The sequence below is a fragment of the Cricetulus griseus genome, chromosome 2, assembly GCF_003668045.3.
Source record: "Cricetulus griseus strain 17A/GY chromosome 2, alternate assembly CriGri-PICRH-1.0, whole genome shotgun sequence".
In the NCBI taxonomy this organism is placed as follows: Eukaryota; Metazoa; Chordata; class Mammalia; order Rodentia; family Cricetidae; genus Cricetulus; species Cricetulus griseus.
The window spans coordinates 227441542-227513630 of NC_048595.1; the positions used below are offsets into that span (position 1 = coordinate 227441542).

At 39.9% G+C, this 72089-nt stretch overlaps 1 protein-coding gene across 3 annotated transcripts; it reads left to right on the plus strand.

Moving 5' to 3' along the window:
* The first annotated feature begins 5338 nt into the window (after nucleotides 1-5338).
* Socs6 (suppressor of cytokine signaling 6) lies at nucleotides 5339-33442 on the plus strand. Of its 3 annotated transcripts, XM_027403745.1 has the most exons (4): nucleotides 5339-5524; nucleotides 11513-11636; nucleotides 27255-27368; nucleotides 28085-33442. In XM_027403745.1, exon 4 carries the CDS (start codon nucleotides 28216-28218, stop codon nucleotides 29854-29856), a length of 1641 nt encoding a protein of 546 aa, XP_027259546.1. In that variant the 5' UTR covers nucleotides 5339-5524; nucleotides 11513-11636; nucleotides 27255-27368; nucleotides 28085-28215; the 3' UTR covers nucleotides 29857-33442. The 3 variants fall into 3 exon arrangements, with proteins under 3 accessions (XP_027259546.1, XP_027259547.1, XP_027259548.1); XM_027403746.1 differs by lacking the exon at nucleotides 27255-27368; XM_027403747.1 differs by lacking the exons at nucleotides 11513-11636; nucleotides 27255-27368.
* Nucleotides 33443-72089: the final 38647 nt, after the last annotated feature.

Below are 72089 nucleotides of genomic sequence, written 5' to 3' on the forward strand. Positions count from 1 at the left end.
ACTTCTGGGCTTAAGCAAACCTGCTTCAGCCTTGTGAGTAGCTGAGACTATGGGCAAGAATCCGTAAAACATGATTAAATTTGTCAGAATCTGGTATTTGTAAGTGAGACTTTAAACATGCCTTGAGATAAATAACAAAATATATCTCACAAGTATGTGTTATAAAGTTTGTTAAAGAGTGACTATAAGCAACTCAAAAGTTTGGCAAGCTTGATGACAGTTACTTAATTAGTTCCATATATGATACACAAATAAATTACCCACACAGATTCTCACTCACAAATTGACAATGCTTTTTCTAAGCACATCTGGGAATTTTGCGAACAGAAATAATAAAAAAACCACTATAAAACAAATTTATTGTCAGTCTTTTCTTTCCTACCATGCATTTGCCGTCACTCAAAGCTAGCATTTTCATGTTTATGTCTTAGAAAACAAATGCACTGGCATCATTAAATCATTCATTTATCCAACAATGAATTGCTGTTATCCCCGCCTCACATACTATGTGCCCAGGACTAGGAAGTTCTGAGGAATGGTAAAGCCTCTGTCCTTCTGAATTTGAAGGGCTCAGAACATAATGGTGTTTAATAGGTAATCACGTAAGAAAGCACACAGCTACATTCACAGGAAAGTTTCTATAGGAGTAATATGATAGTTTTAATTTATTAAAGATTTATAATATGCTCACTTTGTGTTAAGTATGCTGTATAATACTTAGTTCTATTACCAACCCTGTGAGATGAGAGCCATTGTAAGTGATGATAGATTTCTACAACCTAACCATGGCCAACAATGTCTGAGGCCTGGATGGTTAGTGCTTGCCTCTGATTTTTGTCAACTTGTATCATCCAGTGTTAGAGAAGATCTGGGTTAGTTTATGGGAGAAAATGATCATATTACTCACTCCCCACCATTCCTTAGGTGCTATGTGACCATTCTGGCCTGCCTGCCTGCCACAAGCATTCTCTTGTGGCTCAGGGCACAATACTCTAAATTTATGACACCTTAATATGCTGTGGACTTTGGACTGAGGGTGTGTGGAAAGGCCCGAGCTCAAGTTATTTCTGCTTTCCCATCTCCTGTCCTATCTCTACCCTCAAATGAACCATAGAAACCAGACTCTGTTCTCATGGTGAGTCACAGAAACTGGAATCTCCCTTCCTCAAAGCAAGCCATAAATGTGAAAAGATTACTTTCTCCCTTCTCCTTGATTCTGGGAAGACCCCTATCCCAGAGGGATAAGTATAAAGGAATGCCACACAGAAAGACTCAAGAAGGGGATAAAAAACAGACCTTTCTCTGGCTTTCTCTGGGTCAGTCTGTTACCCGTACCTCAGTCCTTTTGGCCCAGTCACATTTCTGAATACACAATTCCATCTACTCCTAATGGCACTGAAGCACAGAAATAGTTTTTCTTTGCATCTCTGAGTCCATATCTTGAAGCTTCCCCATGCCATATAAAACCTCAATTAAGTAAACATGTCATGCTTATTGCTTATTGCCCTGATATTTTTTCAACAGAATGTCATCCAGGACCTTTCTCTTTTTAAAAAATTTATTTAGCTTATTTATTTTATGTGCATTAGTGTGATGGTGTCATCAAGGCCTATCTGATATATCCCTCCTCGCCTCTACCTATATCTTCTCTTTTCCTTTCCAAAGCACAGGTATTTTATTGTACTTGAAGAAAATGAAGGACCTTGGATATTTTCTCTCATATGGTCATTGGGGCTCTTAGTGGTATATTTTAATCTCTATTTTGTTTTGCTTTGAATAAAGTTTTATTTTATTTTTTTAATCTTTTTTTTAGCTTTTCTGTATTTGTTTTTCTACTTATGTGCATATGTGTGTATCTGTGTGCAAGTGTAGGCACTCAAGGAGTCTGGAAGATGATGCCAGATTTCCTGGAGCTGGAGTTACAGGCAAATTGTAAGCAACCTGATGTGGTTCTGGAAACTGAACTCAGGGTAGTCTGTCAGAGCAGAGAGTGCTTTTAACTGCTGAGCCAAAGCTCCAGCCCCTCCTTACTACAAAGAAAGCCAGATAGCTACCATGAGAAAGATCTGGATGTATCTTGTGACCCAGAATGTAAGATGTTAGTCACTAAATTAAAATAATAGCCATAGCAACATTAATATCATAGGGCAAGTAATTGTAGAGATAACAGCTTCTAAATATACTGTTGATATCTCTGCTTGGCAGAACCTCAAGCCTCTTGTTGTCTATAGACCTCTCCTTGGCAATCCACCACCCTGCCTGTCTATAACAACTCAGTATTTCTTTGGGTGACATCTTTATCCTACCTACACCCAGTACAGCCAAGATACATGTGCAAATGGGAAATTTCATTTAAATTCTATATGTACATTTTATAGCAACTAATGTTTATTATTTGTAGTTTTAGATAGATAGTTGATAATATGATTCCTTATGACTTTTTCAGATGTCCTTACTGTTATTTTGTCCTCCCCTCCTTCTTCTGTATTTCTCTCTTTTCCTCTCCCTAAATAGAGTTTCCCTCTTTCCCATTCCCTTCTTCAGATGATTTGTACAGTTCTATTCCCCTCTCTAGTGTCTCCCCCAGCCCAATGGTCCCCTTTTACTTTCCTGGTTTCTGTAGTTATTCTAGGTTACATTCGCACGTCTGAAGATTTGGAGCTAGGAGCCCCAGATGAGAGGGAACATTTAACATTTGTCTTTCTGGACATGGGTTACCTCACTCAACATAGTGTTTTCTAGTTCCACCCAAATCTCATGACTTCAGCTTTCTTTTTTTCTTTACAGCTTAATAGTACTCCATAGTGTATATGGACCACATTTTCATTACTCATTCACCAAGTAAAGGGCATTTAAGTTGTTTCCATTTCCTAGTGTATTAGTCAAGTTTCTTTTTGTATTAATTTTTATTTAAAAAACTATTTTTCATTTTACATACCAACCCCAGTTTTTCCTCCCTCCCCTCCCCCCTCTTCCCTCCTTACATCCCCCATCCACTCCTTAGAGGAGGTAAGGCCTTCCTTGGGGAGTCCAAAGTGTGGCATACCAAGCTGAGGGAGGACCAATCTCCCCCCACCCCTGTATCAAGGCTGAGCAAGGTATTCCAGCATAGGAAATGGTCTCTAAAAAGCCAGCTTATGCACCTGGGATAGGTCCTAGTACCAGAGTCACATAACTGTCATTCACTTTCTTTAGTTCAGTGGTTTTCAACCTCCCTAATGTATTGACACTTTAATACAGTTCCTCCCCAACCATAAAACTATTCTGTTACTGTTTCATAACTGTAGTTTTGCTACTGTTACAAATCATAATGTAAATATCTGATGTACAGGATATATGATATGTGACCCCTGTGAAAGGGTCTTTTGATGCTGAAGGGGTTGCAACCCATAGGTTGAGAATCACTGCTCTAGAGTAACAGAACTTACAGAATTAATCTCTCTCTGTATCTAAAACATACATATATATATGGGATTTATTAGAATGACTTATAGGCTGTGGTCCAGCTAATCCAACAATGGCTGACTATGAACGGGAAGTTCAAGAATCTAGAAGTTGCTCAGTCCACATGGCTGGATGCCTCAATTTGTCTTCAGTTGACCCTGGAATCTCAAAGAAGTAGGCTCTAATTCCAGTGAAGGTACAGACTTGCTTGCAGGGCAAGGGTAAACAGGCAAAGAGCAAAGACTTCCTTCTGACATGTCCTTTTATGTGTTTCCTGCAGAAAGCGTGACCCAGATTAAAGGTGTCATCCTACCTTCAAAATCTGGATTAGATCTTCCCACTATTTTGGGGTTCTGATTAATTTCAGATGTAGTCAAGTTGACAACCAAGAATAGCCATCACACCTAGCTATTGTGAATAGAGCAGCAACGAACATGGCAGAGCAAGTATCTATGGAGTAGGTCGTCAAGTTCTTTGGGCAAATGTCAAGGCCAATCAATAACTCCCACTTTTTGAAGGTAGAAACTCATTAAAACTAAGTAACTAGTCTATGTTTATATATTTCTTCAAACTGTCCACGCTGTAACATGGTCCAGGGTCTCGGCCATGTACATTGCTGCTGAGGGCTATTGATGTCTATTGCTTGTTGATAGTTTCCTGCCCCTAAAGCAGATGAGGAAACACCCTTAGCAGGGCTACAGACTGAAAAGCTCCCTTCCACTTAGTCACTATTACTTGCTTTGTAATTTAATTTCAGTCTATGTTCTGTTACTCACTGAAAAACAGATATCTGACTTCAACTTAAGTTGGAGTGGGTTTGGTGGCTCAAGACTAAGGAGGCTATCTTGGGGATGGCCAGAGAGGGAGGGAGATAAGAAAGATAATAAGAAGTGAGTTACATTTCAACCAGGGCACCAGTAGTGATGGTGTTCATTAATCCGTTCAAGTAACACTGCGAATGCCAGTGGTTAGTCTGGTAAACAACACATCGCCAAATGGCAACTGCAATGCCATCCCATTGTAAAAACCGATTTAACACACTTCCTATTACTTACCCAGATTTTGTGTTTAGATGAACATCTTCTACTGAACCTGAATATTTCTAGAAACTAATGTTAATTAAATTTTGAACTTAACTGTTATTTTCTTAAATATTCAATATTTCTTAACATAGTCAATAATACATAACAGGCCTGGAGTTTACACTTGAAGCTCTTTTAAGTCGTCTTCTGTTCCCCAGCCTTATTTCTTTGTATATTTTCTTTTAAAAATGAAACACTTTAAAAGCTCACACTAATTCTAAGATAGATTTTTAACAACATGTATCCCCCCCCTTTCTTGAGATGTTAATATTTTCTTCAACTGCTCACCATTTACAGGAAAAATAAATTCCCATTGGCCTACTTATAAACAGTATCAAATTTTTCTGGGTCTGCTGCACATTAAAAGCATATTGTGTTAATTTGTGAAAAAGAGAGTTAAGTTGCCAAAGCCTAAGTGTATACACACACACACACACACACACACACACACACACACACACACACACACACACACACACACACCTCTATTAATTCCAGGAATTCCACTGAAAATGACTCTACAGAAGGTAGATGACTTGAAAGAAGGGCTAAACCTAGTTTTCTTAGGCTGTCCTTAAGACCAAGCGGGAGTAGGTACGTGGAAGGCTTTCCCACTTGTGGCTCAGCCTGGACAGGAGGCGGCCTTGAAGTCCTGGAGAAGAGAAGAGCATGCTCGCACCCTTTAAGGAGCAATCGCCTCTGAGGACTCAGAACGGCCGGGCTGCCCGCTCTGGAGAGGGGCGGAGCCGCTGGCACCCGCGGTTATGGCCCCGCCCACTGAGTCCCCCCTCACCCCGACGCCCCGCCTACCGGGCTGTGCCGAGGGCGCGGGCGGCCCGGGCTGCTGTGCGGCCGCTCCGCTCCCGCCTGGGCCGCGGCCGCGCGCCCTCCCTTCGGGGAGGAGGAAGAGGAGGAAGGAGGAGCGGCTTGAGGAGGGCCGAGCGCGGCAGTCGCTCCCGCCGCCGCCGCCGGGAGGAAGCGGAGCCGGCGGCCGCAGGGTGAGCGGCGTGGGGCTGGGAGGGAGGGGGGGTGGTGGCGCGGGGTCGCGTGCGGCGGCGGAGGGAGGGGGAGCCAGGCCCCGCCCGCTCGGCCCACGCGGGCCGCGCCGCCTTTGTTGCCCGCGGCGCGGTGTGCGAGGCCGGCTCGGCGAGGCCTGGGCGGCGGGGCCTGCGGGCCGGGCCGGTCGGGGCTCCCGGAGCGGGACCGGGGAATCGTCGCGGCCCGGACGGCCCCGGGGGTGGCGTCCAGGGGACGAGATGCCGAGTGGAGCCGGGACCGGTGGCCGCGCGCGAGGGCCGGCGGAAGGGCCGCGCGCGGGAGGAGGGCCGAGGCATTTAAACTGCCCTGATCCCGCACAGGCCCGCCCGCCTTTGCTCCCGGAGTTGGCAACTTCAGGTACACACACCATTGTGGCTCCTGAGCGCCACTGTTGATGTTTCCCGGGGCAGAGTCTGGCCCCAAACTTGGGAGAGTTGTGTGTACCAACTTAGTGTGTAGTCAGAACGCGATTTGGGGTTCTCATTCGTCCCCACTTTTTTGTAATTGGAGGCCGGTGAGACGGAGGTGGAACTCGGGCTTCCGGTAGGGAGCTAATGTTGAATTCTTGAAGGTCTCACTAAGGCAGCATGCTGCTGCTGCTGTGTGTGCCCGAGGACTGTGCAGTATGCTAATTACAATTATAATGTGAATGGAACACGGGAGAGACCTCCCCAAGTACAGTCTTAATTTATAGTGTTCCCTGGGATAAAGATAAACTTGTAACTGAACAGAGGTAAACTCCTGCCTACGCAAAGGTGAAATACCAGCCATAGTAGGTAGCGGTTTACTTTAAACTCACCAAATCCCACAGTGGAATCCGTGTAGTTTTACTTGAATGAATGAATTTCACTTGGAATTCTCAGTGCTGTGAAGGCAGTGGAAAACACGAGTGGTATTGCTTAAAGGCTTCACGGGTAAAATGCAGAAGAGCTAGCATATAATCTGACTTTTCTGCACTGATTTCTCTCCAGTGCTTCGTGTATGGATGTGGGAAGAAGTTTTAGGGTCTATCCCTGCCTCAGGAAAGTAGGTCATCTTAACCTTTTGGTTCCACCACTCTCCCTAACCCTTGTTTATTTGAGGACATGACTTCTGGACAGTGGGCTTCATGAGGGATGTGGGAGCGTTTATTATGCAGGGTTGGACCAGGTCAAGATCTACCAAGTTATTTACCTGAACCTCTAGCTTCTCTATGGCTCCATTTAGCATCTCTTTAAAGACACTGCTCTTGTTTGCTTTTATCTTTTAAGACATTCTCTGAATTGGTGCCTGGCCCTGCTCCTTTCCCTTCTGACCATGGAACTAAAACACTGTCTCCCTCAGGGAGTCATCCGAGTGCCCTCCCTTGTTAGGACACCTGCAGGGAGTGGCAAGGCAGGGATTTGGGTGCCAGCCGAAGCACAGGGTGTGGTGTGGAAAAGTGCTGCTGTACCAACTGGATTCCAAGCCATTTACCTTTCCATGTTCTTCTCCAGTCTTGCTTTAGAACGGAGACGCTGTTGTTTTTAAGAGCTGTCTTTTCAGAGAACAGAAACCAAGTGCCTTCATGACCTTCTTGTGTAACTTCATCCTTAGAGAAAACTCTGCTATTTTTGCCACTGTGGACAGTTGTAAGAAACTCTGTGTTAGCCTCTTGTTTTGCTTGCAGGGGGTAATTGTGTGATCTTACTTAAAAAGTTCTGAGGTATGCTGAAAGGAGGCAAAGCTTTTATGTCCATTTCTGAGTTCTTGATGGTCACTGTCACTCTCAAGAAAATGTGTTCACAAGAAACAGAATGATACATGTGTGTACGACATTGGTTTTGTGCTGCTTCTCTTCTGACCTCTTGAAGTTACAGAGATAGCATTGATGTCTGAGGGTACCTGCATACTTTTGTAAAATTATCATTTTCATGAGGAATCAGCTTTCTTAACCTGGCTATCTTGTTGATATCTGAATGACTATAAGATTTCACTTTCCAGACTGCACACAGAGGACGTGACAAGTGTTAGGGTGTTCATTCAATAGCACTGTGACCTTGAACAGGCTTTGGATCTTCTGAGTCTTAGTCCTCAAGTGGATCTAAATCCATCTCACAGTTATAGTAAATATATATTTTATTTGAAGTACATCCAAACTCTTAATTGGGCTACAGGGTTTTGCATAGGTTGTTTACACTATGTCTTATACAATAGTCGTACCCTGGCCTTCCATTCCTCAGTATCCCAGGCTGCTTTCCAGAGCCCAGCCCTGATACACTGCTTTTGTTGACTGTCAGTGTCCACCAGTGGCTACTTGTGCGAGAGATTTATTCCTAGGCCTTACAGCCAATGTCCACACCTCAGAGAATCTTCCTAAGTACTTTGAAGTAACAAATTGACACATTTCCTTTAGACATGGTTGTTTAAGTATTCTATTCTCTCCTTTTTGCTCTGTTAGTATCCAGGTTCCATGAGGTAGTATGCCTGCCATGGTCTTTTTTCCCTTTGTGTTCCCAGCACATGGAACTTGGCTACTTTCCCCTTTGTGTCTTTAACATATCCTGTGGAACTTGCACACTGAGCAGGGACCTGGTATTCAAAAAAGTATGTGTAGTTCTCATCACATGACAGAAAGAGGCTTGCTGTGTAGATAGATATTAGGTAGCCTTTGGTATTGTGAGTTGTTTGTCATTGTCCAAGCTGATCTGTTCAAATGAATAAATCAAAACACTAATAAAATAAAAAACCTTGTATTCACATGACTTAAACAGCCCTTCACTGTTTCCCTGTGGAGCCATAACGTGTAAGTTACTCATGAACCAAACCGACTGCCTCACTTTCATAAGTGGTTATTTGTCAGTGTGGAAAGTAACTATTCTGGGGCATATTTCCTCACTGTTCCTTTACATAGCCTAGTGAAGTCAAGCCTCAGTTATCTGGAACCTCTTGGCAGCCTTAGATTTCAGCAGAGAGTCAAGCAAGAAGGAAAAACCAATTTGTAATTAGACATGCCAGACACTTAGACTGATTGCAGCAGTCTTTCTCTGAAATACAAATCTAGATTGAATTTTAACACTTTGATTTTGTATAATTGCTTTTCAAAAAGTTTTATTTGTAAAGTTTCTAAAAGGTGAGATGAAAAATTAAGACAGTGCATGTGACTAGGTTGATGCTTAGAATATAGCAAGTGATAATAGTAATAACTAATTTAAAATGTGCTTGGGCTGGTCAAAAGGAATATGTTGTGGAAGCAGCAATGTCTCTGTGTGATGCAGATATTCTTGCTAAAGAAGGGCAATATGGGAAAAGAGTGTAAGATGCAGTGGTAAGAGAAATGGTCAGGATGCAAAGCAACTGGTAGTATGCAAGTTGCTGGGACATATGTGTGTGTGTGTGGGGGATGGGCACTGGTCACAGTGTGCATGCAGTGGAGCTTGACTGTGGGCTCAGTACTCTTAGATATGTGAGTCCTTTCTGAAGTTCCTTGACATGTGGTTTGAAGCTGTCTTCCTCTTTATAGCCACCACACTAAAGTATTGTCTTAAAATTATTGAAAAGGTTTTGAAGACAGTTTATCCATTTTTCCACAGCCAACTTTTGGACATTAGAGAAGAAAAGAAAGAAATGATGGCATGTAAGAGGTCACTGAGGACCTTTGTGACAGTATGAACTTGTATTTAAACTACCTTCTTACAAAGGCATAGGATTGTGTGGCTCCTATTATATAAAAGATTTTTTAAAGAATTTTAATTTTAATTTACTATGTATACAGTATGCTGTCTGCATATTTGCCTGCATTCCAGAAGTCATCAGATTTCTTTATAGATGTTGTGAGCCACCATGTGGTTGCTGGGATTGAACTCAGGACCTCTGGTAGACCAGCCAGTGCTCTTAACCTCTGAGCCATCTCTCCAGTCCCTAGATAAATTTTTGGGTGTTTTTTTTTTTTGTTTTTTGAGACAGGGTTTCTCTAGCCGTGGAGCCCATCCTGAACTTGCTCAGTAGACCAGGCTGGCCTTGAACTCACAGAGATCTGCCTGTATATGCCTCCCAAGTGCTGGGACTAAAGTTATGTGCCTGATAAAAGGTTTTTTAATAAAGAAATTAATCATTTAGTTTTGATCTTTATAATTCCACAGACAAGCTTGGTTTACTAAGTGCTTCAGAGAGCCAGTCTTTGCTGTTGACCTTATTCAGACCTTAGTGTCAGAAGTGTCAAATAGTTGAATCAACAGGGTTAACACACTGAGATGAAGATACATTCTCATTGGTGGATGTACTACTTTGCATGTGTGTTACTTTCCTTGTGCAAACTTTGTTTTGATATTTATAATACATTATTCTAAAAGTTTAGCTTTGGGTTGTTTTTTGTTTGTCTTTTTTATTTTCTTCAGACAAGGTTTCTCTGTGTAACCTGTCCTGGAATTTACTTTGTAGACTAGGCTGGTCTCCAGCTCACAGAGGTCCACCTGCTTCTGCCTCTTGAATGCTGGGATTAAAGGCATGTGTCACCACGCCCAGCAAGCTTTGTTTTCAATGAGTACTTGTCCTTTGGCATCCCTTTCATTGGGGGAAAAACATATTTAGGGAATAATGTTACTAAATATCACAGACTGGCAAAATTTATAAACAAGAAGGAAGTCTCAGGATTTTTGTGCTTTTATACATCTGTAAAACTGTTGTAATTTCAGGCTACAGGAAGTTCAACAGAGTATAATCAGACTTCATTCTTTTACAGATGTGTAAATAAATAAGTAAATAAATTCAGACATGTGTTTATGCAGTTAGCCTAGTTATATGCCAGTTCTGTAGGGGATTTCAACATGAGATCTCATGCACATAGCTCTTCTTGATATTGATACAAGTGGCTAGGCATTTGTACTTCCATCTTCACGGACAATTGTTTGGTTTTGGCTAGGGGCGATACAGAAGCGGGGACAAAAAGAGCCCACTCGTCAGTCTGGAACTCACACCTGTAGAAACTTCCTGAAAAGTGAGGAGGTAGTACTTTACTGGTTTTGGCTTGTGTGCTAGAAAATGCTTGCTCAAGTATTTGGTTTATAGTTTGGCTGAATTTAAGGTACAGCTTAAATTTACTCAGGAGAAATAGGTTATGTTTCACTGATTAACCCTAAAATCTCAGCTATGAAGGGTAATGGTTGGCTTTTTGCTTTCCTGGATTTTGGAGGGGTGGGATCCTTGTAATTTCTCTTGGATCTGTCAGCTCCTCTGCAATTGCTGTCCTGTGAATCCAGGCAAGTGGAGAATAACAGATTGATGCACTGTTAATCCACTTCCCAGAATCCATCATTTGGTTTTGCAAGAATGCCAGGGAATGTGCAAGATTCAAGGACAGAGCCACTGAACTGTTGGAGGTTTGAAAGCAATGCCATTGACACCTGGCCTTCACTGTTACCTTGGGCCAGCTACCACTTGTTTATAGCAGATCTCTGTCTCTAGAAAGTTTTTGTATTATCTATTAATTACTAAAGCTTCACAGTGGTATGTCTCATCATTATTCTTCTATTCTTAGAATGTAATATTCCATTGATTTTTTTTAACTTAAAAGACTTTAAACTTTGCTTTGCAATTTCTTCCCCCTCCTTTTTGTGATTTTTCTTTTAACCTGGATTGATTTGTTTATTAGTTATTTTCTCATGTCAATCTTTTGGGGGTGTTTTTGTTGTATTTAAATGTTTCACAATGGATTTTGGTTTTCTTACCCTCCTGTACCCCTTTAAAAAAATAACCTTGGACTTGTTTCAAATCTGTGATATTTTCTCAGGCCTGTTTCTTCTTGTCTTCCCTTCTAGAAGGATTGAATTTACTTACTTGTTTTTTCCAGTGCTGGATCTGGACAGCAGGACTTGGCATATACTCGGCTGGTGCACTGTCACTGAGCTGCCACGGTGCTGGGAGCTGCAGCTCAGGCTTGTCTACCCCAGTTAACATTGTTCTCACTGGTCATACTTTCCCTTTGCTTTCAGGGTTCCATTGTGTGGGGGGAATGGTAGTATGCTTGTCAGATTGTTGTCAACTGGACACAAGCTACAGTTATTTGGGAAGAGGAACTCTAAATTGAGAAAATGCCTCCCTGAGGTTTGCCTGTAGGTAAGTCTGTAGTATATTTTCTTGATGAATGATTGATGTGGGAGAGCCCAGCTCTTTCGGGACACTGACAGCTCTGGTCAGGTGATTCTGGTTGACAAAAGAAAGAAGACTGAACAAGCCATGAGGAGCACTGGTAAGCAGTGTTTCTTCATGGCTTCTGTTCAGCTTTTTCATGGTCGTGCCCTGACTTCTCTCTGTGATGATAGACTGTTATCAGAATATGTAATCTAGATAAACCTTTTCTTCCCTAAGATGCTTTTGGTCATAGTGTTTTATCATAGGAATAGAAACCCCGGCCAAGACAGGTAGCAGTTAACATGTATGCTCATTCTTGTTGATAGTGATTTTTGTTGCTGATTGTTGTTTTGAGATAGTTTTGCTGTGTTGCCAAGCAGAAACTTACTATGTTGTCAAAGCTGGCCTCACACCCCCATTCTTGTGCCTCAACCTTTCAAGTGATAGGATTATAGGCCTGTGCCACACATTCTGCTCAAAAACCATACGGTTAATCAATCATGACTTCACACAAAACTAGCAGCTAACTGGCTGCTTCCTCCCTTCCCCATCCCTTTTCTTCCTTGTGTTAAAGCTCAAACTCAGACCTTAGTTATCCAAGTTAGGCAAGCAAATACTTTACCACATTCTGCATCTCCTGCCCAAAGCCTCTTGATCTAAGTTTTAAATTGTATTATTTAGGAGAGGTCAATGTGTGGACATGTCGAGATCAGATGACAACTTATAGGAGTTGGTACTCGGCTTTGACTGTTCGGATTCTGGGGATTGAAACTCAGGTCATCAGACTTGGCAGTGTCAGTATCCCTACCTGTTGATCCAACTCACTAGCCCAATTTAGATCATTTTAGTAAGTGTAGAGACGCCGCTGGGCATGGTGATATATACTTTTATTCCCAGCACTCAGGAGGCAGAGGCAGGCAGATCTCTGTGAGTTCGAGGCCAGCCTGGTCTACAGATCGAATTCCAGGACAGCCATGACAGTTACACAGAGAAATCCTTTCTCTAAAAACTATTCCCCCCCACCAAAAAAAAAAAAAAAAAAAAAAATGGAAAGAGACCTCATCTTTGGGAGTGCTCAGTAATTGATTATTTTAAATAAATTATTAGTTTACAAAGCAAGCAGTCTTTTTGTGAGATTGTTAATTTTATTTTTTATTTATTTATTTTTATTTATTTTATTTTGCCTAATAGGGTTGTATTTAAATGATTATTACTTTATTGATGGATAAAGTTTACACTGGCTCTATGTAGATTTAATAGTAATCTTATGTGAATTACTTTGTATACCTCAAATCTGTTATTCTAAAATCTCATTCTCAATTTAAGTATAATTCAGAAAATACGATTTTTTTTACCACAAAGCTTATAACTTATGGCAGAAATAACAACAAGTATTATATGTTCTATATGCATTTGAATGATGTATTATTTTTTCTTTTCTTTTTGAATTGGAGCTTCTGTGTTAAGATCTGTAGACTACAGCAGTTTGTTACTTTTCTGTCATATTTGTATTTCAGTGTTTCAGAATCTGAGTTAAGTGCCAGGTGGTCATAGTGGCAGTGGTGGTGATTGCGTTTAATCCCAGCACTTGGGAGGCAGAGACAGGCAGATCTCTGAGAGTTCAAGACCAGCCTGGTCTACATAGCTAGTTCCAGTACAGCCAAGGCTATACAGAGAAACCCTGTCTCGGAAGGAAAAAAACAAAAAACAAAAAGAACCTCAGTTAAACTTTTTTACTGTAATAGTTCAGTTCATTGAAGAGATTTTTATTTATGAGCAAATTATATTACATCTCTGGAGAAAATACAAAGTCTTGGACAAATCACCTGGTAGCATTATTTTGCTGTACTACTTCTGCTCTAGAATCAAAACAAGCTGGCAAAATACAGATCTTTGGATTTTATGTAATTGTTCAGTTTGTCCAAAAATCTTAAAGAACATTATCTACTTGACAGCTTAACCAGAAAGGTTGTACTTATTGTAGCAATGGTGAGCATTTTGGAGTATGTGTGATGTTTCAGTTAAAACCATTCTGTTGACATTTATTAAAATGCTAGTTGATTTTAACTTTCAACTGTCAGTTATGACAATGTATCAATGAATCCTGTTAAGTTACATTTATAACAGAGGACAGGCTTTATTATATAACTTGTCACTGAGTATTACAATAAATCTTTTCAAATAGCTATAACTGTGCCTTAGTCAATAAAGTGGGTTTGTGGGAATCACTAGGATTTGAACGTAAGGTGGGTAGCATAGCACATGATTTCCCTTTATCAGTATTGCCCTGGTGCCACTGGGTTATAGTTGAGGAAACAATTTGTTGATATGTCTGATAGTTGTTTTGTAGATGACCTGGCCCAGGTAGATAGGTGTGTTAGTTACACGTATTTTCAGTATAATCACCAATTCTCCAGCGTGAAAACTGGTGGCTTCCATTGTGACACTGTCCAGAGTAGTACAGATCCCACAGGTAGGAGCTTAGTTCATAGACTTCCCCTGTTCAGATGCCAGCTTGAAGTCCTGGCCAGATCTGCTTTCTTGCTGACTGGCCATTAAGTCAGAGGTTCCTACAATGACCTCTTCTGATGAGATAATTTGTAGAACTTAGTAAAAAACTTAGTTGGCTGATTTACTATAAGGATTGTGTGCCAGGAACAGCTGAGGAGAAAGGCTGCATGGGATGGGGTGTTGGGTGTGATTTGCAGCTCCAGTGCCCTCGTAGTATGCCCTGCTCTCCAGGTACTTGTTGGTGATCTAGTTAAAGAGTGTTTATAGTGCCCAATCAGTTTCTAAACTCATCCCTTCCCTCTATGGTGTAGGGCTGGGGCTAAAAGTTCCCCCTCTGTAATCTAAGTCACTTCATTAGTTTAAACTCTGGTGTGATTGAAAGTCTCCTGCCAGATCTAGGAAGATACTTTCATCACTCAGTAGATTGTAAGGTTTGGCATAGCTGTGTCAGGTACTTGAGACAAAGACCAAGTTCATAATATATTATACATGCTTTGAATTAGGAAGTGGCAACTCAGGTGTACAATGGGCGTAATAGATTTAAATGTTCATATATACCGAAAGACAGCACTGAGTTGGTAGATTGTGTAGTACCTTGCCTTTTTTATTTTTATTTATTTATTTATTTGAGACAGGGTTTCTCTGTATTGTTTTGGAGACTGTCGTGGAAATCACTCCGTAGACCAGGCTGGCCTTCAACACTCAGAGATCCACTTGTCTCTGCCTCCCAAGTGCTGGGATTAAAGGCGTGCACACCACCATCCAGCCATTTCATCAATTCTTGAAGGCTAGCTGCATTTACTTTTTTTGTATGTGAACATTTGCCATGAACATTTGTTTCCTGTTTAATGTAGCAGTAATGTAGTAAACGAGGTTATAATAAAAGATTCTTAGAAAAATTCATATAAAACTTGCTCTGCAGGCTAAACATACAAGTCGGCCTGCGTGCTTTGAAGATTAAGGCTCTTTCTTCATATGGGAAATCTGGAACTCAGTAAAGACCAGTCAGTTGGGGCCTGTACAAACTTTGGCTAGTGCTTCCCTATATGTTAGTGTTGATAGCCTCTGAGTATAAGCCTACTTAAAATTTATTAAGACTTTTGCTGTAATTATAAGTTGTCTTTTATTTTTTCATAGCAATTTTATGTCCACTTTTCTTTTAGGTTATATTTTTTAAATCCATTTTTGTAGCCCTGAAAATAATCCATATTTTTTTTTTAGTTTATTTTGATGTGATTTACAGGTTCTGAAAGAAGACAAAGAAATTTTGTTGTATTTCTTACGCTTCAGTTATTTTTATTTGCATGTACATGCCAGGCATTGTAAAGCTGGCCTGCTGCAGAAGATATGAGTCCCCAGAGTACAAGATGTCAGCAACTGACTGCCCTGTCTTTCTGGGCACCAGTGCCTTTAATTAGAGTATAAAGTAAGGAGATGCAGGGGAAAGCAAACTGTCTAAGATGCAATTGCAGTAATGCCAGAAGCTAGAATATCTTGGCAAAAGCATTTAGATTTCTGAATATGTGTTGAAGGTAGCTGTGATTAGGCTTTCATGACATTGCATATGAGACTTCAGATAAAGATGATTCTGAATGCTTTGTTCTGAGTCCTTGAAAGAATGAGATGGCTTTAAGTGAAGTAGCTATAAATGGCAGTGGGAGCCTACAGGTAAAGCAGGTTTGGAAGTGAGATGGAAAACATGCAGTTTAGTGTAAACCTGTTACATTTCAGCCATATATAAAACTTCCAAATGGCAATGTCAAGAAGAAAGGTGAATATAATTGGCTTATAAATGGTGAAATAGGACTTTGGGAGTGGATGGCCCATAGGTGTCCCTGGCATCTATATACCCAAAGAGTCTGAATGTTATGGTGGAAGTTCCACCTCAGACCCCTCCCCTGTATCTCTCCAAACCCTGCTGCAACTTAGAAAGCCAGTCAAATGATAACCCCTTCCACAGGGTATTTAAACTGCCTCCCAGAAAATAGACTCCTGGTTTCTCCCTCTCTCTTTCCTGTCTCCTCTGAGGGGCTGGAAGGCCATCCGGGAACATTGTATCCGTTAAATGTGGGCTTTTTCTAATTCGCTTTAATTTGGTCTGATTTGGATTGCCGCATTGGTGGAGAGGCTTATTGGGGTGCAGAAACTTTTCAATAGGTACTGTCATAACCTTAATAAATATGACAAGGTGCTTAGTTTTGCCACAACTCGATAAGCCTTCCTTTGTTGATACCCCCTGGGAAGCCCGCCCCTTTCTGAACAGTAACAGGAGTGGGTGAGGGAGGTTGTATGGGTGAGCGTGATGGAAAGGGAAAGATTCAGCCAGATGTAAAATAAAGTAGAAGTATGGAATTATTTAGTGTGTTCACAGAGACAGAGGAGGGGCCACATCTGAGTGCTAGGGTGCTCCACAAGAAGAAGCTGGAGAGAAACCAGCACAGCAAGAGAGTCTAAAAGTGAGGGGCCCTTGTTGCAAAGACACAAATGTTTTGAAGAGTTTCAGGCATCTTGGATAAAGACTGAGCAGTTGGCCCCAGGCTGCTTGTTCTGTATGGAGATGGCTGTGGCTGGTAAAGAGACTGGAAAGCAGGAATTTTTGCTACTGAGTTTACAAAGTTCTCTCTGGAGTACTGCTGTGAGAACATGTTCTAGGGAATGTGGCTTGTAGAAAGTGGGAAATTTATGTGAGAAATAAACATTTTTAGTAATGATCCAACAAAAGGGAAATTGTTAGGAGATGAGGTGTTTGAAGACAAGGCTGTAGTGCCTTTAGGAAGGAGCCGAGGAGCCGATGTGGAGCAGACACTAATTGGATTGACACAGGGTAGAATCCACGATTTCCTCTTACCTTTCAGTTTTTGGTGCAGGGCCTTGCAGGGCTTTGAAGCTAGGACCTTGTGCTTGTTTGGGGAGGCTCCCCACAGCTGAGCTTTTTGTCCCTAGCCAAGACTGGAGGAAAGATGCCGGGGAGCGGTCAGCAGCAAAAGAGAATGAACAACAACAAAAGTTGATTCCTAGATAGCAGTCAGAATTAACCTCAGATATGTGGCCCTGAGAACTAAGGGACACCAAGCTGAATGACTTTTTCCAGCCCTGTTCAGCTATGTGGGTACAGGTGTAGCCTAGGCGAAGCCATAACCAGTGCTCTAGTGTAAGACTGGAGGGGGGAAACTAAATGTGATGTCTGCAAGGGAGTGTTTACAGTGGTTACCTGTAGACTGTAAGCTGAGTAGGGAGGGAGGTGTGCTATTGAAAGTAGGTTTGTCATTCTTGTCACTTAAACTTTGAATATGTAAGGCCAGTAGACCATGAGTCACTGTGTGTGTGTGTGTAAAATCTTTTGCATATATCAATATAAAAATTTCATGTCAGATTCACAAAACGTTCTTTTTATAAGATGAAAAAGAGGATGAAGTGATCCAGGTTTTAATAAAAATAGTCTCATCCATCGGCTTACTTTTTTGTTTGTGAATTTGTTGTTTATGAATTTGTTTGTTTGTGAAATAATTGACTCCCAAAAAGAAGCCTCCATTTGGCTTGATACTGGTGTGGATACTTGGCCATTCCCAAGTAAAGTCAATTCTCAGAAAAACAAAAACCTTATAGACTTTATTCACTTAAAAACACTCCAAGTTCATATTAACTAACATATCTAAAGAATTCTGCCATCCAATAACTGCTCCTTCTGGTCCACTTTCCTCCCTATTCTTCCTACATAATTGCAACCACACTTTACATATAATTTTATTTCCTGTGTTTTGCACTTAACAAATGAACACTAGGAGTTCTCCCCATGTTATTTATAGCTGTATAAATACCAATTTCAGTGGTTCTCCAAGTTCCATTGTGTAGCTGTGCCAGCATTTGTTTTACTGCTCTCATGCTGTTGGAAATTAGGATGTTTTTGATTTTTAAAACTCAATTATTTTTAATCATAATTCAGAGAACATTGTTATTTCTTAAAATGTATAAAGGCAGTTTTGCCAATAAAGAGTAGGATAATTTTTAAAAGCTGAATATTACCAAATTAATTTGTATAACTGTATTAAGATACTTTTTTTTTTTTTGAGACAGGGTTTCTCTGTGTAGCTTTGGAGCCTATCCTGGCACTTGCTCTGGAGACCAGGCTGGCCTCGAACTCCCAGAGATCCACCTCCTCTGCCTCCCGAGTGCTGGGATTAAAGGTGCCACCAATGCCCAGCCTGTATTAAGATACCTTTAAGCAATGGTTAATTGATTAGAAAATTTTTAGCTGATTTGAATTAGAAAATGCTCTTACTTTTTTTTTTTCTTTGAGTCTTATAAGGGTCAATATTTTCTATGACTGTATAGAGCCAATTAGTTATCCAAGTGGAAAACTTAACCATGACTTCATATAAATCAATATTAGACTAACCAAGAACTTAAATATAAATGGCAGATTTTTTCTGTAGAAAATACAGGTAAAACTGTTTCAGGGTCAAAAGGATTTCTTGAGAAATAAAAGGTTAAATAATAAAAGTGTACAAGAGAGACAGAGTCAGAGACAAAGACAGAAAGACACAAGGATTATGTAGCAAGGGGAAATGCAGGGACAAAGCAGGAAACAAGGGAATCTGTGGGACTGGATATAGAGATTTCTAGGCATATGGAATGTGACAGAAGTTCTTTGTATAATGAGATAGAGCTATCTGCATGATTCTAAGTGGTCCTTGTTTATATTAATTGATCATCGCTGTTAAACAACTTGTTCATGGGGCATGAGATAGCTAGCTCAGTGGTTAACAGTGCTCACCATCGGGGGTGATGACTCAAATTCTATAGGAAGAGAACACAACTCCTGCAGATTGTCCTTTGACATACACATACACAACACAAAAAAATCCTGACAGCACAACCCACATACAAACACATAGAAAAACAAGAATTCAGCTTGATCATAATGACTTCTACATGTTGTCAAGTTTGGTTTGCTGATAAGGCTGTTAAGGCTTTTGGATCACTGGGGAAAACCCACACCTCCAGTTCTCTTAGTGTGTTTGGCTTTGGTATTAGGTAGTACTGACCACCTGGAGTGATTTACAAATTCTTTCTTCTCTATCATGTGAGAGAATTTGTTAGAGAGTTCCTTATAACTTACTGCTTTCTACTCTGTCATTCACTATCTGTGTATATACTTTCCTGGGTTCAGTTCTATAATGTTTGCTATTTCCTTAGAATTGACTTGATTTAAGCTTGACATTCACAAGGGTCTCCTGTGTGCAATTCACACCAGACTCAAGTTCAGTTGCTGGGCTTACATCAGCGCCCCAATGCCCATTTATAAACTACTTTTTCAAGTTTCACTCTGTGTGTGTGTGTGTGTGTGTGTGTATTCTGTTTGAAATATGTTTTAAACTTAGGGTTTCTAGTCTTTAGCCCAGGTATTATTTAGAAGTATTTTGTTTAATTTCCTAATATTTGATGGGGCTCCAGATTTATTTCTGTTGTAGGTGTATAGTTTAGCTCTTTTGTAGTCAAAGAACATATCCTGTATGATGTCAGTCTTTTTAACTTTGTTGAGTCTTGTTTTTGTCTATCCTAAGAAGGCAAACTTAAAAACCACATTCAAAGCTGTTGTTAGTATTCAGTTCCCAGGTTGAGTGTCTGTCATCCAGGGTGCTTGAGACAATAAATGTTTCTGATTTTGGATTCTTTGCAGGGTTTGGATATTTGATTGTATGTAATGAGATGACCTAGGGCAGAGTCCTCACAGGAGTACACAGCTCTTGTGTTTTGTATTCCCTTAATGTGCACAGCATGAAGGTACCCTTTTTATTTTCCCAAACTTTGCATTTGACTACAATCTATCACACCAGGTTAGGTGTGAAATTGTCAAGATGTTGGATTTCTGTGTGTTTCAGGTTTCAGATTTGTAGTTTAGTGAACTTCAACCTTCTAAACCGTCACCCTTTCCCTTCTTACTTCCCTCTCTTTCTTCCTTCTTTCCTCTCCCCCCACATCTCTCTCTCTCTCTCTCTCTCTCTCTCTCTCTCTCTCTCTCTCTCTCTCTCTCTCTCTCTCTCTCTCTCTCTCTCTTCTCTACTCTCTTCCCCCTTCACACTGGGGATTGAATTTGGGCTTTACTTCTGCCAGGAAACTGTCTGTCTACCAGTGAACAGAGAGCCTGCCTTATTGAAATCTTTAAGTATTATTAAATTGTTTATTTCTCCTTTCACATCTTTATATATTTTAGGGTTTAGTATTATGTGTATATGCATTTATTTTTGTGATATATTAACCTTCATTTCATTTTGAAAAGCCTTTTCTCTAGTAGTACTATGTCTAAATCTTACTTTCCTCAGATGAAGTTCTGTTAATACCACTGATTGAAAATAAGAACACTACCACAGTTTAAATCCAAGATTGAAGCAAGTTTTTTGGTTTTTTGTTTGTTTGTTTGTTTGTTTGTTTGTTTTTTCGAGACAGGGTTTCTCTGTGTAGCTTTGAAGCCTATCCTGGCACTCGCTCTGGAGACCAGTCTGGCCTCGAACTCACAGAGATTCGCCTGCCTCTGCCTCCTGAGTGATGGGATTAAAGGCGTGTGCCACCAACGCCCAACTCGAAGCAAATTTTAATTAAATACTGGCCGGGTGGATGGGCTCTGGCCAGGTCCATACCCAGGTTCCTGAGAAATGGCCCAGTTGTGATTTGCAGCAGCTTAAAAAGGAAAACCCATAATTCATTGCATTTCCCTTCAGGTCCAATCAGGGCCAAGCATATATCCTGATGTACCTCCAGCCTACATCCAATCAGGGGCAAGCCTATCTCCTGAGGTATTTCCTGCCCATGAACCTCCTACCCACTTGTGATCAAGCACATCCAGTGCAGATAGATCAAACAAACTTGTTTAGGAAGTGAAAACATGTGGCTTGTTACCTTCCAAAGCAATAGCCTCCAGCATTTCAGGAACTATCTGTCCTTGAGCAAGGGGCTTGCAGATCAGAGGCATTTTTGTTTCATGGATCTAAAAGGTATAGTAATTAAAACTTAAAATGTAACTTTAGCTCTCTCAGTTTCTCTTCCCAGATGACCCTGTTTTGCATCAAGTTGGTGAGAAGGTAACCAGCATACAGCACATACCTTTCTTTTTTATTCATTCTGACAGTCCTTTGATTTGGTTAGGCATCTGCAAAATTTTCCTGTAAAATACCAAATGTTAACTTTTGCATACTATAGTAGCAGGGCGGTGATGGCTTATGCCTTTAATCCCAGTACTTGGAAGCAGAGACGGGTGGATCTCTGTGAGTTAGAATCCAACTTGGTCTTCAAAGAGAGTTCCAGGACAGTCTCCAAACCTATAGAGAAACCCTGTCTCGGAAAAAAACAAAACAAAACAAATAAAAAACCCAAAAAACTTTTGTGTGCTATAGAGACTCTAAACTCGTGTTATAGAGCCTCTGAACTCCTTGTTTTGAGGAGGCAATCTAGACAGTCTGTGATATAGAAGTATGATACTTGCTTGATAAAACTAATTTACAGGCACAGAAACTTAAATTTCATCTATTTTCTTGTGTCATAAAAATATTATCTTTTGATTTTAGCCAGTTAACAGTAACACTGTAACTATTTTTCCTTGATAAACATACAAAAAGAGTGATGAGCTGAGTTTTGCCCAAAAAGTACATTTTGAGCCATAATGCTGTAAAAGTTTAGTCCATTTTTATGTAACATTTATTAATGTGTCACATTTACGTCTGTCATTTTGCTAGTTTTTAAATTTACATCATTTTATAATTCTTCTGATGTTAGGGAACTCTTGCATTAAATGCATGTTTTAAATGTTTTTCTTTTTTAATTTTTTTTTTGGGGGGGGTTCAAGACAGGGTTTCTCTGTGGCTTTGGAGGCTGTCCTGCTCTTGTAGACCAGGCCTGAACTCATAGAGATCCTCCTGCCTCTGCCTCCTGAGTGCTGGGATTAAAGTCATTCACCACCACCACCCTGAAGTTAAGTGTTAACTTCACATTCTCAGAGTACTTTGTGACTACTTCATGGACCCTTAGTTATTTCTTACCACAGTGTACTTCAAAATAATGTTAATTCTGGTAAAATATAAATTTGCCCTTTTCCCTATGTTCTTCTAATCCTTTGTGCTGTTTTGCATACATTGTATCTATGTGTGTTGTAGTACTCTATGAGTACTACAATTGATTTATATTTGCCTGCGTCCTTTAAAGCAGAGGGATGAGAGAAATTATAGGATTTAAATGAATCCTTACTTTTATCATTTCTGGTCATTGCCAAGTGACACTTTCTCTGAAGCACTTTCCTCCTGGTGTGTTTGTGCTTCAGATGGGCTAGCTGCCCAGCCTCTCTTTAACACGTGGATGTTTATGTGCATGCTAATGCTTTTTCCTCATTACCCACATTGCTTTGGCTATAGAATTCTTGATAGCAGAATATCCTTCAGCATTTGAATGTGTCATCTGTAGTTGGTTGTTATTCTCTGTCTCTCTTTTTTTTTTTGGCTCTTTTGTTCTTTGCCTCTTTTGGGGGCTGCCACCCAGCTCCCAAATAAGCCACACATGGAGTCTTATTCTTTCTTATGAATGCCCAGCCTTAGCTTCACTTGTTTCTAGCCAGCTTTTCTTAACTTAAATGATCCTGTCTACTTTTTGCCTCTGGGATTGTTTCTTTTCTTACTTCTGTATATCTTACTTTCACTCTTATTCTGTGGTTGGCTGTGTGGCTGGCCCCTTTTTTTCCCTCTCCTTCTTCCTCCTTTTCTCATTTTTCTCTCCCCGGAGTTCTCCTATTTATTCTTTCTCCCTGCCAGCCCCACCTATCCTTTCTTCTGCCTTGCTATTGACCATCCAGCTCTTTATTAGACCATCAGGTGTTTTAGACAGGCCAAGTTACACAGCTTCACAGAGTTAAACAAATGCAACACAAAAGAACACAACACATCTTTGCATCATTAAAACAAATGTTCTGCAGCATAAACAAATGTAACACACTTTAAAGTAATTTTCCACAACAGTCATTTTACTCCCCTCTGGTCTCCCTTGTCTCCTTTATATCTCTGCTTTCCTCCCTTTCTGATGAGTTCTTCCTCTCTTGCTCTCAACCTTGCCATCTCCTGCATTGACTGCTTTCTCTAGAGTTCAGTAGTGTGTCTGAATGTCTTTAGTACTGTGTGACACATGAGCTCAGCTTCAGTTACTTTGTGGGTGAAAGGACTCTCAAGGCTCCTCGTTGCATTGTGCTACAGGTACCCCTAGGCATATTACTGTTTTTGCCTGTATTTCTGGATGAGGAAACATACCACGGGCCATCCAGAACATTAGAAAATAAGTGGTCCTGTGAAGTGACCCAGGCAGAATGGCTTATTCTTGGTCTTGCTGTGAATTTTCCTGCTTCATTCATGTCAACACTTTTAAATAAGTGGTCTTTCTAAGCCATTCACAAAGCTTTCAGTGCTTGCATGTTACTCAGAGGATTCCTGTGGACTTTGGACCATTATTAAACTGTCTGGAGCTTATTTTGTTTTCCTGTAGCATGGAAATGAAGATGGTCTCTTAAGGAGAATCCTGTGAGGGGGCAGGAAGGTAAATGTACTTTTTGGTGCATTCTGGCTTCCGTAGCTGCAGCCATCAGCTCTAAAGTCACTGAGAAGAGGTGCTTGGAATCAGATCCCTCCTCCTGGTTTGTGTCACTGACTGGAGCAGCAGCCTAAGTGCTTTTCTACTGGATATGATTGCTGACAACTTTCAAGCTGTGCTGAAACATGAAGTCCTGGAGAGTAGTAGTGCTTTTGCCCTTCAGCCTGTGTTTTTTACACTGCTTGTAGTTAAGTCTCCAAACTCTTCTGGGAAGCACAGTGTTTTGTCAGTGTCGTGACAGAGATACATCTTAGAATGATAAAAGAAGTGATGGAGGCAGAGAAGTGGGTATAAAGTAAGGAAACTTGTGGAAATGGTATGACTGTGGAAACCACTGCTTTGGGTGAGTTCAGGTGTCAGGGTGTTAGATGTTAGGGCTTAGGCTGGATGAGGTGTAAGTTCCAGGGAACAGACCCACCACAGTAGATTGACTTGTGGTTGAACTGGGAAGCAAAGTGTTGAAGTGAGTGTGGCTATATAGAGTGAGGGTCAGATATGAAAAGGCTGCCTGCATTGTGGCCTTTAAAACTAGGAAGACTTGGGCACGGCTGGGGAGGGTTTGAGGGGAGTACCTACGACAGAACCTTGTCATGTAATACACTGCTCAACTTTGGCAGGTAAGATGGCTTGGAGTAGTTGTTCAGTGTTGAAGTTAAACTGCTCAGTTGATAGAGAAAGTACTAACAAACAAAAGGGGGCTTCCTGACCATTTTCCTGTTGTTCTAAGGTGTAATTATTGTTATCTGTGTATCACCTGAGATATTTAATGTGCCTGTTAGGTATAAACAAACACACAAATATTTGTGTTTTGTTTTATAGCTTTCTTTTTCTCAATAATGTTCCTGAACATTTTTCTTCCACTGTATGGTTTATTAAACTAGTCTGTAGATATTTGATGTGTATGTGTTGTTTCCTACAGTTTAGGAAAACTTTTTTCTAAGATGAAGTATGCATTTTAAAGGTGTGTGTTGTGATTAAGTAGACTTTAGAATCAACTAGTCATGAGTGTGATTTTAGGTAAGTGTCTTAGGGTGTTTATGCCTCACTTTTCCTGTTTACTTAATGGGACTATTACTACTTACTTCTAGCCGTAAGCATTTGGCCTAATGGTATATGGCATTGCTTTAAGGGTGTCTTGTATATAGGCACATTTTGACTCCATAAGTTACATGTGTGGTATGTCTAAGATCATATAATTGCTAAGTAGTGCTGGGGTATGCATAAACTTAGTCTAGTTCTACAATAACTGCTTCATCAAACAAGGCTCATAGATTATAAGAACTGATGAAGCAGTGTTTTCAGAATCTTAGTCCTTCTGTCACTCTGGCAATACGTAGCTTATATTTACCACTGTAAACAATGTAAGCAACAGTAGGTTTGTTTAAACGAAATGATAGAAGCGGCATTTTTGTCTTTATAGCTTTGGCACAGGAACATAACCAAAAGACAAATTACTAATTGCATGTCTGCTTGACTGAATTGTGAATTGTTTTTCAAGTCATCTTGCAAAGGTGTTTCCAAATTATTTTAACGATGTTATAGTACTGAGTTTGGGATATCCTTCCCAGTGTCATGCTGCTAATTTAACTTCCCAAATTCCTGAGTGAAGGTGTTATTTTTCAATACAATTTATGTTTATTTTATGTTCATTGGTGTTTTGCCTGCATGTATGTCTGTGTGAGGGTGTCAGAAGCCCTGGAACTAGAGTTACAGACAAGTGTGAGATGCCATGGGTTCTGGGAACTGAACCAAGGTCCTCTGGAAGAGTATCCTGTGCTGTGGTTAACAACCATGCCTTGAACCTGGTATACTGTCAAAGAAAAATATGTATATAAAAGGTATTAAGCAAAATATCTTCCCTTCCCAAGGTGTCTGTTTGCTGGATTTCTTGTTGCCCTTGGAATAAAGAACATATTGAAAGATAAAATGCAGATACAAATGTAAGCTCAGCTGGGTTCTCTTGTCAGCACAAGGTTTTTAGTAATTTGAAATGGCATTACTTTTTTCTCTGTTTTTATTGTTAGAAAATTTAGTTTTTTTCAGGAAATAATGCATAATGAGTATATTAATGTTTTTAAATAAACAGGTGATTTAGTATTTTTAAACTTAGTTTTAGTTTCTAATAGGACAAATTTCAACAGACAAAAAATATACAATTAAAACATTTGTGATTCCCAGGCAGTATTTTTCAAGATCTTCTGAGAGACTAGAAATGCAGAAGGTGGGAGGTTTAAGGAGTACCAATGTAAGGACTACATCTGTAGGCAGCCTGGTCATGTGGCACGGGAAAGAGCTCGCTGTTCCCAGGTGATTTACCTTCATTGGACAGGTTTTAATTTCTCTGAGACCAAAGGTTTTTTGTTGTACAATGAGGTAACAGAGCTACTTTGTTAACTTTAAATCATTGTTTGACTTGCCTCTAGTTTTTGTATTTGATGTTAAAAATGAATGGTACACATAGCTAACTGGAATCATCCCTTTAAAAAGAGGTGGTAGTACCCAGAGTGGAGGCCCCCACTTGTAATCTCAGCTCTTGGGAAATTGGAGGCATGAGGCTCACTGGGTTCAGGTTTAATGTTGAGCTACATAGTAAGTTTGAGGCCAGTTAGTCTACACAAGACCTCGTCTTTAAAAAAAAGTTGTAAAAGTATAATTAGATGTTATTGTCTGACTGTAGAGTATTCTTTGCCTTTTATTTAAACATTTTTAATGTTTAGTGTGTGAGTGCTTGTATGTACCAAAGTTGTTTGTATGTAGTTTGGAGGATAACTTATAGGTGGTATTGCCTTCCACGGGGACAGACCTTATAGGTCAGCAGGCTTAATGGCATGTGCCTTTACTGCTGGTGGGCCACCTCACTGGCCCTGTAGAGGGTTTTTTTTTTTTCCCCTGAAACTTTTTCCCTTGAACCATCATCCAAATTTTTGAGTGTATGTGTAAACTTAAAACTTTGCAATTAGAAAATCGGCAAGATTGATTCAGAACACTTACTTGGGCACAAGACAGATGGTAATCCTATAAAAAGATGGCATATATTTTTGGAAGTGCAAACAGGAAAATAGATACTCTTTAAAAAATTCTAGAGTAGTCTTTGCCTAGAAGATACAGGAAAGAGATTTAAAAAAAACATATGGCTTAATTGAGCTTCTACTTTCTAATATCTAGAATTGGATCATGTCCCCTTAATATTAGAATCGAGTTACATATGCATTGGTAGCATTTTTCAACTAGATACCTGCCAAGTGCTTTTCTCATCTGTGGTGTAGATATGTGATAGTGGCAAGCAGGACTGTTGGAACCCCAGATTTAGTGAAGTTACTTACCATCTCAGAATCAGCTGTCGAGTCTGCTATCTGGGAGTTAGCCTCTATGCCTGGGGACAAGACCAGGTGCATAGTGAGTTCACTCAGTGTACAACTTAATGTTTAAAGTAGCTTGCGCTCCAAATATTTATGTGTTCTATTTTTACAGTATCTTTCAAAAAAAAAAAAAACAGTATATGACAGAGAGACTTAAAGTTGCTGCTGCTTTTTGTGAAGATGGTGTAGCTGTTCCTCTGATAAACGTCTGGTCTGAGTAGTTTCAGTGAGTATGATTCTGTCTGTACAGCAACCACTTTCTATCTGGAGTTAAAACTGAACCCTTGTCAGATTCTTTCCTTCCCTGCATTCCCACCTGTGTTTCCAGTGTGTGTGGATAGATTTGTATTGTAATTTACCATCCATATATCTGTCTGTTCTACTGGCTTTAAGATCATAACTAGCATTCATGCTACTGCACTGTGTTGCGTTAGAGCTGTAGTTTTCTGCTAATCAGCTGCATTGCACTAAGCCGTAGGTGAAAGGTGTTACGTTTCTTCTTCAGTGCCTGTGATGGCCAAGAACTGTGCCTTGAGGAGTATGAATGAAGGGCCATAGAAAAGGCTGTGTCTCACAATGCATGTGTATATTTTTTGAAGTGTGGGTTTGTCTTCTAGATAGAGAATTAACAGTGCCTTCTCTGATTTTGCTCCCGCAGCCTGGTGCATGGGCACCTCAGACCTAGTACTGAAAATAAGCTTGGTCAGATAGAAAAGAGATAGTCTTGACCTGTACAGGAAACATAAAACAAAAAACAAAGAGTAAATAAAGGACCTAGTATTTTCCCGATGCCCAATGTATGGCAGGCAGTTATCCTAATCTTCAGGGTGACAGTCCTAAGGATTGATTTTTTTTGTTTTGAAGCTTAAAAAATTTCTGTTAAGTCTTATGTGAAAACAAAAATGTTTAATTTTTTTTAACCTTTTTAAAATTCTTTTTCAGAAAATAGCTCTAGAGGTTAAATAAATGAAGCTGGACACAGTTCATCCATGAAGCATCATAGCCTGTCCCGATGTTTGGGGATAGCTGCTACAGAGAGAAATTGACCGGTTTGGATTAGGTAACTAGTCACAATGAAGAAAATTAGTCTGAAAACCTTCCGGAAATCTTTCAACCTGAGTAAAAGCAAAGACGAAACCGAGTTCATGGTGGTTCAGCCACAGTCCCTTGCTGGCGACTTTGTGAAAGATGACTCCTTATTCGGGAGCTGCTATGGCAAGGACATGGCTAGCTGCGACATTGGCAGTGAGGAGGAGAAAGGGAAGAACAGGTCCAAAAGTGAGAGCCTGATGGGCACCTTGAAGAGGCGGTTGTCTGCTAAGCAGAAGGGTAAGGGCAAGGGCGGCACTGCACCCGCAGATGAGGACACCTTCTCCTCAGCCTCCGCACCTGGTGGCCTCAAGGATGTGCGCGCCCCACGGCCGATCCGCTCCACATCACTACGCAGCCACCACTACAGCCCCACACCCTGGCCACTGAGGCCCACCAGCTCGGAGGAGACATGCATCAAGATGGAGATGCGGGTGAAGGCACTGGTGCATGCTGCCAGCCCAGGCCCGGTCAACGGTGTGCGCAAGGAGCTTCGAGAGCTGCAGCCCAAGGAGCTGCGGGACCTGCAACCCAGGGAGCTGCTGCAGTCCAGGGAGCTTCGAGACCTGCAGCCCGAGCCACGCCCTGAGTCCCGATGCAGCCCCGGTTCGCCCGGGGACCTGCGCCTCCATCTGGAGGAACATGTGCCTGTAGTTATCGGACTCATGTCTCAGGACTACCTTCAGTACACCGTGCCTTTAGACGATGGCATGTGCCCTCTGGAAGGGCCGCGCAGCTGCTGCCTGGACACGTCCTCACCCATGGAGGTGTCGGCCATGCCCCTGCCTGGGGCGAGCGCCTTCTCCGAAGACGACAGTCAAGTGGACCAGGACCTGGTTGTAGCCCCAGAGATTCTTGTGGATTCTTCGGTGAACAACTTGCTGATTGGCACCACAGGAGTCATGTTGCAGAGCCCTAGAGCAGGTCATGACGATGCCCCTCCCCTCTCACCGTTGCTACCTCCAATGCAGAATAACCCAATCCAAAGGAACTTTAGCGGCCTCTCAGGCCCGGACATGCACATGGCTGAAAGCGTGCGCTGTCATTTGAATTTTGATCCCAACTCTGCACCTGGGGTTGCAAGAGTTTATGACTCAGTGCAGAGTAGTGGCCCCATGGTTGTGACAAGTCTTACGGAGGAGCTGAAGAAGCTTGCAAAACAGGGGTGGTACTGGGGCCCCATCACACGCTGGGAGGCAGAGGGGAAGCTGGCTAACGTGCCAGATGGTTCTTTTCTTGTTCGGGATAGTTCTGATGACCGTTACCTTTTAAGCCTGAGCTTTCGCTCCCATGGCAAAACACTTCACACTAGAATTGAGCACTCGAATGGTAGGTTCAGCTTTTACGAACAGCCAGATGTAGAAGGGCATACATCTATAGTTGACTTAATCGAGCATTCAATCAGGGACTCTGAAAATGGAGCATTTTGTTATTCAAGGTCTCGGTTGCCGGGATCTGCGACTTACCCGGTCAGACTGACCAATCCAGTGTCACGGTTCATGCAGGTGCGCTCTCTGCAGTACCTGTGTCGCTTTGTTATACGTCAGTACACCAGAATAGACTTAATTCAGAAACTGCCTTTGCCAAACAAAATGAAGGATTATTTGCAGGAGAAGCACTACTGAGAGATTGGGAGCCCTGCTTCTTGCACTTTGGGGTTCAGATACAAGACTGGAGTACAGTTTACAGACTTACATCGCCATTGAAGTCTTTGCTGCCATAACTATTTTAGTTTTTAATGTGTGAAAGGGTCATCAGTTTGTTCGGGGTGGGGAAGTGTCTGCAAGGTGTCTTGAGTTTATTTTGATTCTTTGGAAAGGGATATCTTGAGGATCTAGAAGTGTGAGTTATCTTTCTTTAATGTGCAGAATAATCACAATGTGAATGACCAGATTCTCCGTAACGCCCCCTCCCAGTCCTTTGCTGCTATCCACTGTGATTCTTATGCATTAAAGCACATTTCCTGTGTATTCAACCCTAAGTAAAGTTGAATGAAACATAAAGAACAAAAATTGCTATGATGTTAAATGGTCCAATTGAATAAACACATGGGATAAATATTACATATACACTGAAAAATGATTTGTTTTCAGTCTCACACTTTAAGAAAAGAGTTATTCAGGATTATGAATCGACAAAATCTTGGTTAATGGAATGCAAATATATCTTGTATAACACTTTTCTAAATTATTTTTTTAAGGATGTGATAATTGTTTTGGTTGTGAGAAGTTGAATTTTTCCGTTGCCTTCATTTCATCTTGTGGTTTGTCTCCTTTGATAAATGGCCTTACATTAAAATTGTAAACAAATATATACACAATTTAGAAATTGTTGCCTTTTCTGTCATTAAACTCTGGTATAAATTGGCATAATTTAAAGCCCTGTAAAGCCCAAACCATTGTTAGAACAGTGAGATAACCCTGGTTTCTTATATGCAGTGTATGTGTGTGTGTGTGAGAGAGAGTATGACAGAGAGATTGTTTCAGTTAAATGTTTTATCTATGATTTCTTTAGTCAATACTTTCTTCCATAAACTTGACAAAACAAGTTTCATAAATGAGTTGTATTTTCTTACATTAAAGTTTATATAAAGTTGTAAATTGATTTGAATAGAGAAATTATTTTAAAGGTGACTTATCTTTCTTCTGTGTAGTCATTACAATGTGCTGGGTTTGACCATCCTGCCCCCAAAACAACAACCTGAATGATATCGGTTAAGTAATTGGAAATTGTGATACATTGTGTGAGGAAAACTGTAGAACCATATCAGATACGCAGGAATAGTTTCTTGCTGTGACTGCCCTTTGAAGGTTGCTTTTTGGTTTATGCTAATTTTGCTAATTCTTAAGTAACTTGGCATCTCTAGTTTTTTATCTGTGTTAGAGAATGATGTGCCAGGTTTTAAGACTTTTTTTGAATGTAGACTAAGTTCAGAGTTCTGCAATGGAGTTATTAAAATTATTAAGTGATAGTATTTAAAGATTGCCCCATTCAGAAAATGTTTCCAGCTACAGATGCTTAAAATAAAATCACAAGGGTAAAGGTCTTAGGTCAAACTTTCTGGCTTTGTCATTCAAGCAGATCTTTATCTTTACATTTTTCTCTATTTTTCTAGGATTAGAATTGAGATATTGCAAGAAAAGGCACAGTGCCATTGTGTTATGATATTAATGGCATCTTGACTTATAAGGAGCAAGGTACTTACTTTTGATGGAATGTTGGTTGGACCTTGTTACAAAGAATTTCATTTTCTGATGTGTTTTGTCTAATATGATGGAATATGGAGTATACTGTAGTAATACAAGCATTCATTATAAGCTGTTGGAGTAAGAACTATTGCAGAGTTGTAAGCTTGTTATCAAATTAATGCCAGACACTTAACTATTTTTTTGCAAAACTATTTATTTTTAAACAACTGAAGATATATCTAGGGTGAGTTGAAAGTCCCTGCATCTATGTTAGATGGCAGGTCAAGTTGTCACATAGTTACCATATTGATGGTGAACGCCAAGATGGCTTCATGTCTTAGAAACATACATATGTCCTTGAGTTCATGGCTCATAAAAGTCTCTATACTGTCCCCAACATGTCTTACATGAACATAGCTTGTTTCCTACTCTTTCTCATGGTGCCCTGTGTTTAGGATCTACCCATTAAATGTCAAGATTATTCTGATTTTTGTTTAAATCTTTCTAATAATCAATTTTGTAGGGCAAATCTTTATTACAAAAAAAAAACACCTTTTGATGAACTGTGTTTTCATACTTAATATGACCTGTCCTAATTCACTTTGAAATCTTCAGATTCTGATACTTTACGAATAAAAATCCGCATTTATTGAGAAATCAGATTCACAGAAAGTTGTATTGTCAGTGTTTTTGTGGTTTTTGTAGCCAAGATATCCATTTGGCAGAAGTGGGAAACAGTGGAAAATACTGGCTTTTTAGGTCGCTATTAAAAATGTAAAGAAAAAGAGTAAGTCTTTGTCTTGTATCTTGGCTTAGATAGAAGTCGTTTAGCTTTCTGGGTTTCTTTGAACTTAGACAATACAAACATTTAAGCCCTTCTTAAACTGCACATTTAGAATTCCTAGGCAAGAAAATAGGAACCAGGAAAGCTGCATCCAATTGTGACAAGTTAATCAGTTTTTTTGCTCAAGTATTTCACCACCAAACATGCTGGAGACTGGAGGTTACTTTGGAGCTTCCTAAGACACTTAACACATTTTTATAAATATGAGAGCTACGGAAAGTACTTGAAAAGTATCTTGTTTTCTCTGAGGAAGACTGTTTTCTTTCTATATGGTGCAATAATCTAAAACTTTTAGGTCATATCACAGTAACCATGGAACAAGCTACATAGGGCAACCATCTTGCTGTTGAATAAAACCATGTGCCAAAAAGGCTAACTCATTGGCATTAAGGAGAGATAAAGTAGTTTCTGAGCCAGTGTTACTGAAACAGGACGAAAGTTATTGAAATCTTACAGGTTTATGCAGTTTACTTCCCAGTGCTAAGTATCTCTAACTGCTTTCAGGAATGCCAACTTTACATTTCACGTTATATATGAAAGAAATTCTTATTATTCAAAATAATATATTTTGATTTAAATCAGAATTTCTTTCAGTGAATGTGAAGTATTAATTAGAATGAAACGACACTACCAGCAATAGACAGTTTTGTTGAATATTCTTTAATGAAGAACAATAGCCAGTTCCACAAATAACTTTAAAATTCTAAAGGTATTGGTACGTTAATAATAAAAAATTTGGTTTCTTTTAATACTTTTTTAATCCTGTAAAGTTTTTATAACACCATTTTTATTGATCAGTCATAATATACAAGGCAAAATGTACTTTTTTTTTTTAAAGCGACCCAAAATCTCCAACCAGAGAGGTTGTGGAGGTCTTAGAATTTCCTAACAATATGTATTCATGTTGGGGTAAAGGAGTATCATAGTTGGTATGCTATGAAATTAACACCTGCAATCCAGATTGCTGTAGTTTACACTTTGTAAGTTCCAAATCAGGTGTGTACTGTTTGTACTGAGAACACCACAGAATGAACTATCCAAAGTCTATTGATTTAATAAGTGTTTTGGTTTGTAAGCAAATTATAGTAACTTCTTGCACATTTTTTGGAAATCAATTGTATAAAAATTTATGTATCTGCTTCTAGATACAGTGTGTAAATAAAAGTTTCATTCACAACATCTGCTTTGTCATCTGTAACAGCCAGGTGCAGGGTCTGACTTAATTAGTGTAAAATTAACTGGAGAGTGGGAACTAACATTTTAGTAAAGGAGGAAATGTGAGGTGTCATTCAGATGACCAATTAGGGGTCAATTGATGGTGCTGACGATCTGCAGTGGTTAGTATAATGGCTGAAGTGAGTTTCAGACCTACTGAAAGACTAAATTAAAATTAGCAAAGTAACAAAACCTTACAAAAAGGGAGTTAGGCTAAGTGATAAAATGTTTGGATTAGGACATTAAAAAGCATCTCACTTTTTAAATAGTATTTTACCAGAAAAAAAAAGTCTATAAGTAAGAAAGGTTTTCAGTATCCACTGAATTTTATTGTCTGTTTTGTAAGTGTGTGTGTGTGTGTGCTTGTGTAAAAGTTGAAACACAGAAGATGACATTGGATGTTCTCTGTTACTCCCTGTTACTCCAGAAAGCAGGGTCTTTCTATGAACTTGGAACTCAATTTTTTTTCGATAGGTCAGAAGCCAACAAGCCTCTGGGATCCTGTCTGTTCCCCTCAGGGCTGGGTTACAGGCATGTGTGGACCAGCCACCCAGCTTGTTAAAAGAGTTTTGGCATCCAAACTCTGGTCCTCATTATGCAGCAACAACCCTTAACCACTGAGCAACTCTCCAGTCACAGTTGTCTGCTTTTAAAGTTCCTGTCTTATTTTTCTCTAATAAAATACTCTGAGCAAAGTCTAAGGGAGGAAAGGTATTTTGGGCTTACAGTTCAAGGTATAGCCCATGTCAGGGAAGTTAAGACGGCAGGTGCCCAAAGCCACCTCGAAGATCCATAGTTGTTGATACTGTTTGGTGCCACTTCTCCGTTTAGTCTAGAACCCTGTTCAGGGAATGGTGGCACCCATATGAGTGGGGGCCAGTTATAATCAAGATAATTTGCTACAGGTTTGCTCAGATGCCCAACTTCTGGTGATTCTAGATCGCTTGACCACACAATCATGGCAACTCAGCATCTTGGGTTAAACATTGCTTGAATACTTTTCAACATTATTTTAAAGTAAAACCTTTAAAAATATCATAGCTCATTGAAAGATGAATTTTAATTTTACTTGTTGAGAAGTACTTTGAAGTTTTTGATGTTAGTAGAATCCAAATAATTGAGAGCTCTATCCGAAGTTTCCAGAGTTTATTCAGTTGATAACATTGATGTGATGAGATTGATGAAAAACTTGATTGTAAGACTAGAATGGACAGGCCTCAGCCATTATAGAGTAGACTAAGAACTGTGCAGATGGACAGATTTTTAAAAAGTGACCCAGATGCTGATTTCCTTGAATATAATACATAAATATTACATGAAGACACCACTTAGCACTTCTCTATGTCTTTATTTCTTTTCCTCTTGTGACAGAATACCCTGCCAAATGCCATTCAAGGGAGAAAGGATGTGTTTTGACTTGTGTTTCAAAGGTATGGTCTCTCATGGTGTCACAACAGCAGGAACTTGAAGCAGCTGGTCACATGTATCCACAGTCAGGAGGCAGAGAGTTATGATTGCTAATGCCCAGTTTGTTTTCTCCTTACACAGTCTGGAACCCCAGGCCAGAGAGTGCTACCACCTGCTTTCAGAATGGGTCTTCCCACCTCAGTTTAATCAAGATAATCCCTTACAGGCAAGCTCAGCTAAATCACCCATGAAGGCCTGTCTCCTGGTTTGTCCTATTGACACTTTTAACACTAATCATCATACCTCCTTTTCCCAATCATTTTCTTACTTGATAACATCACTGTGAAGTCCAAATGATTTTCTAAAATCTTCTATGACACCCAAGATTTAATAAAATCCAAATAACAAGTAGCTTCATGATACAGTGTAGCCAAGAATAGTTGTTCCATTTAATGCCCTGCCGGGCAGACATCAAAAACAAGACTAAACTACTCCTATTGACCCAAAGACCATCATAAGAGGAGGTACAGATCTGTAACCTGCTCCTTGGCTGTCTTGCATGGTGAAACTTACTGTTACCAAGCCAGCTTTTGATTCCCAACTCTCCCTAATGCAGTTGCAGGGCCTTTGAGGAAAACAAAAGGCCTTTCTAAGATACTGACTCTTGTCAGTACAGCACATACAGCAAAATTATGAAGACCCCCATTAGTTCTTCCCAGAGTCATGGGCAGTACTCATGACAACCCAGAGCATTTCAGACTGTATATGAATCAAGCCAGCACCCAGGTCTGCAGGTCCAAGGATCTCTGAGATGCAGCCCAGGCAGTATTCGTGACAGCATACTAGGAAAAGGTATCTTCAGAGTTGAACACTTTACAGTTATTTTGAGCACTTGAGATTTTTCTATTTTATGTGAATTACTGTATTTTTTTAAGTGAGAAGTTTTATTAGAAAGGGAAGTGGGTGGGGAGGAAAGAGAAAAGAGGTAAAGAGACAGAGGACGGAAGAGAAGAGGGAGACAGGAAAAGTCCTGTCTGCCCCAGGGGAACCACAGGAAAAGAGCGAATTACTGTATTTTTTGTACATTTTAAATTTTAAGATGTCTCCCTTCCCTCCAGCCCCTAACAATTCCTTCCACGCTCTCCCCTTCACTGTCATATTGATAGGATCTTCCCATATTGTTATATACACATGTGCTAGTGTGAGCACGCGCGCGCGCACACACACACACTCACACAGGTACATATGTGTACAAAAATATATAAACACAACTTGCTTTTATCCTCAGTCCTTTTGCTAGAGTCTTTTGTTCTACCCCATAGAAGAAGGGGTGTGTGTGTTTGGGGGGGGGATGGTTCTGAGAGGCCAGATTGTGTCCCTAAAGGTCTTATGGTCTGTTAGGATAAGAGTAGAGAAACATGCCCCAGGGATGAAGGATCTGGTGCTATAATAGCTGCTAACTCACTGAAAGTATCCGTCTGTCCTTGGGATGCTTCATTCACTCTTCATAGCTGACTTCTTTTACTCTCTCCTTCACATTCTTAACTCCTTGCCCCTCCTCAGGCCCAGGTGTTCCCTTTCTTTTCTGAGGCTTTTAACTTGTAAATAAAAAATAATTAACGTTTATTTCAGTTGAATTTGTTTTTAGCTGAAGACAAATTTTGGCTGCCAGTGACATTGTATTTATCTTTCTTTAAAATATTTGCCCTGGGCCTAGAGAGATGGCCCAGCCTCCCCTTTAAAGTACTCACTGCTCCTCAGATACTGTGTTTTGTTCTTGGTGCATACTTGGTCAGCTCACAGCTATTTTTAACCAAAGCACCAAGGGACCCCTCTCCTCCGTATGACTCTGCTACCATGTAAGTTTCTTCTCTGGGTTATCTGTACCTTTGAAGTGATGGTTTGGTGCGTGAATATGGTGGTCTGTGCTTAGATAATCAGTTTTTACAGGAAGATCAGTCATAAACCCATGTTAGAGCATAGTTTTAGCTGGCCATGGGACTCATACCTAAAATGCTAGCACTCGGAAGTTATAGGCAGGAAGATCAGAAGCCCAAGATCATCTTCTGCTTACATAGCATGTTCAAGGTTAGCCTAGGCTATCTAAGGATCCACTGGCTTTGAGGAGAAAAGGGGGCTGTTTGCTAAGGTTGGTTCATGGGAGAAGTCAAATCAAGGACTTCTGGAAGTGCCAAGGCCTGGCTCTGGCAAAGAAAAGAACCAATGGCATCTCTAAGCAGAGCTAGGTTTGCCTGTTTATGTGCATGCACTCATGAGTTCAGGTGTTTGTGTGTGTGTGTGCATGTATGTATACTTGTGTAAATGTATGAAAGCCAGAGTTTAGCAGGATGTCTTCCTCCATGGCTTCTCCACCTTATTTTTTGAGAGGGTCTCTGCTCAAAATTGAGCTTTCTGTGTCGGCTTAGAATGGCTACTCAGCAAGCGCCAGTGAGCTACCTGTTTTCACCCTTCAGTACTACTGTTACAGGTACGACTGCCATGCCCAGTTTTTTTATGTCAGTGCTGTGGCTCAAAATTCAGTGCCTACCCACTGAGCCATCTCCCAGCCCTTACAATTGAGTTTTGTAGCCGTGTTCCTTAACTACTTTTGTACAAGACTGCACCCTTCCCTACTTAGAACCACGAAGCCTGACTAGCATTCCTGGAAGATAGGAGTGTCCTCTTGGGAATGCCTTCCTTGAATTACAAACATCGTGAGGAACAGTGAAAGACTTCAGTATAGAGCCAGGCCCAAATCCCAACCACAGCATGGGTTCATGTGATTCATAGGCAAAGGCAGGGAGGGGTCTTGATGGAAGGTAGCTCTGATCTTATCTCTAAGTCCCCACCTCCCCAGCTCTTTAACCTAGTCTCTAGCCTGGTTCATGTAGCCCTGGACTCTCCCTCTTTTCTCCTAGATAAATGTTTAGTTTTAATGATATTTTTGTATGTTATATGTGACTCTACAGCTGGTATCTTGATGAGTTAAAGCTTGTGAGCAAACCCATGCCAAGAAGGTATTTCTTTTGCTTTTTGTAATTATCTGAGTGGACGTATGTGCTCTGGTATGGAAGTCATTCCTGTGGTGATTTAACTTCAGTGTATTGGTAACCACCCTCCATCAAGGACTTTGCTGACTGTAATCCAGTTTTGCCCTTGTCCTGAAATTCTGTTGTTTATTCTCCATCATACTGACACGTAAAATCCAACATATAACAAACTTTCCTTTTATAAACAAAAGGGATTTGATTTTTATTGTTGTTAAAGATTCAGTTCTAATGCACGCCTCCCAGACTTACTGTGCAAATAAAAGGCAAAAGAAGAGTCAAATTTCTGAAGCTCTTCTTGCAATATTTAAAATCTACAGCTTCTTTTTCCACTGGCATGGTAAAGCCATAGTAATGAAAATAACATGGAAAGGCAGGAAGCAAAATTACACACCAGGGCTTTGCTCTGATAGGACCTTGGGGCTTTGAGGAAATGGGCCTGCACGACCCTAAGTCGTCTACAGAGTGAGTTTTTCACAGTGCTGATCGCGTTTAAAGGGGTCCTTTTGATTGATCCATATCATAGTTTCTTCTTTCCTACATTCTTCAGACAGCAAAAAAAGAGTTTGCAAAATGTAACTTTAATCTATTTACTTTGATTTTTGGGAAAAAATACAATGTGATTCGCTTATTAGAAATCATGTAATGTTTAAGCTTTCAGTTAGCAAGGACGACTAACATGTGGCATATAGAAGTTTACATTTGTGCCTTCAACTCCCACTCACTGTTTGATTCCTAACTGCAGGCTTCAGTCATAATGAAGGCTGGTTTTGGTTTAGCTCTCTTTGTGTGTGCATGTGTGTTTTTTTTTTTTTTTAAACTACATCTAAGGAAGTAGTTTTTCCCTGTTTAGAATTTAAAGACAATTGGTGGAATCTAGAAATCCAGCAAATGCCAACTGGAAGGGGAAATCTGAACTTGAGGTCTTAGAACAGTTTAAATCAAGATTTTGAATTTTTTTCCCTTTCAGTCTAGCATTCTGCAATACCTGTGCATTTATATTGTCTTCAGTCATTGGGATTTTACAAACTACCTGTGTTTGCTCTGTAACTGGGTGATTAAATGTAAGTTCTACATTTAATTAATAATTTAATTACTTTTTGTTATTAGCTTGAGTATAAAGGAGTTCATCTAATGACATCATTAGTTGACACAGCCTTGGTTTTCAACCCTGTTGTTCAAATGGGTTGGAAGGATTCCCCTATCTATAAGAACTGGGTTTTAAGGCCAGAAAAAGAATAGGAATATATTTTTATGGTTTTCTGAAGAAGTTAAAATACAAGATATAGAATGTTCAAAAAAGTGTATATGTTCAGAAAACTCTGGTTATAAGAAATGTATTCATTATTTTTCAGTTTGTTTTTTTCCATAAGAGTTCAGCTGTAACATTATAAAGTTTCATCTGTAACAGTGTAATACTGGTTTCTATTCAGAGCTATTGCTGGTAAATTCAGATCTAGAGATTGAATGCACACTAATACATCTATTTGAATTTGAATTTCATTCTATATTTTCAGTATATTTCTCATCAAGTTGCTTTGGTTTTCCTTCATCTAAGTAGACTACAAGTTAAAAATCTAGTACCAATTTCCTTGTCTTTCCTCATACTCAGCCAGAAATTATATCTTTATAATTCTCATCTTGGCATTTAATCATAGACTGTCTAACTATTCATTGTATAACTGTCACTCTTAAAAAAACATAAAAACCTAGAAAGTAGGGTTATAGCATTGCCACAGCACCCAATATCTAGGACTTGGTTGCTTCCTAAAGTGTTACTAAAATTAATAAATTCTATTATGGTACAGGCACATGTACCAAACAAGCTGGCAATAAATATAGGAGTGGGGTTTTTCTTTTCAAGTTCTTTTATAGATTTATTCATTTTATTTTATGTATATGAATGTTTGTTCTGCACTTATATATGTGTACTGTGTGTGTGTGTGTGTGTGTGTGTGTGTGTGTGTGTATGTGTGTGTGCATGTGCATGTGCATGCATATGTTCTCAAATGTGCATAAGTGGCCTTGGAGGTCAGAAGAAGGTGGAACTCCTGGAACTGGAATTACAGATTGTTGTGAGCCATGATGGAGTGTTGGGAATAAAATCCAGGTCCTCTGCAAGAGCAGTAAGTGCTCTTAACTGCTGAGCCATCTTATTAGTACCTTTCTTTTCATGGCTCTTTGAAAAACCTGAGATTTTTTTGTGAAATAAATTGGTAAGATATTTATATGTATTTTATTATTGTTTCATATATATGAATAGATACATAAAGATAATCTGCTGAGTTTGTTCAGTGTTGCATGTATATAAATGTGTTTATGGAGGCTGATCACTTAGTATTGGACAACCATTTAGGAAGTTCATCCCTGGGGAAGACTAATTCTCCTTATCTCTGCAGTCATTAGCTGCTTATAGCTCTTTGTGTAAGGGTGTGGCCCCATGAGATTTTCCCTATCCAGGTTGGCATACCAGCTAGTGTTGTCATTGTTCGGGCCTTGTTTAAATAACCACATTTCTTGGATTCCATGAGAATAGTTTCCCTTCTTCATGTACAAAAGACACAATCATATAGCAAACTTCCTTTTTCTCTGGCTCTTACAAACATATCTGCCCTCCCTCTTCTGCAGTGTTCCCTAAGCTTTAGGTATAGCAGTTATGTTGTAGATTTATCAGTTAGGACTAGGTACCCCATGGTCAGTTGTTCTCTGCATTTTAACCAGTTACGACTTTCTGTTGCAAAAAAGAAGCTTCTTTGATGAGGACTGAGAGCTACACTCATCTATGAGTAGAAGAAATCTAGTAGGTTTTTTTAAAACTTGAAATGCACATATATCTTCAATTCTTCATACCCAGCATATAAAAACACGCTTGTTTCTAGAATAGATTTGAAAAGACAAAAGAGCAATTGCTGTCAATGTTAATTACATTAGATTACTTTTTGATCACCCAAATCACAAAGACCAGTTACTACTGTGCTCTAGAAGTTGGAAGGAACACTCTCAAATAGAAGAGTTAAAATTTTGGGGCATGAGAGATGGTAAGAAAGTGAGGACTTTTGTATCTCCCTCCTGGTTTCCACACTTCAGGAAGGAGTGATACTTTAGAATAATCTTCAAAATGGAGCAAGTCCATGCCATGAAAGTGAAGGCACAGGACATTTTCTGATGTGTCCAGCCACTGGTACATAAGGAAACCATTTCTTGGTCCCTCAAAGACCATGTATTGTCTTCTAAGAGTGATGTCTGAGAACACTCTGGAGGTGGACTTGTCTTTACAATGATTTTCTGTTGCTTTGATAATGCTATGACCAATGCAAGTGTATTTGAACTTAGAGTTCCAGAGAGATGATAGTCTGTCATGGTGGGAAAGCATGGTAGCAAGAAGCAGGAGCAGGATGCTATTCTGAAAACTTGTATCTTTTACTGCAAGCACAAAGCAGAGAGAGAGAGAGAGAGAGAGAGAGAGAGAGAGAGAGAGAGAGAGAGAGAGAGAGAGAGAGGTGAGACCTCGAAGCTGGTCTCTAGTGACACACTTTCTCCAGCAAGCTTGTACCTCCTAAACCTACCCAAGCAGTACCACCAACTGAGTATCAAGTGTTCAAATGCCCAAGACTATGGGGGCAGCTCATCCAAACCACTACAATGGTTCTCTCTCTTATCTGACTCTATGGCTTCCAGCTGCCATATGGACCATTGTCTACACTACACACACATACACCACCACATCATGTTAGAAAAGAAGGAAGAGTTCCAACTAAGAATACTATACAGAGTCTGTTAATCAAATGTGATAACGGGATATAAACATTTAAGAAACTAATAAGAGAAGGCATGTATTTTTTCCTTAAGGAGCTATCAGAAAATGTGTTTCCCCCCAGGGAGTAAGCCATGAATCATATGGTTCCTCACCTTGTAGAAATATGAAAGGGACCCTTTAAGTGAGCCCAAAAGACATCTCCAGGTTAACAGCAAATCAGGCTAGATAGCAATCAATTCAAATTCAAGACAGGGCAAAGATCCAGTCAAGGCAAGAAGAGAGAAAAATCTAACTGATTGTCTGTTGGGTTAGGATGTGTTGAGGATGAGTCTCAGTTCTTTTGAAATCTTCAAAGGTGATCAATACATAGAAAACTAATTATTAAAAAGGAAAGGCATAAGACAAATATAGCAAATAGTGACTTTGGTTGTACTAGAAAGAATATAAATATGTCATAGTGCACACTTATAGTTGTATTTACTTGGCTGATATTTAGACGTCTTCCCAAATTAAAATTAACACTATTGTGAAGATGGGGAAAGGGAAGAGCCTGTTTGAGAGCAGCAGTGCTTTGGCAGATAAAATAATTAATTGGTAATCTTATGGAAATGACTCAGTAGTTGATACCTTAAGGCTGAGGATTTAACTAAACAAGAAAGCCCAGAAATGGTGGTATATATTGGTACTATAGCAAAAAGAAATGGCACCCCAAAGAGAGGGTCACAGCCTCGTGTTCAGAATGGTGCCTATGTTCCACGGTAAAGAGACTTTGGAGAAGTGTTTAAATTAAAGATATTGGCATGAGGAGGTGACCTCTGCGTCCCTTTCTAATCACATGAGATTTTAACAGTGAGAGAAGCGATGGAGATGGGAAGTACAGGAAGAGCCTGACTTGTCTCTCTCTGTTTTGGAGACGAGGTGGAGCCAGGGAACGAGGATGGCCTTTAGAAGGTAGGAGTAATTGGCATCAAGGAAATTGCAGAAGCCAAACTCAGCTCACAACCCGAATGAACAGGAGATAGATTCTCTCCAAGAGTCCAGATATGAACCATCTTTCTAACATGGAGACATTACCTGATATAATGTCTGCAGAACTGTGAGGTTGTAAATCTGTTATTTGGGGATGGCATGTGCTATTTGTTACATATGGCAAACAACAGGATATATGGTGGAGGAGATTTTATTTAAGTCTAATGGATCTGCTTTACTTTGCAGGAGTAAACTTGTTTTGATTTCACCTTTATTTATGTCTATTTATGCATATCTATGTGTATGTGTGAGTGGATTATGTGCCTCCAGAGGCCAGCAGAAAGCACCAGGTCTTTTGGAGCTGGAGCTACAGGGGGTTGTAAACTGTCAAATGTGGGTGGCTAGATCTGAACTCCTTCCAGTCCTATGCTAAAAACACTAAAGTGCTATTAACCACTCAGCCATCTCCCAGTCCTGTAAGTTTGTTTTGAGTACAAAAATTTAAATCTCTAATAGAATAAGAATTTATGGATGTGTTCTGATGTGGGATAATGCTCTTCACTGTAAAGATTTGTCACTCATGTTGGTTTTATAAAATGTTGATTGGCCAGTAGTCAGGCAGGAAGTATAGGTGGGGCTAGCAGACTAGGAGAATTCTGGGTAGAGGAAAGGCAGAGATGCAGTCTCAAGTCAGACATAGAGGAAGCAAGATGAGAATGCCTTACTGAAAAAAGGTACCAAGCCACATGGCTAAGCATAGATAGGAATTATGGGTTAATTTAAATTTTAAGAGTTTGTTAGTAATAAGCCTTAGCAATAGGCCAAACAGTTTATAATTAATATAAGCATCTGTGTGTTTATTTGGGACTGAACGGCTGTGGGACCTGAAATCCTGGAGGCTATGCAGCCCTTGACCTTGGATAATGACTTCTGATATTTCAGACACATTGGATGCACCCAGTGTCACATCTAAGTTTGTTTAGCTAGAGTGGTTTAGCATCATGATTACACAGATTCTAACATTCTTTCTATTGACAGATGGTGTTATGCACCATACCTTTTGATCTAAGACAGTTTGTGACTACTTTACCAGTAAACAGTAGTGACCATTTATGAAACAGTAGTGACCTTTTATAACTTCTAATAGTAGATCACTAAAGGCCAAGCTGCTGCAGTCTTGGGTCTCAGCCATGTCATGCTAAGTTCTGGTTCTTTTGAGATGAATTTGTTTGAGAGGCTACACATAGGTACCCCACTCAACAAATCCACTGAAACCAGCCCATAGCTACCTTGCCCAGGGAGATATTTTTATGCCTTGATAATACCACGTAGGGTCACTTCGGGGTATCCAATTTTCCTATTGAGAACCATAGATGATGTTTACAAACCTGTCATAAAACTGAAGAATGTCTAAGATGATCCTTACTCAAATTCCAGGCCTAAAAAAAATCATGAAACCTAATAGTTTTTATCTTCAGACAACAATTTAATCTTTTGGAAATGTTTTTAGGTAGCAATAAATGACTATAATAAAAATTGATTAGAGGCACGTTTTGATGGATCCTCCACAGCCTCAGTATTAAATTTACCTTTGGGGTTAAAGGTGTGGATTCTGCTTAAAAAAAGGGAAATGAAAAATTTTACATATATCCCTGGCAGGAAAATATCACCACAAGGAGTCACCAGGCCCTACCATAGAGCAAAAGTTCTTCTTCAGTGGTGGTGGTCAGGTGGGAGATGTGTGAATTCTATACTTAGCAAAGGTTATTGCTTACTTGGTTCATGCATTCTAGCACGAAAATGAGGGGTTTATATTTCATGATTTTTAGATTCTATTGAGATACTCTTTATGTTCTAAAATATAATCACTTATTGAAACCTGCCAAATGTTCATATGTCACACACTTTTTTGTGAATGTGTTTTCAAATATCCTTTAATCATATCATTCAATTCTTCCCATAATAAAAATACTTGGTTAATATGACTCCCATTCAGGCTTCCTTCCAGAAACATCAGATAAATCAACTCTACTGTGAGGTGAGAGCTCTTAGAGGTCGGTGCCCTTTTATACTCTCATAAACTTCCTGAATTCAAGGCAGTGAGAGATTAATCATACAGCTAGGATGAGGCAAGGCAAGGGTGTGGCCTCAGGGAGGCAGATTTATTTTCAAAAGGCCCTCTGGTTTATGGAGACTTTATTCCAAAATCTATCAAATATTGTTTTGAAAGACTTGCAGCATGGCTAACTGAAAAAATAAAATGCTGGCAGAACTTCAGTTAACTTTCTAATAACATTTTACATAATTACAGAGTCTCTCTCTCTCTCTCTTTCTCTCTCTCTTCCCTTCTCTCTCTGTGTCTCTGTCTCTGTCTCTCTGTGTCTCTGTCTCTGTCTCTCTCTGTCTCTCTCTCTCTCTGTCTCTCTCTCTCTGTCTCTCTCTGTCTCTCTCTGTCTCTCTCTCTCTCTCTCTCTCTCTCTCTCTCTCTCTCTCTCTCTCTCTTGATTTTCCTGGTATCCTGAAACTTGCTGCGCTTGAACTCACTGAGGTCTGCCTGCCTCTATCTGCCTCCTAAGTTCTGGCATTAAAGGGCCATCACCGCCTGTTGAAAGTCTTTTTAAGTTACATTAATTTATTAAGGTAGGTGTATGCAAACAAAAGCATGCATACATGCTCACCCATGTTATAATTCATATGTGGACATCAGAGGACACCCGGAGGAATGGGTTCTCTCTTTCAATTATATGGGTCCCAGGGATTGAACTCAAGTGGTCAGACTTAGCAGCAAGTGCCTTAACCCCTGGAGCCATCCCATCGGCCCCATTTACAGAATATTTCTTTCCTGCCTGCTAGTTCTATATTTTTGCTAAGTGTATGTATGTCATGTACGCATGCGTACATGTTCGTGAGTATACATGTGCATGCCTAAATTATTCTCCACCTTAGTTTTTTGAGACAATTTTTTTGAGACATTGAACCTTTCATTGGCTTGCTGCTTTGGCTAGGCTGGCTGTACACCAAGCTTCAAGAATCCTCCTGCCTCTGTCTCCAACCAGTACAGAGGTTGTTTGCTACCATGTCCTATTTTTTATATGAATAGTAGAGATCTGAACTTGCGTCTCAATGCTTGTGTAATAAGCAGTTTGCTAACTCAGATGATTCCCCACTGGTTTTGGACATTTCAGTTTTGTTTACTTTGTGGAAGTTGTTTGAAAGCATCGGACTTTAAAAAATTGTCCTATCTCCTTTTATTCTGGTTCTTCCTTTATATCAGTGGTTCTCCACATGAGGGTTTCCACTCCTTTTGGGCCAGACAGGGGGTGTTAAACGTCTTTCTTACAGGGGTTGCCTAAGACTATGGGAAAACACAGATGTTTTCATTATGATTCATTCATAGCAGTAGCAAAATTACAGTTATGGAGTAGCAGTGAAAATTATTTTATGGTTGGGAGTCACTACAAGATTAGGAAATGTATTAAAGTATCATAGCATTAGGAAGGTTGAGAACCACTGCTTTGTATCTTTTGTAAGCCCTTTATTGCTTTTTATTTTAAATGTGTGCTTATCAGAGAATGAATAGACTGCCTTAATTACAATAATTTGAATGAGCCAGCCTGATTTGTCTACTTAATCTGCATTTCCTTCATATCCCAGCCTAGTTTCTGGGAGGTGCCAGGAGCCAGAGTGACTCAGTTGAGTGTGCTGAGTCACCAGGAGAGTGCCTGAGAGCCAAAGGTTGGATGGAGATCTAAGGTACTTGCCATCTCACCTTTGCTGATTTAATGGCTGTTGACCTGGGGCTGCTGCTTGACTATGGCTTACAGCTAATCATTTAATTGCATGTTCTTTTCATCTCTCCCCTCCAATGGAAATCATCTTTTATCCCTTCACTCCCTATCAGGATACCAATTATTAAAAATAAAGCAAAGCAAAGGTTAATTATTAATAAAAATGAAACTACAATTGTTCCCACTGGTAAGTTTTCCCTGTGGCTTCCTCGTTCTTCCCAATTATGCCTGCAAGTTAAGCAAGCTCGTTTTTATTGAGAAGAAAGCTTTGCAGCTCCTTCCAGAGGTCACCTGCATTCATTGCAAACTGTTTCAGATAGCTCTTTCTCTGCTGACAGCTGGTTTTTGTTTGTTGTTTTGTTTTTGGGTTTTTTTTTTTTTTTTTTTTTTTTTTTTTTTTTTTTTGAGACAGGGTTTCTCTGTGTAGCTCTAGCTGTCCTGGAACTAGCTCTGTAGATCAGGATGGCTTCAAAATCACAGAGATCTGCCTGCCTCTGCCTCCCGACTGCTGGGCTTAATGGTGTGTGCTACCTACCACCCACCCTGCTCTCCTGAGTTTCTTATCCAAGGCCTCTTAAATTTTAACTTTCAATTTCCTGTCAAACTGGGCATGTAGGTTCTCCTATGTTTAAGTGTCATTACCTTTGCTTTGTACAGATTTTCAGATCTGTACATCAAGCTTAGTGCTTCTGTTGTTGTTGTTTTATTTTTCTTTCTTTTCTTTTCTTTTCTTTTCTTTTTTTTTTTTTTTTGAGACAGGGTTTCTCTATATTGCTTTGTAGCCTGTCCTGGAACTAGCTCTGTAGATCAGGCTGGCCTCAAACTCATAGACATCCACCACCACCTTCTGGCTTGCTAGTAGCTGTTCTAAGGCTTTACATGCTAGCTTTCAGTGGGTTGCTTCTGGATGTGGCTTTTATACTTGCATTGCCTGGATTCCCATTGCAGTTGCATTTGTGGAGGCTTATGAATTTACTGGTTTTATTCATCATTTATACCAGTCCATGTTTCTTCAGAATTCAGGATGGCAGAGATGGGTGGATGAACCCATCAATTAAAGGGTTTATATTAATAGTATGTGTAGAAATACTATTGTGTAGGTGTTCTTTGGTTTGCGGGTGGCTTAAGGTCATGGGGTCCCATGCTCTTTTCTTCATTCTGTAGCATCTTCAATTTTTGTCCTTTGGTGTAACACTTCATGGTCACCAAATCATTGCCATACTTCTAAAAGCCAAGTCTTTCTCTGACCTCCCGACTTCTCCTGACACTCTATGGTTACTTCCAATCAATTGATTATTTGCTCTGCCTCTCAACCTATGGTTGATTTCATTTAATGTAATCTCGAGTTTAACAGTGTCGTCTAATATCTTTATTCTGTGTGGGGGTGTAGAGAACACAAGTTTTAAAGTATCTTTGTGGAGGTCAGTGAACAACTTGGCTACTCAGTTCTCTACTTCTACCATGTGAGTGCCTGGGTTTGAACTCAGGCCATAGGGGCTGACAGCAAGCATCTTTACACTCTGAACCACCTCACTGGCCATTCTCTATTATTTTATGTTCACAACTTTTCATGTGTTTGTATTTTAAATATGTAAAAATATGCATCTGCTTAGACTGCTGCTACAATAATCAGTCACCTCACTGTCTCCAAGGTTCCACATCTGTGAATTTAGCCAACTGTCTACTGAAAGTATTCAGGAAAAATGTGCATTTGTGCTCAGTAGGTTCAGACTTTTCCCTTTGCTGTAATTCCCCCAAAGATAGTGTGACAACTCATTCATAGCATTGGCATTGTGGAACCTAGAGATGACCTAAGAATCAGGACACAATGTGGTACATATGGACACTATGCCTTTTTGTGCAAGGGTCTTGAACATCTGAGGACTTTGTCATCTGTTGATGGTCCAAGATACCTTCATGTGGATGGATACCAAGGGACATTTCTACCATAAATTGGGAGGATCATAAAATATGTCTTATTGTTCTGGAGACTGGCAAGTTCAGGATCAAAGTGACAGCGTATTTGAAGTCTAATGATTGCCCCTTTCCTGGGTTGTAGATGGTGCTTTTTTCCAGTGGCCAGTGAGCTCTCTGAGTTTCTTCAATCAGGACACTAACTCCATTCAGGATGACACAGTTTTCATGTCTTAACCATCACCTCATTCATTAGAATTTCAACATTGATTTTGGGAGACGTGAACCTTCAGTCCATTGCAGTTCACATAAATAAATAAAGTTCGGAAAAACAAAGGTCATTATGTTGACAAAGGAGTGAAGGTGACATCTTGAGGAGACTGCTCTGTCACCTACCTTTTCCAACACACACACACACACACACACACACACACACACACACACACACACACACACAGACAGGAGAGAGAGAGAGAGAGAGAGAGAGAGAGAGAGAGAGAGAGAGAGAGAGAGCGCTCTTCTGTACTGTACAGCCCTTTGCTAGATCTGGAGAGGCCTTGAGCTTGAAGGCTAGGAGCAGCTTCTGAGTGAGCTGTTCTAAGTGTGGCCCAGCTGCCTGTCTGGGATGTCCAAGTCCCTTGAACAAAAGGGCATAGTGTTTGCATGTAACACACTATCCTGATACTTAGGTCATCTTTAGATGTTACAATGCCAACCTTCTTAATGGTGTCATAGGCAAAGGTCAATGCATATTTAAAAAGAGCTGGAGAAGTGCTGAATACAAGGCCTGGGTGTGTCAGGAGTCCAAGGTTCCTATTCTTGGAACCTGATTGAGACAGACATACCAAACTGAGGACTCACTGTGAAGTCAGCCTGTTGCAACCTTGTAACTAATTGGAATAGTTTGTTTAGAAACTGGATTAGAGACTTCACGTTCTTATGGGGTAAGAATGAAAGCATCTTTTTGAGCCGTCTGATGGTAGAAATCCTTAGAAAACTTTGTTCAGGTTCTGCATGCCAACTTACAGAGAAGAGTTGGGACACTCACGCAGCACACTGGCCAGCTCTGAGTAGTGTGTAAGGAAGACTAACTTCTTACATCAAGCTATTATGAAGCATCTTCTATTAGACTTCACAATCCCATGCCAACAGGGAAACTCCAGTTGTAGTTAACAGAATGACTGGAGGATCTTATCAATTGATTGCTTCCTGCTGCATAGATTTTTCTTGATTCAGAATGAAATGATAGCTTAAGGGTCTTTATAGGAAACTTGGAAGAGTATCAGAAGCATAGCAACAGTTCTGCACAAAAGCTGAAAACATTAATAGTGTGGCAAAGAGAAACTGAACCACATCTTGCACAGTTCTGTCGCCTTTAAAATTAAAATACTGAGGCTATGCCTTCATGAGTCTTTGGACATTCTCCTATTTTCCTTTCAACAGCATAAAAAAACTTGAATCTCATTTCTTTGTCCCCCCTTCTCCCTCCCTTCCTCCTATTTATAACTATGAGAGTTTCAAGAGGAGGTTAACCAATTTGAAGTAGATTGATCACAGAAAATTCTAAGGCGTGGATTAACCTAGGAGGGTATGGCCATTTGCATGGGAGAGACTGGAGAGAGAGAGAGAGACGAACAATGGAGTAGTAAGGTTTGTGAATTCAGCTTGAGTCATTCTGTATTGATTACTCACACAGAGGAAATGTGCACCGGCAGCAGCCAGTACTGCTCATGCTGCCTTGCACTTTGTTTTCCGGAGACCAGATCATTTACTGAGTGGAGCTGAACAGTCTGTAATTCTGAACACTCCTCCAGGAGAGTCACACTTCAGAGCAAGGCTCCCACAGAGGTGCTGTAGGTCATGTGCCAATCTACAAGCCACTTGTAACTATTTGCTTCTTTTTTAACAGTAGGGCAGAATACAAAGGCTAGTGGGATTCTTGTAGAAAACACCTGCGGGTGCTGTGTTTGGTTTTGTAGGAATGTCACTTCTGATTTTAATTAACTGTGACTACAGTTGCTGATTTATCCTGGGGATGAACACCTGTGGAGTTCATCATTGATTGTTTATTGGAAGCTCATAGTTGCTACTCCTGAGTTCCTTTCAGTGTAATCAAAAGGATTAGAAAGAACAGGAAGTTTTGCAGAAAAAGCAGGGTTTAAATATAAAATGCCCCAGGCTCATGTTTTAGATGCTTGGTTCCCAGAAAGTGGTGTTACTTGAGGACCTGGTGGGCCATACTGTCTGGGACCCCTTCCTGTCTCATTCTCTACTTCCTGGTTGACCACAAAGTGAGCAGCTCTCCTCTACCACATGCTCCTACCAACACAATGTTTTCCCCAAGCATGTGGGCCAAGTGGCCAAGGTCTGAAAACCCTCTCAAACTGTGGGCCAAATTTTTCCTATCGGGTGCTTGTCACAGTGACAGAAAAGCAACAAATACAACACAGCAAATACAAGTATTTGGTTCAACAACCTTTTACTTGGGTGGCCAAGTTTCTTAAATTTCAAGTTTCTTTCCTTAGTGAGATACTTGCAAGTAGAAATTGGTAGTGAATGGGCAGCTTTATGATTGGCTGTCCAATTCATCCTGTAGCGTTTGATTGGCTCATGGTCAACATGCACATGGGATCTTGTTTCTTCTAAAAGAAACACTCACCTTGAGTGAGAAGTTCTGTGTGATTACTGTACTGATCTGACAGCTCCCTTTCCAGCCTATGGCAATACCTGTCATATAGGAGGCACTGATAAATGTTTGTGTGCTATGTGATGTTTTTCAGGAAGGGTTTCATAGCATTTTAATTTTCTTTTTGCACTAAAATTGTATCCATTTGCTTTTTTATTAGCAGATTTTGTTCATTCACAATTTTATACATGTACATTGTATCTGATCCCTCTCTTCCCATATTGTCCTGTTTATCCCCTCCATAAATCTTTTTCTTCTATATACTAGTTTTGGTTTTGTTTGGTGTCCCACAAGTTTAATCAGGGCCCAATCAGGGCCATTTGTATTGTTCTGAGTTTGGAACTAAGCATCAGAGCCTGGGGACCTTATTAGTGGGCACACAATTAAATATCATGTTTTACCTTTCTAGGATATGCTGGTTGCTAACAGATTAGCAGTATGTGATCAGGCCCTGTGAGTCCCCTTCCCCTCCCTGCTTGAGGGCTCAAGTTCAGTGAAACCTGTGAGGTAGCACAGTTGCTTGAGTTCATGATTGCCATATTCTCCAACACAATTTTTTTCAAATATAGAAGTTGAGGATTTTTTGGATAATAACTGTCATTTGCCCCTTGTTTAGATTCTGTGACTAAAATATTATTCCTTTGTCATTAAAGTTGAAATTTATTGAATAGGAATGGAGAGAGTGGGTACCCTTGTCTTGATCTTGAACTTAGTGGTAAGGCTTTGCGTTTTCTCCATTTATCATGAAGTTGGCTATAGTTTGTTATATATATGTAGCTTTCTTAGGTTGTGGTATGCTCCCTCCAAGAAAGCTGAATATAACTGTTGCTCTATATACTGTTAGGAAGATTTTCATCAAAATAGATTTGCTTGGTTTCTTTTTTCCTGTTTGTTTCAAGTGTTAGTATATTTTATATCATTATTCTCTAGTGCTTGATATATATATATATATATATATATATATATATATATATATATATGCTAGAATATAGCCTCTGACTATGAGGGATGGATGAGGTATGCAAAGAACCAGGAATCAGCACATGGAATTAGAAGCCATGGGTTTGAGCCTAGATTTTATCCTGTGTAGCTGGAACAAAACAGCCATTGGGTCATTGCACAGTAAAATTAAGATAACACTTAGTGGCACTTAAATTTACTAAAGAAGATAAACTAAAATATCAAGTTCATAGTATAGTTACTGTCAGCATGCTATTTGCTATCGCTTAAATGTGGTAAAAGTTAGCTGGGTGTGTGATGGTGCACTTCCATAGTCATAGCTCAAAGATTCTGAGAGACAGAAGAAGGTTTGCAAATTTAAGGCCAGCCTGGCCTATGTGGTGATTGAAATTATTGTGGAAAAGGATGAAAAGCAAGATTTTGAAGTTCCCTGGCAAAGTTCTTTCCACTATGTCTGGAAATCATGATTTAATGATGCTTATGACAGCCTAGACAGTGATAAAGTGTGTGTATTTAGACAGACACATGGAATGTACTTCACCCAATCTCTTTCATTTCATGTGTGTGGCACAGGTAAAGGAATGTGCCACCACACTTGGCTGTCTTATTACCTTTCTATTGCTGTGAAAAAATGCCATAGCCAAAGAAACTTACAAAGGAAAGAATTTAGTTGGCTTTTGGTTTCAGAGGGTTGGAGTCCATGATGGTTGAGCAAAGACATGGCAGCAGGAAATACTGAGAGCTCACATCTTAATGCTAAAGTAGGATGGAGAAAGGGTACACAGGAATGGCATCCCTGAGCCTGCTCACAGAAGCATACCTCCTCCAGCAAGGCCACACCTCCTAATTCTTCCCAAACAATTTCAAGTATTTGGTCCAAGTTTTTATGAGGGACATCTTATTCAAACCCCCACAGGCAGCAATGATAAATTTTCTTTTTCTTTTTTCCCCCCGACTGTTGTGGTTTTATTGAAACATGAATAAAACATGCACACGAGCCATCTACTCATTTTCTTTGCTACATAGCCTGGCGTTGGGATTGGTGACACTGATGGCCCATGGTGCTGCCCTTTCTGCTGTGTAGTTCTTGGAGAAAACGTGAGTGCCCTCAGCACAGTAAAATTAGTTGCTCTGCAGCGGTTCTTCCAGCTCCTTAATGGTGTGGACCAGAAACTTCCGGAAGCTGCGAGGCAGCACGTGCTTGGTTTTCTTGTTGCTCCCATCACCAAAGTTGGACATCAGGATCTGGCTCTTAAATCTTCTTAGAACCTGTTGTCGATAGCTCGGGGTTTCCACCCGTTTCACTTCATTTTGACATATGTGCCTGGACCCTGATGGACTCCAGAGGTGGGAGGGCAGCCGTGATGCTGCAAAAGAAATGGCAGCCACCTTGTAGGTAGTGCTGAGGAAGAAGGGAACTTTCTGTGCCTTTTACACATTTTTAAGCACTTTATCATTCCTTATTCATTGTTTCCTATTAAACTAATACAATTAGAAAATTTAAAAATCCTTCCTTTTGAGAGTTCCATACATGAGCACGGCATCGATACCATTCCCACTCTTCCCTCCTCACCCCAACTCCTCCCATGTTGTCTTAGGTTTCTTTTGCTGTGATAGACACTATGACCAAAAATAACAGGGAGAGGAAAGTATTTTTATTTACAGGTCATAGGATATCAACAAGAGGAGCTGAGGCAAGACCTGATGCAGAGACCATGGAAGAATTCTGCTCACTGGCTTCCTCCTCTAGCTTCCTCAGTATACTTTCTTATATATCCCAGGACCACCTGTCTAGGGATGGCACCACCCACAATGGGCTGCACCTTCCAAGATGAATCAAGAAAATGCTGCCCTCCCCCATAGGCTTCTCTTCCTGACAGTCTGCTGGTGACATTTTATCAGTTTAAGTTCCCTTTTCTCAAATGACTCTAGTTCCTGTCAATTTGACAAAAACTATGGTCCTCCAGCATACATGTTCTCCATTCTCTCTTAAACATACACATTATATACTACATACTGTAGCTACTTAAATGTTGCTCATATGTACATGTGTCCAAGGCTAGTCACTTGTGGTCAGACAACCTTTGCATACAGAAATTTATAAGGGCGTTCTTTCCAAGCTGAATGATGATGATCATATACAAAGTTTGTGATTTATTTTGTGAACAAATATGAAATTTTAGTGATTCAAGCCAGACTTCCCTGCTCTGTGTTACTATTTGAGTGTGGAATGTCTCCCACAGGCTTGTGTTAACTGCCTGGTCCTCAGTTGGTGGTGCAATTTTGAGAGGTTCTGGAAACTTGGGGAGGTGAAACCTAGAAGGTTGAAATAGTTGCAAGGCTAGATAGTGCTTTTGGGGAGTGGGATCTTGTCCAGGCCTCCTGTCTGTCATTTGATTTCTCTCCTGTCTACTCTGAAGACTATGACTGAAACTCTGAAATCATGAAGGGAAAATTCTTCCTCCTGTGCTCTCTCACATATTTGTTCTTGAGTAATACACTCTTCCCCAGTCCACTTCTATTACCTTAGCTGTTTTGTTGTAAGTTTTCAATGCAATATGAGCCAGGGAATCATATTAAAAGGGATTAGAAAGGGTTTTATTTGTTTGTTTGTTTTAGCAGTGCTGGCGTTAAATCCAGAGTCTAGAGCAAGCTAGGCAAGTACTCTTTTCTGAGTTACACCCTAGCCCTATACTTAGAGGAAATTTGTGTTGCGTAGGCGTGACCGTAAATGTCTCTCATCCTAGTACTTAGGAGACAGAGTCAATACAATAGTGTATCCCAGAAATGAGTATTTCCTGTCTTTTATACATTTTATAACTAGTTGGTATCAACAGTTCCCTTGTTCCCCAGGCTTGTTTCAAAAATCATTGTTATATGAATGTTTAGAATGTTGGTGTTGAGGCGTGATCCTTTGCCATTGTGCCCCCTGCCGTCTGGTGACCTGTGGCGGTTTGAATGGAAATTTTCCTCATAGGCTCCCAAGTTTGAACATGAAGATTCCAGCTGATGGCACTGTTTGGATAGGTTATGAAGAAGTGAGACCTTCTTGAGGAAGTGTGTCACTGAGGGCAGGCTTTCAGAGCTTATAACCTCACCCACTTCCAGTTTCCTCTTGGCTTCATGTTTATGATTGAAGTTCTGATCTCTCATTTTCCCCATCTAGTTGATTGCTGTGGGAAGGCCCAGCCCAATATGGGTGGTCCCACCTCTGGGCAATTGGTCTTGGGTGGTATAAGAATGCAGATTGAGTAAGCCAAGGGGAGCAAACCAGGAAATGGCATTCTTCCATAGTTTCTGCTCAGTTCCTATCTTTAGCTACCTCAAGTTCCATCTCAGATTTCCTTTCATTATAAACTGTAAGCTATAAAGCTGAAATACACCCTTTCTTCTCCAAGTTACTTTGGGTCATGGTGTTTATCACAGTAATAAAAACCAAACTAAGACAGTGTATGTTTAGTATGTTCAGGACCTAGAAATTCATGACTATAATATTTTACTGCCTTAAAAAAATAGTAGTTAAAGGTGCATGCTACCATTGTACAAGACTGGAACTCAAGGCTAGCAGCCACACCAGGCAGCTCACAGCTTCCTTTAACCCCAGCTCCAGAGGATCTGATGCCCTCTTCTAACCTTTATGGACACTACACTCATGTGCACAAACACATACACATAATTTTTAAAAATTCTTAAACTGTCATTCCCATACAGCCCTCTGAAATTTTGTACTAAAGAGAAAACATATTATCTTTTTGTTAATATAACCATTCTTTCTTCTTTTTTGATTTTTCTGTCAATTTTCAACTTCTCTATACACTCTAATCTCTATTTCAATATTTCTATAACTATTAGCTCATGTAACAGAATTGTGTGGAGTTTGTCAACCCAAACCTACTTTCTTCATACTTTGATGGGGAATGTCCTTCTCTGTATGTTTACCTTATTGGTTGATAAATAAAGTACTGTTAACCAATAGGAAAGCAAGATAGGTGGGACTAGGAGTCAAGGAGGATTCTGGGAAATGTAGTAAAAAGACCCAGGCAGGAAGTGACATAGCAGGAAGACTCAGAATATAAGCTGGAATAAGAAGCAAATCATCCTCTTGCTCTTCCTCTTCGTCCTGCTCTGTGCTCTGGAGGCGCCATGTGATCCTGGGAAGAGGACGCCAGTGGAAGGTGTCCTCAATAAGATAAGTCTTATAAAATATATAGATTTATGATAATTAAGACTGAGCTGGCATGAAAGAAATCCTAATCAATTGGCCAAGCAGCATTTGTACCTAATGTAAGTCTCTGTGTAGAGACATACATGGTCCCCTGAAGAAGGGGAAAGGGTCAAGATCCCCTGAGCAAATTGAGAGCATGAGAAGAAGGGGGAGGGAGCTATGAGAATGAGACGGGAAGAAGAGGAAGGATGCAGAGGTCATGAGGTAGCAGAAAGGTTGAGCCTGGGGAAGAATAGAAGAAATGGTATGTGATAGGGTTTTTGTTGGGGGGTGGTGGTAGGGGAGGACAGGAGGGAGAATCTTGTTTCTAATTCAAATAAAAAAATCTGAAAAAAATCTTATTTTGCTAATTCCACAGATTCAGGAGAAAGACCACTGACCCAAGAAGACCACTGACCCAACTCATGGCCAAATGAATCAGAGTAAGCTTTTATATTCCTGAACATAGGCTGTCTCTCCCTAAGGTGGGGTTCAAGAGATTGGCATTTGACATGAGGAAGATAAGGGTATTTATAACTCAGGAGTAGGGGGTTTCCAAATGGGGAATTTGACAGGCAAATGGACAGAGGTATAGAGGCAGAATATAAGCATAGCAAGTTGATCATAACAACCTCCTGAAGCAAAGTCATGGTTGCAAGGTAGTCATAACAACCTTTAGAAACAAAGGTGTGATTGCTATATCCTGACATAGGCAGAACAGAGCCATTTGCAGTTAAAGTTACAGGTGTGGCACAGCCCAATCCTTGAGAAACAGAGATTTAATCATAAATAGGAATGAACCTAGATTGTGTTTACTATAGATGGTTTTAAACTCAAGATGGAAACAGGCTGGTTTATCAATCTTGCCAGTCTTTCAACACATCATGGAATTATTTTAAAAAATTATGTACTATATATTCTTGGGATTATGCCATTAAGAATAAATAAGAATGAATAAACTATAGTATTTTGGGTAACTAGTTGTCTTACATTGATAACCAAATTAGCTTTTATTGAAATTTAACTAATACTATGATTTGATGATCAGTCTTATAATAAACAGAGGAGCTGTGTGGAATAAAGTGAATTTCTTCAGGATGAAAATGGATGATGTGAAATCAGGTGATAAAGGCAACTTTATTTTAATCAACTTACACAAGCATAGAGACTTTTAAAAAATTTATTCTGAGGAATAATTTTGTATGAAGGTGAATACAAATGAAGCAAATTTAATCTGTCTCGGGTATTTGTATAGATTGATTATTGTTAATTGATCTACTTACTTATATTCTAGAATATTTTTACATTACCGTAAAATCTATATATTCTGATTCATGAAATGGGTGTTTCAAAACTGCTTCTCTAAATGAACTTTTTATAAATGTTCAGTGCTTAATAAAGTCACAAGGAAAAATAAAGGAATCTATGACAAAAAATAAGTCCCTGTGTATTATTTGGGGCCCTAATGCAGCAGGCAGAACTCGGGGCAGCTGGTGGAAAGATTTATCGTTACAATACTTCCTTCAAAAGCAAAGTGAATAAGTGTGGGTCTTAGACTCAGACATAACAGATACCAGAGACTTGCTGCCTTATGATAAAATGTTATTTTTCAGAGTACTGGAGGTTGGAGACAGAGATCAAATGGCAGCACTGTTGGATTCTGGTGAGGACCTTACCCTGGATGCATACAACATATTTTTTATGTCCTCACATGAGGGAAGAAACGCCCAAGAGCTCTGTGGGCTCCTTGACACTGGTCCCTAATTTTAGTCATTAGTGCTCTACTCCTCCCACCCCATGATCTATTCACTTTTCAAAGCACCCCTCTTTCATACTATCAAGTTGGAGGTTAGGGCTTTTAACGTATGAAAACTGGGATGACACAAATGTACCACCAATCACACTTCCCGATATTTGTGTACTAAGAGATTGTGGACGAGTTGAGCATCTTCAAGATCATGATTTTCTGTGCTTAGGCAATGTACTTCCCAACCTCAAAAACATATTAAATGCTGTGTTTTGTTTAGTGAAATAATTCCCCAAATTTGCTGCTGCTAAAGAGAAATGGATTCATTTTCATCCCAGTGACATGGCCACTTGAGTTCGGGGTTTGTTTGCATGGAGGAAGGAACTGGCACAGTGTAGTGTGTCCTGTGCATCCCGATCAGGCATGGTATGAAGTGTTTATACCTCTCGATTTTGTGCTTATGGTAAAACACATCCAAGAATGCAGGCTCCAGAGACATACCCAGCTTCTGTGTATGGAAAATATTTTGAAAAAGCTTTTTTGTTTCTGGAATGTGCCAGATGGGTGTTCTCTGTATACAAACATTTAAAATTCTTGAGAAGAGAAAGGTAGGTTACAGTTTAACATCCACTATCTCTAACAAGATAGGCAAATTCCTGAGATAGAGTTGGAATACAAATTCATGAAGTCTGAAGACAGCAGCAAATATTTGACTAATTCAACATTGAGTAATGAGCTAGAGGTACTTTTCCTGGTCCCATTCAAAGGGCCCACCCCTCCTGCAGGGACTAGCTGCCACCCACTCATCTGTCACCTTGTTCACTTGTCACCTACACAAAGCCTTTCTTCTCTGCAGGCAGTGTGATGGCATCCTACCCTGAGTCCCCTAGCCCTTTTGTATTCACTATACTTAGAACTAAACAAAGTGTTCTGTAATGATTTGTTTACATATCTGTGGCTCCCAGGAGGTGATGAGTTCCTTACTGGCAGGGACTGCATCCTCATCACTTTTGTATTCCCTTCTTCTTTTGTTTAATAAGTCTTTGAGTCTATTTCTGTACCCTCTGAACTGCTTACAGTGATCCCTGTAGTCATTAGCAAACTTCACTTCTGTCAAGTACCTCGACATGCCAGTCAGACAGAATATTTTTATAGCCTTTAGTATGTTAGGCTCTGTGTTAGTTAGGGTTTCTATTGCTGTGAAGAGACAGACACCATGACCACAGCAACTCTTAAAAAGGAAAACATATAATTGGGGTGGATCCATTACAGTTCAGAGGTTTAGTTGTCCATTATCATCACAGTGGGTCATGGTGGTGTGCAGGCAGACCAGGCACCGTACTGGAGAAGTAATTGAGAGGTCTACATCTTGCAGGCAACAGGAAGTGGTCTTCTCACTGTTTGTGGCTTGAGCATATATGAGACCTCAAAGCCTGCCTCCACACTGAGTGACACAATCCCACCAACAAGACCACACCTACTCCAACAAGGCCACACCTCCCATTAGTATCACTCCCTTTGGGGGCCATTTTTTCTTTCAAACCACCACAGCTCCCTCCCTATGCTAGGACAAGGCCCCTCAAATATTGAACTATTATTTCCATTTGCATTAGCTTTTCCCCATTCTCAAGGCTTTAAATTGTATTTCTTTCTAAATTCACTTCATATACTGTCAAGGTTTGAGATGAAGTGAAATAGAAAACTTGCATTCTTAAAGGTTCTACTGCTTAGAGACAGACAGGAAAATAAAATATACAAGTTTGCCCAAGCTTAGAGTGTCTTAGAAAATGAACAAAGAGGAACAGTCGTGGGTCAGGAAGTAGGAGCCAAAGTACAAGGGCAATGGAAATACAAGCAAGTCAGTGTGGCAGCAACTGGGATTAGCAGAGGAAAGGGGATGTTGATTTATTACAGTAACATGATTGTGCTGGAACAAGATTGCTACTCAGCCTTAACTGAAAATCTAAAACACAGCCTTTCAACGTGGCCTGCATTTTCTGACAGCACAATGACAAGGATACCCAAGAAAGCACAATTCTTAGAAGCCATGGGTCTTCCACTTAAACATACTTTGTTGGTAGGAGAGTCAAAAACGTCCATCCAGGTTCAAAGAGAAAAGCACAGAAAACCTCCCGATGGGAAAAGAGCTAATGCCATGTTGAAGAAGAGCCTCTGCCAATCCCAACTCATAATGGGTGAGGAAAAATAAAACCAGATTGTTTCATTTCAGAGAAAAGTTTTTCAAATTTGAATCTGATAGTATAATACCCTACATTTGTCATGTCACATATCCTATATGATGTTACAATGATTGTTGGATGTGTCTATCTTTTTTAAAGTAGTATATTTACTGTGAAAGATAAAAAGTCGAGAGATTTAAAACTAGTATATAGGGGTTGCTGAAATACAGACATTAGCAATTTGCACCCACTTTCCATTGGGTGTTTTAAGGCTTTTGCAGCATTCCCCCCAAAGTGATTATTTTTTCTGTGAAAATTCTTGATGACTGTGCTCTTCCCATTGAAATACTGACCGTCCTCACTGTGAAGGTCTTTTCTAGAAAAAGTTACCTTTTGCCTCCTTACTGTAGCTCTCAAATCCCTTTCAATTCACTTACACTTTTCCACTGGGCCAGTATCTCAGTCACATGCCTCTTTTCTAGGTTAAGCAATCCTCTATCCTTGTGCATGTTACGTATGACCCATTTGGGAACAAGATGAGTTTGTGTAGAATATTGGTATCATCCATTCTTGTAAGAGTTTGTAGGATTATGATCTGTTTGGGGTTATGATCTGCAAGGTACTTTGAGGCTAGAAATCTATACATCTTATAATGCTAGTTATAAAATTTAGAAGCACTGCAGTTGGGTAGTGTTCTTCCTTAATAGGAGATTACTACAGAAACCAATGTGTTCTGAGAATAGGGAAAACAATGAGACCATATACTTTTAATAAACAACTTATATTTTTATTAGTATGTCCAAGACTTTAAGAAATAAGATATGGCTTACACAAATCATATATAACCAACTTTAATTTCACATTTAGAAATATACTGATTACCCATCTCCTTTGCATGCAGTCCAATATTTTACCCAATGATTTCTACTTTCCTTTCCTTCCTATTTTGACTAGCAAGGCTGGAGTTGCTATCACTACCACTGCTGCTGTGTACAACCACAATGCCTTTTGCATTCTAGCCTTTCTTTTCTGCTCAGTGTTTCCAGCAATTGCTGGTTCCGGTGCTTTCCTCTGCACTTCTTGTTTTCATTTCCTGTAAATCTGACACAATGCCTCTGACTCTTTCTTCATCTAGATGGTTACGTGAAATGGTCAACAGGGTGACTTGGGGTCACGTCTCTGATATTTCTTGACTCTGACTCTGGGCAGCCAAACTTTACCTTAACCCACTCCCATGCTAAATGCCTTTCTGAAATTAAGGCTCCCAAGGCAGGACTGCTCTGGATTCTATTTTCATTCTGGAGAAGCAATTATGTGAAAGCTGGGTGAGAAGTGTTTACTGGGTTCTCTAGTACTGGGGGGATTTCTGGTTTCTTTAATGTCACAAAATACCCACTTTTAAAACCAGCTTTCATTTTTTTCAAAATCAGTTTCAAATGTGTTTGTAATTGTGACATCCATGCTTGTGACTGTATCAAAATATGACCGACATTTGTCATCTCCTTTTTTTAGACCATTCTCCGATACTACATAATATCTTGGTGGTTCCAAAAGTAGTTTAAGTTTGCATCTCTTGGTTCCCGGTAATTAACTGTTCTGGGCCTGGAAACCAGAACAATTGTATTTTATGTGTTGAGTGTGGGCTCAGTGCCAAATGTTGCTCATCTAATTCCAGAGTATGGACAACCTGAAACCAACAATAGCTATCTGGCAATAAAACTGACTATAAATACGAAATGTGAAACTGAAGTTATAATTAGCTATACACAGAGAGCTACTTCCATGGGGCAACTTCAAATAGGAATAACCTAAAAATGACGAGGGCAGCGGGAAAGAGTAGGCCATCCTAGTTTTATTATTTCTGCAAGTCCAGAGACGCTGCTAACAAGAGTAGGGAAACATCAAGTCATAAACAACTCTTGTTCAAGCTATGATAAATGGTCTGAGTTGGCATTTTCACATCCATCTTTGTATTCTGTGGCATGCATAGCCCCAATCAGCTCTGAGTCAGTCGTAATTAATTCCAGATTGATGATGGCTTTACTGTTTTCCAGCATTTAATTGATGGATTATCTTCAGGGCATTTCTTACAGCATGGCAAGAATTATTCTGAGATTTGGTTCTAGTGACTCTAAAGTTTAAATCCTTTTGTTCCAGTGGATGGTGTCTTGGTACTTGGTCAGTTTTGTTATTCATAGGGTGAATTCTGTTCTGTGCTCACAGATAGGAGCTGCTGTGTGCTGCTTTAATACCACTGTTCTTCCTTTCCTGGCCCCAGCCCACCATTCTGCATAAGTTTTCCTTCTGTACTTGAGGATAGCACTCGCTCTTTATATATTTTAGTGAACATTATTCTGTTTAAATTCTTTCTGTCAGAGAACAAATGGGGATGTCCTTTTTTCATATCTGTATCTAGGATACAGATAGTAAATTTCTATTGTAAGTATGGATTGTTTAATAAAAGTAAAGTTATTTTTAATATTTTTTGCAGCTGTTTCTCTGTGATCGAAATGAACAACCAAAACTCAGAATTTCTCTTGTTCTTATGTTCTTCATTCATGCACCATGGTGAGTACACCCACACACAAAGGTATATTTACACAAACACGCATGCACACACATAAATGTAAGTAATATTTGCAAATGTGACTACAAAGGAATTCTAAGAATTTTCTAAGCAGGTGTTTTGGCAATGTATAAATTCTGAACATAGCTAAAAGATTGTCCATTGGAAAGCATTTGTATCTGTGTATACATATATTTACACTATTCCATGTAAAAATATCTTCTGAATTATAATGTTATAAAGGAATAAATGATACTCTTTGTATCAATGTAGAAATGGATCTCAGATGGAGTTATAAGGAAACCAAAGCCAATATTCAGAACACTAGAGAGTTATTTTATGTCTTATTCTGAATTTTAAAACTATCACCAATGAATCTACAAGTAGCCATGTGCTCATAATCCTTACACAGAGATCCCAGGTTCTGCAGGATCAGGCTGATAGGGTGTTTTGCGCCTGTGGGAGGTTTGGAGAAGAATCCAGAATTCTCAGCTATCTTATAATGCACTTTGTTTTAAGGAAAGTATTGTTTCGTAAGTTTTGGCTTTCTTAAATACATTGTTTTTTTTTAATCAAGATAAATTACAAAATAATAAAATATAGTACAAATCAAAATATATGTACCATAAAAGTTGTAGTTTTTATTTTAATATTTGATATTAAAGCAAAATAAAATTTGAGGAATCACATTCAGGTGAAGTGGTCTTATATAAATGTATCCCATTGCTTGAGTTGGGGGAACAATAGAAGAGAGCAAGATAAGAGATACTATAATAGACATTATAGGTTTAAAGAGAAATCAGGCACTAGGGAAATGTCTGGAGAGCTACAAAGATGACACCAACTAAAAGTCTAGGCAACAGACGAGAGACTACCTTAAATGCCCTCTCCTGATAATGAGACTGATGACTAATTCATATGCCATAGTATAACCTTCATCCAGCAGCTGGTGGAAGTAGAAGCAGACACCCACAGCTAAACCTTGAACAAACTGAAATCCAGTTGCAGAGAAGGAGGACTGATGAACATAGGGGTCCACACCAAACTGGTGAAACTAACAGCAACAGCTGACCTGAACAAGGGAGAGGTCTTGGTCCCCAGATTGATAGCTGAGAAAGCAGCATGGGACTGATCCAGACCCCTTGAATGTGGGTGTCAGTGAGGAGACCTTGAAAATCTATGGGGATCCTTGTAGTGCATCAGTACTTTACCCTAGCATAGGAATGGACCTTGGGAGCCCATCCCACATAGAGGAATACTCCCTGAGCCTAGACACAAGGCCCTATTCCAAAGGATATGACAGACTTTGAAGACCCCCTACAGAAGGTCTCACCCTCTCTGGGGAGCAGAAAAGGTATGGGATAGGCATGGTGTTAGTTGGGGAGGGGGCACAGGAGGAGGAGAGGGAGAGGGGCCTGGGAATGACATGTAAAATAATATTCTTTCTAATTAAAATAAAAAATTAAAAATAAATAAATAAATAAATAAAATGAAAAGAAAAAAATGTCAAACATAAGACTCAAGGCACATTAACAGAAATTGAACCCTGTTTCTTGAATTTTTAGTATATTTACTGTAGTTGCCATTTTTCTTTGTTGATTTGATGTTCAACTATCCTGAATTTAGGAGGGGGAGGGGTTTTATGTTGTTTTTTTAATCTCCTACTTTGGCTAAACATACATCTACATAAAGTTTTAATATTTTTGTGTGTGCCTTTTTAGCTGTGTCTCATGACCTATTTGTAGAGTTCTGTAGAGTTGAAATATGTTCTTTAGTTCAAAAAATAAAGTCTGTTTTGAAGACTGACAAATGACTCAGCAGATAAAAAGGCACTGGCTGAGGACCTGAGCTGTATCTCTGTGACTCACAAGGTGGAGCTATCTTCTGACATCCACATGGAATCCTTGGTACATGCCCCCACCCAAATAGATAACTGTAACAATTAAAAAGATTAAATAAGTCACCTAGTACATACACACATATAGTTTAAACAAAAGTTTCCTATTTGTGCTGACAATGATTCCCTCCAAGAAGCCAAAGACCATTTAACATGAGGGAGCAGGAAGGTTGAGTCAAGGGAAAATAGAGGAGAGCAAGAAAAGAGATACCATAATAGAGGGAGCCACTATAGGTTTAAAGAGAAATCAGCCACTAGGGAAATGTCCAGAGATCTACAAGGATGACACCAACTAACAGTATAAGCAACAGTGGAGAGGCTACCTTAAATGCCCTCCCCTGATTATGAGATTGATGACTAATTAATATGCCATCCTAGAGCCTTCATCCAGCAGCTGATGGGAGCAGAAGCAGACACCCACAGCTAAACCTTGAACTGAACTGGAATCCAGTTTCAGAGAGGGAGGAGTGGTGAGCAAAGGGGTCAAGACCAGGATGGTGAAACCCACAGACACAGCTGACATGAACAAGGGGGAGCTCATGGTCCCCAGACTGATAGCTGGGAAACCAGCATAGGACTGATTCAGACCCCTTGAATGTGGGTGTCAGCCTCAAAAATCTATGGGGCCTCTTGTAGTAGATCAGTACTTATTCTTAGCATAGGAATGGACTTTGGGAGCCCATTCCACATGGAGGGATACTCCCTGAGCCAAGACACATGGGGGTGGGTCTAGACCCTATCCCAAAGGATATGACAGACTCTGATGATCCCCCATGGAAGGCCTCACGCTCCCTGGTGAGCAGAAAGGGAAAGGGATAGGTAGGGTGTTAGTGGAGGAGCAGGGGAGGAGGGGAGGGAGAGGGAACTGGGATTGACATGTAAAACAATCTTGTTTCTAATTTAAATAAAAAAATGGGAAAAAAAGTAGCACAGTGCTTACTGGCTAAGTGGTTATGGGATCAAATTTAATTAGTTTATTCGTAATGGTTTCTTGTACTTTTTAACTTTCACAAATGCCTCTCAGTTTCTGACTGGGTTTCCTTTTATGATTTGTCATCAAAAATGTTCTAAGAAATGAATTATTTGTTTCATGAAGTTAAATGGAACATCACACGAAAAACATAAAAAGAAAATATCATTTTATTGTTTCTAGGAGAAAAATTAAGATATGGAAATTCTCTGTTTTTCAGATTTTTTATTTGAATTAGGAAACAAGATCGTTTTACATGACAATCCCAGTTCCCTTCTTCCTCCCGTCCTCTCCTACTCCCCCCCCCACTAAAACCCTGCCTATCACATATTCTTTCTTCTCCCCCTGGATGGTGAGGCCTTCCATAGTGTCATCAGAGTCTGTCATATTCTTTGGGATAGGGCCTAGGCCCATCCCCATATTTCTTGGCTCAGGGAGAGGAATGGGCTCCCAAAGTCCACACCTATGCTAGGGATAAGTACTGAACTACTACAGGAGGTCCTGTAGATTTCCGAGGTTTCCTCAATGAAATCCATGCTCCTGGGGTCTGGATCAGTCCCATGCTGGTATCCCAGCTATCAGTCTGGGGAGCAAGAGTTCCCCCATGTTCTGGTCAGTTGTTTCTATGGGTTTCACCAGCCTGGTCTGGACCCCTTTGCTCTTCACTTGTCCTTCTCTGCATCTGGATTCAAGTTCAGTTCAGTGATAAGTTGTGGGTGTCGGCTTCTACTTCCACCAGCTGCTGGATGAAGGCTATAGGATGGCATATAAGTCAGTCATCAATCTCATTATCAGGAAAGGACATTTAAAGTAGCCTCTCGTCTGTTGTTTAGATTGTTAGCTGGTGTCATCTTTGTAGATCTCCAGACATTTCCCCAGTGCCTGATTTCTCTGTTGAGTCAGGGGAAGAATAGAAGATAACAAGAATGGAGATACCATAATAGATGGAGACATTTTAGGTTTACAGGGAAATTCTCTTAATATAAAAACCTATGAAATTTTGCACATGCAATTAAATATTATTTTCCTGGAAAGCTTCGCTTCTACTAAGAATGGAACTATATTATTTATATGATATATAATCCACAAATGTAAAGAAGTTAATTCATGTTATGTGCTGTTCTGCTATACCTAATATGTAAATAATGCTCTGAAAAATGTTACTTCATTTCTTTCTTTTATTGCATTTCTTATTTTTATTTAGTGTGTATATGAATGTGTGTGTGGGGGGTGTATATGTATTCATATGGGCTCACATGTGTGTGGTGATCAAAGGACAATTTTTCAGAGTCAATTCTCTTCTTTCACCATGTGGGTTCCCGGATTCAAACTCAAGTTGTCCCGCTTAGTGGCAAGCTTCCTTACCCATTGAACTATTTTACCTCCCTCATTTTATTTCTTTTCTTTCTTTATTGTCTTTTAGATATATTAATTTGTATGTAGATGACTTAATTAGTACCCCTTTTCACTCATTTGTTGAATCTGAAATTACACCTAAGCAGAAATTCCACTTACACTTTCATAAGTTTTTATAGTCTTTTCTTTGTTCTCAAATTCTCTTCCATTGTTCCTTTCATTGATTTTTCTGCTGTCAAACATAAACATTGTTTATTCCCACAGTCTTTGCACAGTACCATTCCCTCTCCTTTGGGAAAGCATGTTCAGATCTACCTATAAATCAAAGTGTCTGAAGACAGCAAGTAATCTCAGAGCTTCTTGTGGGCTCAGTGAAAACAGAGTCATCCCTACAAACTGAATTCTGTTATCAGAAGAAAGATTCACCTATTCCCATAAATCTGCCTGTAGGGATGATGTCTATGTGCTGTGGCTTTGTATAACTTAAGACCAGATATCAGGACCAGTCCCTAAGGTGTGTGCTCTTCATGGATCAATAATTTCATCATTTCTAGTGAGACTGTGTCTAGTTCACTATAGAGTAAATTAGTTTTTTCCCCAAGGTAAAGGAGAGCTTTAGCGAGATATTTCTCTTTCTTCATACCACTAATTCATACAAAAGTAATTCATAAAAATATATATTTTTCAAAAGAAAAATTTTCCACAATGCTACCAACCAAGAATGAGAATATCATAGTGACAATTATTCCACATTTAAAAATCATAGATATATATGATTTATATAATATATAAACATATATGTATATATATATATATATATATGTGTGTGTGTGTGTGTGTGTGTGTGTGTGTGTGTGTGTGTGCTATGTGTATATACCTGAGACTGATGTGAAGAGTCTTCTTCAACCATTCTATACTTTATAGATTGAGGCAGGGTCTCTCAGTTGAGCTCAGAGCTTGCCAATGTGGCTAGTTTGGCTAGCCAGCTTGCTTCAGCAATGCTGTCTTCTCTTCTGAAGGCTGGAATTACAGGCAGGTGTTATGACCACTTAGCTATGTCATTTACTGAGCACTCTAGACAGACATGCTCTAAGGCTTGATACCAGATAGTAAAGTTCTTCTGGGAAAGGCTGAATGATTTACACTGGTGATGTATGTGATGATAGTGTTGGAAACCACTACCCTCTTATTACCATTGAGAGTCAATATGTTTATTTTTTAAAGTAAGATCTCAGTGTGTAGCCTGGAAATTGGTATGTAGACCAAGCTAGCCTTGAACTCACAGAGGACCACCTGACTTTGCCTATAGAGTTCTGGGATTAATGTTGTGCCCAACCATTTATTTATTTATTTTACATCCTGGCTACAGTTTCCCCTCCCTCCTCTCCTCCCAGTCTCTACCCCCACTTCCCACTGTCCCCACCCTCGCCCCCCTCAGTCCCCATCCACTCATTCTCTGTCTCTGTTTAGGAAAGGACAGGTCTCCCATGACAATCTACAAAATATGGCATATCAAATTGCAGTAAGACTAAGCACCTCCCCATGTATTAAGGGTGGACAAGGTGACACAGTATGGGGTGTAGGTCCTAAAAGCTAGTAAAAGAGTCAGAGATAGTTCCTGTTCCCCCTGCTAGGAGTTCCACAAGAGGACCAAGCTACACAACTGTAACATATATGCAGAGTGCCTAGGTCAGTCCCATGCAGGCTCTCTGGTTGTCAGTTCAGTCCCTGTAAACCCCTATAAGGCCAGGTTAATTGATTTCTGTGAATTTTCTTGTGGTGTCCTTGACCCCATTGGCTCCTACAATCCTTTCTCTCCCTCTTCTGCAGGATTCCCCAAACCCTGCCTAATGTTTGGTTATGGGTCTACATCTGTTTCCGTCAGTTGCTGGATGACACCTCTCTGATGACTACTGGGCTAGGCACCAGTCTGGTCACAGGAGGCGGCTAGATCAAGCTATGTATCCACTATTGCTTGGAGTCTAAGTTGGAGGTCTTTCTTACACATTTCTGCCAGATTCCCTTGCACGAGGTTTTACCTGACCCTGAAATGCTCCCTATTTCCAATAATCTCTTGCAGTTCTTTTCCCCTCAACCTGATCGCTCATGTTCCTATCCCCATCTGCCCTCAGCCCTCTCACAAAATCTCTTTATTTCCCTTCCCAGGGAGATCTGGGCATCCCTGAATGGACCCTCCTAGATACCTAGTCTCTTTGGGTCTGTGGATTGTAGCAAAGTTATCATTTGTTTTACAACTAATATTCACTTATGAGTGATTAATTACCACATTTGTACTTCTTGGTCCAGATGATTTTTTTTCTTTTTTTCCAACTTTTTTAATTTGAACTAGAAACAGGATTGTTTTACATGACAATCCCAGTTCCCTTCTCCCACCCGTCCTCCCCTACCCCCCCAACTAAAACCTAATCTGTCACATATCTTTTCTGCTCCCCTTGGATGGTGAGGCCTTCCATAGGGTGTCAACAGTGTCTATTGTAACCTTTGGGATAGGGCCTAGGCCCAACCCATGTGTGAAGGGGAATGTATTACTGTGTATGTTTATCTTATTGATTGTTAAATAAAATACTGTTTGGTCAATGAGACAACAAGTTAGACGGGACTAGGAATCAAAGAGGATTCTGGGAAATGTAGTAGAGAAGTGGTGATCCAGGCAGGAAAGGACATAGCAAGGAGACTCATTTAAGCGAAGGAGAAACAGGAAGGGTCCCTTTTTCCACTTCCTCTCCAGCGGCGGGATGTGAGCTACTGGCAAGGTGGGACACCAATAAGGTGTCCAATAAGATAAGTCTTATAAAATATATAGATTTATGAAAATTAAGACTGAGCTAACAGATGAGGAATCCTAGTCATTGGCCAGACAGCTTTGAACCTAATACAAGTTTCTATGTATTCATTTGGGCCTAACTCGGGTGGGCGGTTGGAGTAAAGCGTACACGTGGCTGTGGGGCTCGGGTGGCTTTTGGCGGATAGATTTATCATAACAGAATGGTGTCAGGAGTGGGATAACTCCATGCCCCAAGGTTCCCAGACAAAGAGGAAAACCTGCCACCACAACCTACACTGTCAGGCTGCTGAGAGACATTGGAGCAGCTTCCATATGCTCGAGCCGTCATCTATTCTTCCCCTGACTCAAACTTTCTGCTCCCTCATGTCCTCTGCATCCCTCTTCTTCTCCCCTTCTCATTCTCCTAGCTCCCTCCCCCCTCTTCCCGTGCTCCCAATTTGCTCAGCAGATCTTGAACCTCTCCCCTTCTCCAGGGGACCATGTATGTCTCTCTTAGGGACCTCCTTGTTTATTAGCTTCTTTGGCAGTGTGGATTGTAGGCTGGTAATCCTTACTCTATGTCTAAAATCCTCATATGAGTGAGTACATACCATGTTTGTCTTTCTGTGATTGGGTTACCTTGCTCAGAATGGTTTCTTCTAGATCCATCCATTTTCCTGCAAATTTCAAGGTTTCATTGTTTTTTTCCACTGAGTAGTACTCCATTGTGTAAATGTACCACATTTTCTCTATCCATCCTTTTGTTGAGGGGCATCTAGACTGTTTCCAGTTTCTGGCTATTACAAACAGTGCTGCTATGAACTATAACTGTATGAGGCCCTATTTGTGATTTGAGTTTTAATAATGTTTCTTTTACGAATGTTGGTGCCTTTGTATTTGGGGCAGAGATGTTTAGATGTTTAGAATTGAGACTTCTTCCTGATGGATTTTTCCTGTGATGAATATAAAATGACCTTCTTCATCTCTTTTGATTGATTTTAGTTTGAATTCTATCTTGTTAGATACTAGGATAGCTACCCCAGCTTGTTTCTTGGGTTCATTTGATAGGAGTATCTTATCCTAACCCTTTATTCTGAGGTAATATCTGTCTTTGAATTCGAGGTGTGTTTCTTGTATGCAGCAGAAAGATGGATTCTGTCTTCGTATCCAATCTGTAAGCCTGTATCTTTTTATAGGCGAGTTAAGACCATTAATATTGAGGGAAATTAAGGTCCATTGAGTGTTTATTCTTGTTTGTTTTTGGTTTGTTGTTGGTACTGGTATTGTACTTGGATTTACCCTGCCTTTTATTTTGTGTTTTTGTAGAGTGGAATTATCTATTGCCTATGTTTATGCGAGTGTAGTTAATTTCCTTAGGTTGGCGTTTTCCTTCCAGTACTTTCTGTAGGGCTGGATTAGTGGTTCATATTGTTTAAATCTGGTTTTGTCATGGAATATCTTGTTTTCTCCATTTATAGTGATTGAAAACTTTGCTGGGTATAGTAGTCTGGGCTGGCATTCATGTTCTCTCAGAGTTGGTAGACTATCTATCCAGGTCCTTCTAGCTTTCAGAGTTTCCATGGAGAAGTCTGGTGTAATTCTTACAGGTTTGCCTTTATATGTTACTTGGCCTTTTTCCCTTGCTGCTCTTAATATTTTTTCTTTATTCTGTACGTTTGGTGTTTTAATTATTATGTGAGGAGGGGACTTTCTTTTGTGGTCCACTTTATTTGGCGTTCTGTTGGCTTCTTGTACTTTCATTGGCAAGTTTTTCTTTAGGTTGGGAAAATTTTCTTCTATGATTTTGTTGAATATGTTTTCTGTACCTTTGAGTTGTGTCTCTTCACCTTCTTCTATACCTATTATCCTTAGATTTGGTCTTTTCATGGTGTCCCATATTTCCTGGATGTTTTGTGTTATGGTTTTGTTAACTTCAGATTTTTTTTGCTTGATGAGTTTATTTCCTCTAGTTTGTCTTCAGTGTCTGAGATTCTGTCTTCCTTCTCTTGTATTCTATTGGTTATACTTGCATCTGTGGTTCCTGATTGTTTACTGAGCTTTTTCACTTCCAGCATTTCCTCAGTTTGTGTTTTCTTTTATTGTCTCTCATTCAGTTTTCAGGGCCTGAACTGTTTTGTTCAGCTGTTTAATTGTATTTTCTTGGCTTTTTTGGCTTTCCTTGATTTCTTTCATCTTTTGGTTTGTCTTTTCTTCCATTTCTCTGACAGATTTTCTGATTTCCTCTCTTAGGTTCTCTATCATCTGTATGAAGTTGTATTTAAGGTTGTTCTCTTCTGCTTCTTCTGTGTTGGGATGTTCATTTCTTGCTGGTGTAGAGTCCCTACTCTGGTGGTGTTATAAAGGTTTTCCTGTTGTTG

Coding starts and splice junctions, on each gene's coding strand:
- Socs6 (XM_027403745.1), top strand. CDS start 28,216: ATGAAGAAAATTAGTCTGAAAACCTTCCGGAAATCTTTCAACCTGAGT.